The following is a 55474-nucleotide window of genomic DNA, read 5'->3' on the forward strand; positions in this document are numbered from 1 at the left end:
GTTAATCGTTATAGCATTAGTATAACAGAGACACTATTAGATTTTAATTATATGAAGAAATAATTAACTTTATTTACCTTAAGAGTGCTTAACGCTATCGATGAATATGATATATATATATATATGCTGTTTTGATCAAGAGGTTATTATATCGTTCTCAAAGGATATCGATGAATATGATATATAAAGTAGATTGGTGTGATAAATATCAAGAGTAAAATAGTAATTGAGTTATAAAATGTAATTTTGATGACTTATATTTATATTATATAATATAGTATTATAATATTTAGCTATTAATCAAAAATAAATAAGTATATTTTAAATTTAAAAAAAATATTTTTAAAGTAAACGGATGCTTAGCTGTCGTTCCTAAATAACTTTTTTCTTATTCCAAAATATAACACCTAATTCTAGAAAAACAGTTAACACCATAATAATCTCATTCTACGATACAAGCATTATTTATCAAAATTACATTTGATACCGCATACTAACTCAGTTATTAATTTACCATTAAAATCTATCACATCAACCTATTTTATATCAAATCAAAGAGTATTCATAATAATTTATAAAAAATAAAATACTTTTTTACCTTTTTTTTACTTTATATCACATCAAAAATATATATTACACTCTTATTATAAAATACAGATAAAAAAATAATTATTTCTAGAATAAAGAACTCATTTTAAAAATAACAAAAAATATATCTATTTTAGAATGAATTTTATTCTTAAAATAAGCGATGCCGAATAAGTAAGTAGAAATAAGAGTTCTTTTACTCTCATTATTTATGATGCAAACAGCTTAGAGTTCAGGTAGTGCACCAATAATTAGAGTTCAGATAGTGCACGAATAACGATGCCCAATTAGCATAGATATCCCAACTTTAATTCGAATTGAATCTGATGATTAGGAATAAATTATGGGAAATGGGATAATTTAAGAATAACCGTCCAACAAACCTATTGGGAATCCATGTGAAACAATCGATGTATCACTGGCCCTAGCAGAGAAAGTCCTCCCTTCTTCTACCCCCTCTCTTTTCCGATGTCCTCTCTGCCATAGCTAAACTATGGGATAGCATTGAGATCGAAGACGTGAAAGGACTTCCTCCAGATAATAAATGCACGCATCTTAAACTCTGTACAACAACTTAGTATTTAAGAAACATTGCAAGTAATAATATATATATATATATATATATATATATATATATATATATGAGAAGAAGATATTTAATGTCATCAATTTCATCTTAGTTTATCAGACAAAAGTTTCATTGATGTTCCAGAGTTGCAATTTACTACAGAAGGTGGAACAGTCCAAATCTATGAGATACATTCTCGAATGAAATCCACTAGATATATTCATGCACTAAGAGAAAACCGACCAATAGTTTATTGCTCCACCCACAGAAATATAAAGGCTCTCTTAAGAGTTAATACGTGATTTCCATGTCCTTCCACTTGAAAGAATTATTTGATTACATTAAAGGATTTTATAAAAGAAATATCCTACACTATATGCTGTTTAATTGAAAAATCTATTAAATATCAACTCAAGTTAACCCAATATATTTTTAAGATAATAAAAGTTAAAATATGAGCAGAATAATATATCATGGAATGTTAATAATAATTAAAAAAACAGAAGGTGTCCTGTTTTTTTTAAAAAAGAAATTATTTATTAACTTTTGTTTAAAAAATAGTTGAGAGTAGTAGTATTCATAAATCATAATAATAACCATGCAGCATTTTACCGGACTCCTTAGAATAAGCACGTGGCGGGCTGCGACACCGTATGCGACCTGAGTCTAAATCGGACGCGAATATTGTTGTCTGTTTGTGCGGCTCACGTGGCAGCTCACCTTCCGCAGCTCCAGCCTCCAAGGTTGTGAATTCCTTTCCATCCTTCCAACTAAACAAAACACGATAACGAGAGCCGTCCAGTGGACGAAGACTCTCAAAAGAGGGCAAGAAAGAAGCCTCCTTTTTTTTTTTCCCCCAATCCCCCCCCACCTACTCCTCTCATTACGACATTTCTTTGTACACTTCTCTTCTTCCGTAACTTTTGTTCTGTGATTCTGGCGACATTTTTCTTTTTTACCAGGTAAAATCCAAACCACCGAGATGCCTAAAAGTAGCGCTTTCCCTCTCGTCTCCTTCGTCACATTAAACCACTAGTAGGTTTTGAGAAAGGAAGAAGTGTGCGAGATATCGATAATGGGGTTAAGCGGAGGGAAAGCGGGAGGGAATTGGCTCAAGTGGCTCGGGTTCGTGACGGCGGTTTGGGTGCAGTGCATCTCCGGAAACAACTACACCTTCTCCAACTACTCCGACGCGCTCAAGTCCCTGATGGGTCTTACGCAGCTCCAGCTCAACAACCTCTCTGTCGCCAAGGACGTCGGCAAGGCCTTCGGCATCCTTGCCGGACTCGCCTCCGACCGCCTGCCTACCCCCATCATCCTCCTCATCGGCTCCCTCGAGGGCATCGTCGGTTACGGTGCTCAGTGGCTCGTCGTTCGCCAAACCATCCGCCCTCTTCCCTACTGGCAGGTTTATTTTCTTCTCCTTTTTTGATATGTTGTTTGAGGCATTGCGTCGAACAGGTTGGGTGTTTGGTTGGTAATAACTAGTTGTGGAGCGTATGCAGATGTGCGTGTTCTTGTGCTTGGGTGGGAACAGCACGACGTGGATGAACACGGCGGTGCTGGTGACGTGCATCCGGAACTTCCGGAAGAACAGGGGTCCGGTGTCGGGGATCCTGAAGGGCTACGTGGGGTTAAGCACCGCCATCTTCACCGACCTCTGCTCCGCCCTCTTCGCCGACAACCCCGCCTCGTTCCTCCTCATGCTCGCCGTCGTCCCCGCCGCCGTCTGCTTCGCCGCCATGGTATTCCTCCGCCAGACCCCAGAGGCGGACGTGGAGGCCGAGGACACCGCCGAGGAGGAGCGCTACTTCGCCGCCATCAACACCCTCGCCGTCGCCATCGCCGTCTACCTCCTCTTCTTCGACCTCACGGGGGTCAGCGGCGCGCTGATCTCCAAGGCCTTCGTCACCGTCCTCCTCCTCCTCCTCGCCGCCCCTGCCGCCGTCCCGATCTACGCCGCCTTGAAGGCGAGGACGGAGAAGGCAGCGAGAGACACAGACCTCGACGTCGAGGGAGCCCGAATCACGGAGCCGCTGCTAGTTCCAGAGGAGGAAACGGTGGAGGCGAACACGAGGAAGGAGGCGGTGGAGATCGGGGATGAACACACGATAATGGAGGTGGTGAGGACGGTGGACTTCTGGGTGCTGTTCGTGTCGTTCCTCTGCGGGGTCGGGACGGGGTTGGCGGTGATGAACAACTTGGGGCAGATGGGGCTCGCCATGGGCTACACCGACGTGTCCATCTTCGTCTCCATGACCAGCATCTGGGGATTCTTCGGACGGATCGGTTCCGGCACCATCTCCGAGTACTTCGTCAAGTACGCATTAATTCCATATCCCCTTCTCCTACCTTCTTGCATTTAATACTCCGATATTATTATGATTATTTTTTAACCCCGAGATCAGTGCATCCATCCGTTAGATTTTTTTAGAACTTCCCAACTCCCAATTTCCTTTTTCTTTCAAGTTTGTCAAAAAATATTCTCAAAAACACTTAAAAATCTTCCACTTGCTTAATACGAAATATCTATCTTCAAGCTAACTTATGTTTGGTAAAGCGTGGGATGCTAATTCTTTATGTAAGGCACTGTAGCTCGATGGATGGCATGCTGAGAAAACCACTAAGGTCACTTGGGAAAATCCTTTCCTTTGAACCCAATTCAAAGATATAGATGTCTATTCTTGTCTTTTACCAACTTTTCTCTTGTCCTCATTTTGGTCATCTTTTTCCCCGGATGGACTTCTTTTGACGTTCTCAAAGAGATTAGAGATGAAGGGCTCCACATAGTGGGTTCTACTTTACCATTGTTTTCATCTACCAGTCCTTTGCCTTCTTCCTCTTGTCACAATTTGCCAATTCTATTCTATTTATCTTTTCTTTTTTTCACACTTTAGGTTTTATTCTTTTCAAATCAAACTTGTATTTAAGAACACTGTGGGTGGATTACAACTGTGAGAGTTATGCCGGTATCAATTGTTATGTTATTTTTTTTTTAAAAAAATTAGTATATTATGTAATAATTATATTTGATGTGATAAATTTTTAAAAAATAGTTTGGCAATTTACTAAAATAATTATAAGTATTAAAATAATTGGTTGTTTACATACTATATTAGTATAATGTGGTATATAATAAATAAGATTTTAAGTTGTTAGGTGACAAATCAATAATATATATTTATACCTTTTTAAAAAAATTGTTATTATTAAATTTTATTTTGTATCTATTTTTCAGGAAGAGTGCAACTCCTCGTCCTCTGTGGAACGCTGCGTCGCAGATCGTAATGGCCGTGGGCTACGTTGTCATGGCCCTGGCGTTGCCGGGCTCCCTCTACATCGGCTCGATCGTCGTCGGGATATGCTACGGTGTCCGCATTGCAATCACCGTCCCGACGGCGTCCGAGCTCTTCGGCCTCAAGTACTACGGCCTCATATACAACATCCTCATACTAAACCTTCCCCTCGGCTCCTTCCTCTTCTCCGGCCTCCTCGCCGGCCTGCTCTACGATGCCCAGGCGACCAAGACGGCCGGGGGCGGCAACACGTGCGTCGGCGCCCACTGCTACCGGCTTGTGTTTGTGATCATGGCCTTGGCTTGCCTTGTTGGTTTTGGGTTGGATTTACTGTTGGCTTTCAGGACTAGGAAGTTATATCGGAAGATCCAGGCGAGCAAGAGATCAAAGAGGAGTATGGCCGTAGAAGGGGCAGCTAGGAATTGAGTTGATTAATTTTGGGGTCTTTGTAGTTTTGTTTTTGGTGTTACGTAGCAATCTTATTTTTTTTGTGTATCTTCTGCATTGATTCTTGAATTGTGGGGGGGGTAGTTTGATTAAACCCCTTTGAAAGTTGAAATGCTAAATACTATATAGAACGACCGAGACTATATAAATTTGTAGGAAACGTGACAATTCTTCCTTATTACATATGTTAAATTACTTATTTATTTGCGGACAATGATTTATCAATGAATCGAGGGAGAATTAATTTTTTATTCAGTTTATATCGATAGTCTTCGTGTAGTATATTAGTTAAAGGTTAATTTTTGTAATAAGGGACGGGACGGTTGGCAATTTAGGGAGACATACTTCCTTTTGGCTTCGAGGAAGAGTTGGGCATTTGTCTAATTCAATTTGGGCTCTTAAATAATGATAAAATTATTCGTAATTAATTTGAAATTAATTGATCATTCTCTTTACCTCCTGTCTTTTCGCATTAGATAATTATGAACCGATTTGATAGAAGGACGTCGGGAAAGACTAAGGTGAAATATATAATTAGCACTTTTTTATGGATAATTTAAAAAGAGCAAAATGAAACAAATGTTAATTACACTTTTACTACATGATTTAGCTTAATTGTACGAAAACTATCTTATATTTAAAACTTAATCACTTAACTCCTGTGCAGTCTAAACTAAAACGTAATTGTCACTTTTTTTTATTATATTTGATCAAATAATGAGAGGTAAAATTATAGAGACTCCATAAGCTTTTCAACATATTTAAAATAATACAAATTAAAATTTAGATAATAAAATATATATATATATATATATAATAAAAAATTAATTAAAATTATTTTAAATGTATTAAAAAGCTTATTTAATCTTCTATAATTTTATTTCTAATAAAGATGTCCAAATTCAGTATATGTGAATTAGCCGTACACGGTAGAAAAAGTAGTAGTTGCCCTTCAGCCATTATAATTTTTCCAAGAAATAATACGTCAAATTTATAATTTCTAACTTTCAATTTATTTTAAACTAATATAATTGTCCATCATCCTCAAAAAAATTCTTTCCCTCAATGCTTGAAGTAATTAGTATTATTTGTATTTTCACACCTTTTCCAACTTTTAACTTAGCTAAGAAAAAATAATAATATTTAGTTAATAAACTAGGCTAAGAGGGTCACTAACCAAGTTCAGAGCAAGCCCAAAACCCAAACAAACGCTGGATTTAGTTCTAACGAAAGGATTAATTAGGACAGATACTTTCCATCTTTAATAATCTTAAATTGCAGATCAAATGCAAAAGTACTCTAGTTAATCATATTAATGGAGTGGGTTTGGGATGATGATTGCTGTTTATGAAAAGGGATTGAAAAAGATTTTTTTTTTTGTGTGCTGATATAGTCTTTAAAAATTTATTATTTACTTGTATGCCTCTCTAAAGTTAATATTTTTTTGAAATGAACTGACCATTAAAGAAGACTAAGTTGTTCCAAATTGCTAATTGGCTTTGGAGTTTGTGGAAAGAAAGAAATCAACTTCAATTTGGTGGAAAGAAGACTGCTGTAGTGGTGTCTGGGTAGAGTGATTAGATACAGGGACTTTAGAAAGAGGTCTTTGATTTGGTGTTCTAAAGATATTTTTGTTAATTTAATTAGTAGAGTTACATATGCTATAAGCTAAAGTAACAGTAAGACGTTAGATAAAAAAATATATAGAAAAAAAGAGAGGAAAAGCCAGGCTACAAGATAATCAAATATGGGAGTATTATTAGTACATAGTGCTATTTGAAACTTTCACCCCGTTTTTTATATATATTTTTTATTTTTTATAATTCAATCTCTTGGACGAAACCTTTGCAAGCAACTCGTCCAAACTTATGAAGGAGCCAAAATATTTTAATAACAATTATGATATTTAAAAAAATGCAATGGCAATTATGATATTTTAAACATTTTCAGTGACAATTATGAAAAAAATCCTACATTTTATACATAATTAATTGCACCTATTTATGTTTTGTGGACCAAATTCAATATAAATCAATAGTAAGCTCATTGAGTAGGTATAGACCGCCAGCATATTGAAGCAAACTTTGTCATAGTTCACAGAAGGATACATAAGTAAGAGCGGGTTAGAAGAAAAAGAAATGCTATGAAGGAATTTTACTCAACTCCTAGAAAGGTTTAAAAAGCTTCTTAAACTTGCATGCCATGGTGGTAAATGATTCCAGGATACGATCATCGCATTCAAACAGGAAAGCACTTCACTATTCCGTTAACATAGGAATCATCAGGGATATTTATTTTCTTAGTACAGAATCAAGTATAAATGTAGCTCACATTATACACACATAAGATTGTTGTTATGTACATCTATACAGTCTTACATACCAAGCACTAAAGTGATGCTACCCATCAGGCTGAGTGACGATGACAACTAAACGAACATACAACATCGTCTTCTAACCGATTAGGGTCAACTGAGTCCTCAGAAACAGGATCAGCGCATCTTACTAGTAGAAAGCTAAGAATGTCACTCTGGTTGGAGAGAGCAGGTTGAGTAGGAAGGCCTTTGTCAGTCCTGTAACAAAATGTAAACCGAGTATAAGAATATCAAATAGAAATAGAACTTTGGACTTTAAGCTTATGAGAAGATATCAATATCCTTTCAGTAAGATGAAATAACTGCACACATATGATAAGAATCATACCTCAAGGATGGGTACTTGAGGACCAACCTAGAAGCATACTTAAATGCATTAAGAATGAATTCAAATAGTTAAAGAATCCAACATGTGTTTGCTAAAGTTGTGTGATTACCAGACATCAGCCGACACTTTTTATATACACACTAAGTTCTTACATTTTCAGAAACTCAAGGGAACAATCAAAACTCAGCAACCTTGGTTATCAAGGTATCAACACAAAACTCCCAACAGTGTGGCATCCACATCCATCTTAGATCTTACACACAGTTGCTTATTTTAAATCTCTTATTACTTCCTAAATGATTATCAAGGTATCAACACAAAACTCCCAACAGTGTGGCATCCACATCCATCTTAGATCTTACACACAGTTGCTTATTTTAAATCTCTTATTACTTCCTAAATGATTATTTACCTGACTAAGGGGGTGATTCCTACTACAGTTAGTGATAGACTACAGGTGCATGAAATATTGACTCCGTTGTCAACAAGATGGTCAGATTTTCAAAATACAGTTTATTATTGCATTATAATTTGGTAGATGAACATGGAATACTTATATTTGATCATGCAGCTCTTACAATTAACAAAGTAACATTTATTACAACTAATAAATGATGCTCAATTTGATTAATGCAGTTTAACAAAGCATCCCATATTCCTAATAATCAGCATAAGTTGAAGAAGTGCAGATGGAAAGTACTTGTATCAGATCACAATAACTTGTGACCATAGGTTGCAGTTAATCTAATCTTGTCCACATCTAAGATTCACGTAGTTGACTGCTTTTCTCAATTTTAGTCTTCGAGATGATAATTATTATGATATTATCATCACCGGTGATTTCATAGGAAATCTCATGACCCTACATTTGAAGGAGATGACAACACTAGTCACTGGTCTCTCCCTCCCTCCTTATTTCTCTATTGTTAATGCCTAAGCTCAAATCCTAAATCCCATTCCAAGGGTTCTAATGACATCCTCTTTATCAGAGACCTGATGATTTACAAAATAAGCTTTTGTTAAATTTTAAAAAGAGGTTGCCTAGAAACTGATTGCTACCTACTGTTTTTTTCTAAGGAGACATCTGTGAAGGCTAGGAGTTTGAGCAAATAAAGCACCCAAGAACCTGACCACATCAAAATTTAAGAATTTGAAAGATTCAAAGCGAACCAAGGGAAGCTAAATTCATGCAAAAGGAGGTAATCAAGGAGCCAATAAGAAACTTAAAATTCTTGGACAAGATGGCAGGTTCCAAGGTCTAAACAACCACAAGTTTGATTAGTATAGATATCTAACTGGTCATCTATACTCATAATAAATCCTATTGTCAGCCAGGCTTCAAACACTAATACTAAGAAGTGCACATTAATATCTAACAAACTCAAAACTTCTGAAAATATTACATGACAGTAGACTGTATACAGCATTACCCAAAGGACGTAATTCAGCTTCTGTCAGGAAAAGCTTCCTCCACAATGGTCATTATATAGAAAACTTTCCCGAGTAATAGTGTAATAATATCAGATTAAACTGAAAAGGCATTAACAAAAGAAATAGGTAATCACAAATAAAATTGCTGATACATCTAAAAGGCATGCACAGTAAGAAAAAGGTCAAAATATAAAAGAACCTTGGAAAGTTTACTCGCATACCTTGCTTGGAGAGCCTCTGGCCAGTGATTGCATCATCAACTTCAATGGAAGAAGAATCCTCTGGAAATCTGTAAGGCAATACACTAATCAACTGGTGACCAATTGCATTTAAGCATCCATGTCCTGAATTACAATGAGTACCTTTCTCCTGTGGAACTTGGAGGGCACTGCAGAGTTGGACTTAAATCTGGTGCTTGTGTTTTGGGCACTCCTGTACCTGGAGAATCATTGCCACCACTATGTTCGGCTTCCTCCTAGGAAATATTGCAAGTAAATAAATTATTTGTACCTCATATCCATACAATGCATTATTTTAAGAAAAGGGAACTTACCCTGGGTTTCTCTCCCATCCATCCAGGAATGCTTTCAGATAAAAGGTCCACATACTGTTCCATAGCCACCTCTGGGTTCATGTTTCCAAGCTTTTGCCAAGCTTGCCTAGCACCATATTACAGAGCCTTCCAAAAGTCAGAGATACTCTTCTTCTCTAATAAGATGCAAAATTACAGTAAGCCATTTCTCCTTAAGCATTCAATATAACCATATCCAAGATCAAAGGAAAATTTGTCTCTTTTCTGATCTGCAAAACGTTCTAGCTAACAAAGGGAAACTAAAAAGAAAAAAGGAAAAAAAAATCTGTTATCCACTAACCAATAAAGCCTCAGCGCACTACACATCATAATATGGCCCTCATGACTGGAGAGCCGTCAGCCTGGTTGAGAGAGCCTACTAAAGTTTGAGAAACTAGTGTGCCAAAGACCCATAACAGATATGAGTTAGCAGAAGAAGAGCAACCTGAAGCATAGTTTTCGATGTCGGTATCTTTTGTCTCACTGATCAGCTATACAAGATTAAACTTCTAACATCATCTCCTTTAATATAGTATTGCAATTTTCCTTCCTTTATCTTGGTTCTAACCTATTGTTCATCCTTCCACTATATTCTACCACATTTTTCTTCTTTTTTGATTACTCAGAATGTAATGCTTACAAGATACATACACATATATGGATTTATGGATAATTACTCCCTTTACAGAACAATCGAGGTTCAGCAAGATCCAACTACTGTCCTGCACTTTGGTCGCATATATCCAAATAATGATGGATAGCATGCGATTTACCATTTGTTTTCCAAACTGACCGCTAAATTAGCTCAAGTAAGCAGGAATATCTTATGTTTACCAATCTGACGTAAAACTGAAAAAATTTAAAAAGAAAATCAAAGCACAAAAAATCAGCACACTTATAAACATATAATAAATGAATTAGTTGATGAAGAACAACCAAGCAAGGGATGCAATAGTACCATTTGGCCCGAGCAGAGACCTTCAACGCCATCGGCTGCGACTCGTAACACGGCCCTTCCGTGGCAACCTTGTGAAGCCCATACAACAGCATCTGCCGATCACCACCAAGCTTCGACACCTCCTCGGCACCTCTCTCGCTACTAATATAACTCACAGCCACTCCAAAATTCTCCTCCAACTCACTTCTCTCAATCCCCTCCCACTCGTCCTCCCCATGAAGCAAAGTTTCCCCCTTCTCTACCACCTCCTTCTCGACTGTCTCCTTCTCCTCCTGCAAGAAATCGCCCTCAATCTTCTCGATATCGACCTCCTGAACAATCTCCTCGCCAGAGATTTGACCTAATCCAGGTTCATCGACTTCAGATAGCTTCTCCTCCACGGCTCTTTCCAATCTCTCCTCCGAGCTTTCTTCTAGCTGTTTGACCGCAATCGCCTCCTCGAACCGCCCAAGACCAAGATCTACGGCGATGGAGGCTGCCTCCGGCCGATCGCCACCGCTCGCCTCGTCGCCGCCTGCCGCGGCGATCTTCCCGAGAAGGACGGCGAGGAGGATGGAGATAAGCGCGGTGAGGAGTAGCTCCTGGTAGAAGTCCATCTCCTCTTCCTCTCTCTCTTCTCTTTTATCTCTCTCCTCTCCGACCTCTTCGCTTCCACTCCACGGAACGTTGTGGGGGAAGAGGAGGGAAGAAGAGATTACAAGGGAAAGGGAAAAACGCCTGCGTCGGTGACGTTGGGTGAGTTATTGAAGTTGGAAAAACTTTCAAACAAAACCCTGTATTATATTTATTCACTGAAAAGAAAATAAACGGTGCTGTTCTCTCCCATACCCAAATAGTAAAAATCCAGAGGTTCGAACCGAAAAGTCGTTGATGAAAGTAGGGGGGGTTATTTACTAATTCCCCGTGAATCGAGAAGCGCTAAAGCGCAGACTCGTGGTGGAACACCGAAACCTGGCGATAAAACGTCGCCATCTAGCCAGCCCACATGCGTATACAACTGTGTATGTAAAAGAGGAAAAGAACCGTTCGACCGGATTCTACGACCGTTTGTCGTTTCCTCAAACGGATAGACGTCAACGTATCCCATCCGGTCGCCTGCATCCCAGTCTGTAGGAAAATCCTGCAGCAATTGTTTGAATCGTTGATCATAGAATCTATGGCATCCAACGGCTGCAATAATGTGGTTCATGGTGTACCACAGTACCAGTAACAATACTACCGCTATAGTCTATTGGAATGTTTATAGTATAGAAGCTAAATTGATATTCTGAACGAATAAGGTTAGGTATTTCTTAGATATAGTGCAAGGAATAACAACCAGTAGTGCGACGCCATAGTTTTGGGACGAGGGGAAGGAATGAGGGGGTTTGTAGTGCAAGGTATCAATTCACTTTGGTACAGAACAATTATAATAAAAACTATGGTGTTGTGGTACACCAAGCAATTATAAACTATTTAACAAACGGTTAGTGAGAAAGATTAGGGTGGATTGGTGGGTCCGCTGGTAGTGGCGTTCCTTTGATTTATGTCTACCTTAGGACGGAAACTTACAATGATGCATGTGCCCGTAGATGAATGCGAATTGATGTGTGATGTCGGAAATTAAATTTTAATAAGCTCTAATACTAATAGGGTCTAAACCACTAATAGAATTTGGAGGAGAGGAACACAATTGAACGCTAATTGTATCAAATTACATGTATTTAATGATTATAATTATGCTAAAAAAAAGAAGATAAAAAAGTAATAAAAATTGAATGGATACGAGGAAAGCCATCATCAAATTGAATGATTATAATTTGTCTCTCGTCGTCCGTCCCTTGGCTTCACATCGGCCGCGACCTAGGGTTTCGCGTTTTGAGTTCTTCTCTGGCTCTCATCCCCCGTCGGTTCTCGGTTTCTCTTAGCATTCGCGATCTTAATCCTTTGATCCGTTTGGAGGTTTCTTTCTCGTGATTCCATCTTGGTTACCATTTTTATTGTGCATTCGTATTCTTGAACAAAGGTTTAATTAGAATTGTTTTCTTCTTCCCCTGTTCTTATATGTCGAAGATTCTTCTGTTGCAATATATTAAGAACAATCCCGAGAATTATTCCTGCTAGTAAGTAACATTCTCTTCCTACTAATGCATTCTTTTTACATGCTGTGCTCGCCTCTTCAAGAACTAATTTTGATTGCAAAAGGTAACACCTTTTACGTTAAGCAAAACAAACAATTGCCAAGTGGTATCTCCTTTCTTGTAACATGAGATGAAATCATGAAAAAGTTTATTAGTTATTTCAAGAATCTGGCTTCCTTGAAGAAGCCCTGCTGTAAATGTCATTGTCGCCGGGTTAAAAATCTTCCACCTTTTAACGCATAGGCTCTAGGATTAGATAGAATATAACAAGGCTCCGCTTAGTAGATTCTAATCGCTTACAATAGTTCTTACAAGAATGCATTAGCCTAAGTATTTTAATTTTTTATCTAACTATTATTTTATTTATTTATGTTTACCTAGGCATTACATGATTCCTTATCCGCCCATCTATCGCCTATAATCTTTTAAAACCTTAATCCTTGTTGTTTCGGGTTACTTTCCAATTAGGAGCTCTCATTCAAAGCTTCATGATATTTGACGTTAAGGTGTTGTCGTTCCTCTAGACAATGCTGAGTAGAGCAAAGATGACATCTCTCGGCTCAAGTGATGGTAGGAATCAGGAGCCCATCTTGTTACAATAGTTACTCATGTTATTGCTTTCTGTTTCTGGAGTTATATGGTTCTGTTACTGTTTAATAACAATATGTTGAAATTGAGCTAGTTTATGTTAGCAGAAAATTTGAGAAACTTGCTTTGTTTTCGGTCTATCGTATTATTGTTGGTTTCTGTCATTCTTCATCTCTTCTTGCTTCCTGATGGCATAAATGGTATGGGCATCAAGCTACTGCATAAAAAGTTATCAATGGCTATCTCATGTAGTTTAATTTGCAGCAGAATGCCACTGATCATAATTTGGAGCAAAAAGAAAATTGATAAATACATTTGGTCTGTTGATCTCTCTTGTTTTAGGACTTGATGAAGAATATTTTAGCTCACAAATTCCCCAGTTCTTTATTGCCATTGGGCAAGCAAAAGATTTAGATGTGTAAGTGCTAGCGGATGAACAGGACCCTGGGGATGAATAGGAATCATGTGTTACCTCTTTTCAGATTAGGTTGTTTTAAGAACCAAATTATGGTGACAATTTTGTTCTGCTTGCAAAACAATACCATTTTAGCTACCTCTTGATTGTAAAAGCTGTAGGCACCACTTCAGAAGATGGAGAAACAGACCATTTGAAAGTAAATTCCTGAGAATTTGTTTTGAATGACACACAACTATATGGCTTTGTAATCCCAAGGAGTTCACTGGTGAAGAGATTCTCAAAATTCAACCAGCAGATCTGAATTCTGACTTCCGAGGCAATACATATATCTCCTTAGTGATTTAAACTGTACTTTTAAAAAAAATTGTCTATTACTTTTTGCCTGAGAATTTATTAGGTTAATTCCTCAGATAGTTAGTATCCATTCAATGTATCCTAAATCTTTTGTGGCTTTGATACATATTTTAGTACCATCCTATGAACTTCCCTTAGCCTAGCCCAATAATCCGACACAAGTTCGAGGTTAAACAGGTTTGAGTTCAATATAATTAGGTTCGGATTATAAACGAGTTGATCCACCTAATTTCTACTTATTAGTTTTAACCTATCAGTGAATATAGAATATGAAAATCCGATTATGACTTAAATAATCTATTTATATTTTATATAAATATAAAAAAAAAATATCTATACAACTTATTAACATGTTTAATAAAAGGATCGTGTTTTGAAAACGGCTTAAACTTGCAATATTCCATATTTTGTTTCCTATGTTCATATCACGTGATGAAAAATTAAACTCTGTCTTAACAAGTGATACCCGCACTGTACAATCCAAACCGCCCCCACCACCATCGCCTATTCTCCAAAACAAACGAATAACAACAAGAATAAGAGAAAAACTATTCTCTCTTCTCAACTCCGTGTCGTGACTTTATCGAGATGAATTAAATAAATCGCTACTTCATCCCACTTTATCCACGAATAGGAGGGAGGAGAGGCGTGGGATTCGAATTAATAATAAGAGGCGTCCTCCGAGTCCGATGCCTGAGGGGTAGATTAGTAAATAATGACTTGGAGTGCTGTGAGCAACGACGAGAGGGCGAGGAAGAGGAGGGGGTTTGGGCTCCACTCGGGTGCGTAGCTCGACTGGTTCGCGCCTCTCATGAAGACTACCGTCTCGTTCATCAACGGCAGCCCCGCTGCCTCGGGATTCCCACCTGAAGATTTCAGGCTGCACGAGAAAGTTGAAAGAAAAAAAAAGATTTATTATAAGTTTTAGAGAGAGAGAGAGAGAGAGAGAGAGAGAGAGAGGAAAAGATGACCATGGAATCTTCGTCTCAAAGCCTAAGATACTAATAATCTCGTATCGAAAGCTTGTAATAAGCTAAATCCACTAATGCAAAAGGTATACGTTTCTGTTATCAAGAAGGAAAAGATGAAGAAAATTAATGAAGGGTGGCTTAATTATATATATATATATATATATATATATATATATATATATATATATATATATATATATATATATATATATAATCAAGGATCTATGCTGGCAGGTTAAACCAAATGTAATAGCTTATATAATTTTGGACTCATCCTGGTCAGTTTATTAAGACTATTTGTCCATTGTGACCCCTTGTTTAGTATTATGATTAGTCTAGAGATTTATAATTTTCGAAAGAAGAAATAAGTGATATGGTGTGATTTGTACAACATAGAAAGATATTGAACTGTGAAGTGAGTATAAATCATTTTCCTTAGTAAATTATCGTAGAAAGAAAGATGCAATGCAAGAGCCATCAGCCATAGAACAAGTAGATAAAATAAAATATTCAGTAAAAATAAAACGAATCAAATCCATCACAAACTAAGACTACCTGGAAGTCGTCGGGCAAAAGGTGATGACGTAGTTGGCAGCCCCGGTGGCGCACGTGAATGTCGACGTGGCGTCATCGTAGGCGTAGCTATACGCCCGCGGGCACGCGTTCTTGAAGAACTGGGAGTAGGCGCTCGGCCTGCACGTGGCGGGGCTGGAGTAATCGCCGCTGCAGCAGTACTGCGGCGATCGGAACGCCTCGCACGCGCTCTTGCACGCGACGCTCGCGCCGCCGGAGACCACCCTCAGGTCCGCCGGACAAAGCCCGTTGAGGTCCACCAGGCATCCGGTGGGCCCGCAGTTGGGCCCATGTCCACCCTGTGGGCTCAATAGCATCGCGATGTTGTACCCATCGACGAGGCTGACGTCGTAGAAGTCGTTCCCGCCGCCTCCGCCGAGCGTGAACTCCGCCAGGGTGGCCGGCGGGGCGGCACCCCCGCCGAGGCACTCCACCTCGCCGGAGCCGCAGTCGCCGGTGGCGCAGGAGAAGCGCGACGTGGCGGGGTCGGCCGCGCAGAGCGTGCGGGCCCAGACGCGGCCGGACCACCCGGGAGGGGCGTCGAGCGCGCGTGACTCGCCGGGGGAGAGCTGGAAGCCGGTGGTGGAGAGCGGCGGCGAGCCGGAGCTGGAGAGGAGGCCGGGCCAGATGGCGTGGTTGCAGTTGTTGGTGATGGTGAAGGTTGACGAGAATGCCCCTGTGAGGAAGGAGACGAAGAGGAGGAGGAGGAGAAGAGGAGGGGTTAATGTGGCCATGGAAGATGGTAATCTTGTAAGAGAAGGGTGGGGATTGATAGAGATGTAATTAAAAGGAGAGAAGCTACTGTTACTGTATCTATCGATATTGGGGTTTGTGTATATTTAATTTGTAGTCGTTCTTTGATTCGTACTTGAAAATATTAACGTTCGAGTTTGCAGGCGAAACAAAGAAAAGATCACGTGGGAGAGAGAGAGAGAGACAGAGCCAGAGCCAGAGCCAGAGCAGTGTGCTCTGTTCCTAGTTTAGAGGCTTAAATAGAGGAGGAATTTTGCATATATGCCACCGAAAAGTATTGGTCTTTTATCCAGAGGCCCTTCAGATTATAAGAGCAAAGAGTATTTAACTATTTATTAAAACCAAAAAAGGTTTAATTTTATACATATAGACAAATATAAAATTATAAGGGTTCTTGCAGCCAATCCCGAGCTGCCAGGTGCCGATTAAGCTTTCACCGACTACCAGATGGGACGAATAAACCGTCACTGAGCTGGTCGGTTTTGTTCAACAGATCTTAACGATATATAAACTACTATCTTTATTTTATACGAGGGGTTGGTGGGAATTTTTTAAAAGAAATAATAGTATTAACAGGGGGTTAATTGCATCTGTACCCCCCCCCCCCCCCCCTCAAACTATTGTCCAATTTTTAGATATATTCTCTCTTCTTTTTTTTAAAATTTATTCTGACATTTGGCCACCTCAACTATATATCTAATGTCTTTTTTCCCCAATTGAATGTGATGAAGAAAAATATTAATTGACTATTATACTCTCAAAGATAAAAACACTTCTGGGAGAATCTAAACTTAGTCACATATAACTTAGGGTTTTTAAAAAAGAAAATAAAAATAAAGTGGTATCGTTCTAGTTTGGTTTACAATGCTAATTATTCTTGTTATAATTGAAGCATATCCGTAGCAAAAGTTATGAAACACAATGACTTGGCAATAAGGGTTGCTGATGAGAGTCTTGCATGGCTAACATGCATGCACGATGCCATTGCAAAATTTAAGGGCACTATGTTTCCATGTTAGCTATCCCATTCAAAGGAACATCTAATAAAGGGCTTGCTTTCTTTTCTCAACTTTGATGACCAAAGAAAAAGTTTATCATCTTTGAAATTAATTTTTTAGATTTGGATGTTTGATGATTAATTCCAACCAAGAGAGAGAGAGAGAGAGAGAGATCCACAAACTTTTGTTCCTCCAGCTAATAGAGCATATTGTGCTCATTCATTAAATAGTTCATTAACTATAAACTGATTTTTTTTGGATTAAATATATATTTTACCATATAGTATTTTGAACTAATATCATAGTTTAGCTCCATAAATTTTGTTGGATATTCTATCTAAAGTAAACTCAGTCTGTACCATTTTAATTTAAACAAAAATTATTTTACCATGTTGTTTTTATTTATATCAGAACTAAGCCATCATAAATTTTCTTAAATATTTATTTAACATAAATATAGTCATATAAGTTTTTTTTTCAATTTTATTATTAAGTAACATTATAGCTATTTTTTTAGTAATTATAAACGTGTATACTAATCACATACTAAATAATGATAGTCAGGCACTCAGTTACTTGTCTAATACTTATTTAAAACATCAAGTAATATCATACGCATGTGATTGGTTTCTTGATTCGATGAAAGAGGCTTTTACTTTCTTTTATATTTTTTAATGTTATAAAAGGAGCTTTACTTTACTTGGTAGTGTTTTATGTCGGCAGCTATTCATTTATTTATTTAATCCTTCTTTTGATTCCATTCTTTAAATCCACCGTCAGCCAGCCCAACAATCTTACTAAACCCAATCAATTTAATATTAATTGTAATCCTCATATTAAATCCTACACTATTAGACCTTCATTCAATAGCTAAGCAATCTGATGTACAACGAAGGATTTTTTTTTTAGAGAAAGCTCGTAGATAGATAGTTCATCAACATCCAATGGTTACACTGAAAAGATCAAATTCACAAAGAGTAGGGAAGATAAAACGCTTAACACAAGCCTCACACTTGGTTTATAATAGACAAAACTATAAACTAATCTAGATGATCAAGCCCGATGGCACAACACAATAATAAGATGAAGAACTATACGAGAGGTTCCCAGGATTAGAGAGTTTTGAGTTCGACGTTATCAGCTTATTAATTGCAGGCTCCGTCAGTCCAACATCCCAAGATATAACCCTAAAAATACTCAAAAGTAGGAGAATCGAAGATCATCCACCTAGAACGCAAATTAAATAAAACCTACTACACCCTAATACTACTATAGAACAAAATAAAATCAAACAGCCAAAGACTGCTATAAAGCACACCATATGTGTCCAAACAAATCCAGATACTGGCGAGCATAAATAATAGCTATGAACAGGTCTTGGGCCCTCGCCCCACCAAGAGGCCTCACCATCGGCCTAAATATGGGGCCTATCGGCTGAGAGCACCATCGAAAAAGAGACGATCCACGGTGATAGAGCTACCATGGTAGCAGCAAATCGAGTGAAGAACTGGCGGCACGGTGGCAACCAAGCTTGGGAGGTAAAGACGATGGGAAGCGACAGTGGAGAGCGATAGCGACGAGGAGGTTTTGGTCAAATCTTAACCCGAAAGGGAGGCAGCAAGGGCGCTAAACATAGAAGGCTCGATTCTAACAGAGGGGTGGTAGCCAAGCTCGAGTTCGATAAGAGAGGGGAGGAGAAGGAGAGCAGTGGTGGCAGAGATGGGCGACAGCAACGAGTGAGTTTTCGGCAATGGAGAACAGCGAAGAAGAGTGGTGCGGGCGATTGCGGTGAGTAGCAATTTCAACATGACGGTGAGAGGGAAAGAGCTCCAGGAAAAGAGGGGAAGAGATAAAAGAGAAGAGAGAATAGAGGAGGCGAAAAGGGCAAACGAAGATAAGAAAAGAAGTTGGTTCTCCCCTCCTCTAGCCCGTCGGCTAAGGGAGGGGAGTGAGGAAAGCCTCACCAACAATTGGCGAGCGAGAAGTTCTCCTTTGATGGAGAGAGGAGATCCTGCACCAAACCCTAGCATAGCAAAGGCTCCTGTAGGAGAAAAGTTGACTCCAACCTTTTCTGATTAGATGTTTATTTATAAACTTGATAACTAATTCATAAGGTAATTCAAGATTAGTCTTATTTTTTTTTTTCTTCTAGGTTTTAACATTTGGTTTTAAATAATAAAGCAGAGGAAATAAGTGTTTAATAGTTGAAATACAAATAAAGAGGGCAAACTAGGAGAATGAAAGCCTATGCCTGAAACAAGTTAACTGATTTTCTTTTATTGCTCTTTTTCTTTATGGCACATTAAACGCTTAAAATGTTTCAAATGCCCTTTTTCACTAGTCATTTGTTTAATATTTTCATTAAAAATATTAAAATGACCATGACTAAGTCTCATGATGTGTTCTCCTTAAGTTGGCTCTCTAGCTTTATTAGGGTTTGGCACTGGACTTCTTCCGTTCTAGAAACATTACTACAATTACCATCACTCTTCTTCTAATACTTTTTTTTTCCTTCCTAATCTTTCTATGTTTTATTTCCTTATCATCAACTCTCCTTCTAATACTTTCCTTTTCCCATCCTTCAATCGCCGCAACCACCACCCCCTGCCCCCTCATTTTTGTAATCGTCGTCATCTCCCTATCTCCACAACAGTTGATCGCTTCGTGATTTCATTAGGTATTCATTAAATAGTTTATTAAAATTATCAAGCGACTATCACTAATCACTTTTAGTGTAAGTCAATGTTCCAATTTTCTCGTTGACATAGAGTGGGTGGCCCCGTGCTCCCTCCTCCTGAGTGATTGTTTATAGCGGATCTCAGATTCTCTATTGCACTCTCCGATTAGGGCTTTTTTCACCTTTCCTTTACAGTGCATATACTCTATCGATCATTGTGGGTTGATGGGACGATGACCATGATTTGCAGGCAACCTTAACCTCTTTGAAAACAATAGGTTAGTAGATCGACCCACTGGAATAAGGAGTCGAGCAGATCGATGTTGGTCTAATAAGTTTCACCAAACCGCCGAACCCTCGATCTTCAGGTCTGAATGATATATAGTCCACCGAAATCAAAGTGTCGCAAAACTAAATAAGAGGGACTATATGACACTTCCTTTTATCCCTTTTAATTTTTAGAGAAATTTACATTCAACGACCAAACTTTTATCAAAATTATAATTTACGACTAACAGTTTTACTATTTTTAAATGGAGTCGTATGACTTAATGAATATGTGCAAAAATATATTTTCTATTACTTAAATTTAACTAAATATCTTGATTAAGTTATCTATACTTTAAAAAAATTACAAACTTTTTTTAATTATTTACTTCTTAAAAGTAAAATTATTTTAAACATTTTAAAAATAAAATATATCTACTTCAAAAAAAATCTAACTCAAAATATTTTCTGCACATATTCTCTAAACCATTGAGCAAAAATATAAAATATAAACTATAATTTCATTAAAACTCAGAATGGTATATACAAATTTCTATTATTTATATTTAAAATAATCCTTTGATGACATAGGATGATCAAATATAGAACAAAGTTTTAATCTAATTTGGTAGACAAGGGTGAAAGATGAGTAGATCAAGATTAAAAAAATTTCAAAGATATTTTTGTAATTTAATTAAAAGATAGATTAAGTTAATAATAGTTAGTGAAAACAATACTGGACTGTCACATAAAAGTTAGAGAAAACAAAACAGAGTGATTACAAAATCCTCAAACAGAAAATGAAGTAAATGGAGCGTGTTATTTGAAAATTTCCCTACAATATAAAATGCCAAAAGACACAGCTTCGGATAAGCACAAAGGAAATCTCTCCAAGAAAAGTCTTTCAAATTCCCAAGAAACAAGCAAAAAGAGTCGTAAAAAACATCTTAACTGATCTTGGGAGACACAAACAAGCAGACAGTGGCAGTCAAGCATCCTTTTGACCATCTGCTGTCAGAAAAGCTACACAACCAGGCAAGAGCCTTTAAAACTGCACAATTAATTGGGACCACTTATCCAGGAACTTGGTCATGCTGTGAAAGTAACAAAAAAGACCCAAATCTACAAAAGCTAGGAAAACTCACAAGTTGATGGCGATATCTGTAATGGATTTAGAGGTGCCTATCTCACATGGAATAAGTGAGTGAGAAAAAAGAACAACTAATTGATGCTTCCTAACATATTACATTTATTAAAATACCAAGAACAACAATGAGAAGACATCATATTAAATTCAACAGTAGGAAAGCAATTAGATAAAGTTCAAAGGGCTGTAATATAAGCAGAAGTAGACGACTTCAATACTCGAGGCTCATCAAAGATATACAAGATTAATGTGATAAAACTTAACGGCATTAGAATAAGAATATTATGACCAATTTCCTTTTGCCAAAGAAAATCAAGCATCCATTTGTGAGATATGCATCATATGCTCTGTAGTCGTATCAAATTCTGTACCATTCCCCAAAATTGGCATGACAATGGCATTTTATTCAACTCCTATATGCCTCAATGGAGACCTCAGTGTGTAACCGAAGGTCAGTGAGGAGCATATATTCCTCTTTCTCATCATTAAAAAGATAAAGCTGAAATGTTGGCTATAATAATGAGAGAAAAATGTAGTCAGCATGACAGAGAATTTCTTCATGCCATCCCAAAAGCAAGCAAGAATTTATTCATTTCTCCATACTTGACGAACTTACTATTCCAGTAAAAAAAATGTCAATTTTGCCAATAGATTTGGATCTACAACCTGGAAACATGAACTCATGAAACATCCCATTTATTAGTTAATCATACTTTGATGTAATATTCCAGTAAAAAAATCTGAATTTTGTCAAATAGTTTTAATCTAGAACTTGGAACATGAACTCATGAAACCCCCTTTTAAAAGTTAATCATACTGAATCAAATACAAGCGGTCATAACAATAATAAAGTACTCTTAGCTTTACGAGCAGAAAGCGCACAGCCATCCAACTTTATTTCAGAAAGAAAGAGATGTAAGAAGCCTTAGCATTCTTAAATCATGCTGTTCCAGAAGGTAACTACATAGCAATAGAAAAGATCCAGAACTGCCACACCACATAGTCCTGATCAACAGCTACTATAGAAAAGCATATGCCCAGGAAAAGATCTGGCATTTCACAGATCGTCTCATTATTTTGAGACAAGAGTAGCAGATCAATGAAATTTCAACATCTAGAGATGAAAGAAACTAAGAACTTTAATAAATTTAAACAGGACGGATCCAGATATGGCAAGAAATTACCTTGAAAACCAGTTTGTATACCGAGAAAAGAGAGCTATGCAGCTTTCAACAGTGTACACACACCGTCATCTATTGCACGTCCCCCTTTCCTCAAACACAAGACCCACAAAAGCAAACCACAATCCACTAGAACCAAGCACCCCAAAACCCAAATAGATGTCCATAACATTCTAAGGACCACACGAAGGACCAAAACTAGTCATCCTTCATCGACATTCTAAGACACCAAACTATTAGATAAGCCAAAAAGGATAAGATCGATACCACCATCAAGCATGGCAATCCCTCGCGATATGGCCCATCTCGCCACAGTTGTAGCAAGATCGATCACCTCCTCCACCACCACCGCCGCCGCCGCCGCCGTACCTACCGCCGCCGCCACCTCCGCCCTGGTAACAATCCCTAGCCAAGTGCCCCGCCTCCCCACAAGTATAGCAGGCCCCACCTCCTCCTCCACCTCCGCCGCCGTATCCGCCTCTCCCTCCTCCACCTCTCCCACCTCCGCCTCTGCCTCCGCTGCCGTTAAACCCGAATCCCCCACCATATCCACCACCACGTCCGCCGCGCCCTCCGCCGTACCCGTCCCTCCGGCCACCGCCTCCTCCTCCGCCTCCGCCGGAGCCGCCCTGGACGCTGGATCCGTCCGGTCCGGTGACGTCGACAGCCTTGGTCCGGCCGTCGTCGCCCTCGCTGATGGTGAACTCGACGGCCTCGCCCTCGGCTAAAGTTCGGAAGCCGTCGGCCTTGATCGAGGACTGGTGGACGAAGAGGTCCTCGCCGCCGTCGTCGGGGGTGATGAAGCCGAAACCCTTGGTTCCGTTGAACCACTTCACCGTCCCCTTCGATCGCGTGACCTCCACCGCCATTGGAGAGGAGAGGAGAGGAGGAGAGAAACCCTAGCACTAGAGAAGAAGAGAGGAAACCCTAATTTTTCTCCTCCCTCCCCAATGTAGATAGTTATATAGGTGGCGTTGGAACTACGAGTTGAGATTTATAACAAAAGTGAGAGCAAACATCCACGGTTCAGGATTTGGGAGAATATGGAAATGGACGGTCAGATGGAGTTAGGGTGCGGATCTGCATTGACTTCCACGCTAGGAGGGCATTTTATTACTTTCAAACCACTATTTACAAGCGTCACTACATTAGACGGCTGTGATTTTCTCGAAGAATGAAATTACGTTGCCGATTCATGCATCGAACGCTGAGTTGACGGACGGTCACGAGAAACATCGTGTTATATATGAGCGGCTAATTACATCGTTACCCTTCTCTATCATTTTTACCATTTAAAAATTTAAAATATATTATTAAATTCTCTCACATAATACTTAATTAGAAATTCTGATAAAATAATCTTAAAAATTTTACTAAATTAATAGTATTCCAGGAATATCCTTCTATCTTTTTCACCGGCGGCCCTAACAATTTTTTAAAATATCTAAGATAAATCTTTTCTGCTCTTTTAATATCGGCTTTTAATAAGGGTGAGGAAGATAATGTAAAGCAATTTACCCATCTAATTATTCAGTTAATTATTTATATTTTTTTAATAAAAAAAGGTTTAATGATATAATTAAATAATTTAAGATATATTTATATTGAGAAAACTAAAATAATATAGATGATTTTCTAATTGAAAGGATGAAATGAGATATTTTTTATAGTTATTCTGAAAATAAAAATTAAGGGAGTAAAATGAGAATTGTCCCATCAAATTAACTTACATATAAATATAGCTGCAATGTTACACAGAGATACTTATATTAGTATTTCATAACACTTATCTATGACTAAGATGTCTTTATCCCTCTCTGGATTTTTATCCGTGTTTAAGATGTCTTTATCCCTTTCTAAATTTATCTTCTATCCAATGCTTTATCCGTAGTTAACATTTCATGTACCTGTCACTATTCAAGATTGATAGTTATGGGGATGATTTGGTAATTTGCGTCGAAAAACTTGATGAGATTATTTGATAATAGAATTTCTCCTTGGCTCTCTAGTCTAATAATGGAAGCTGTTTTTATTCAACAAGTAAAATAACATTTTGGGCCCAAAACCAAGTCAAACCAACCATGGCCCAGCCCAAAGAGCCAATATTGAGCTAGTAATGAGAAAGGCCCAAAATTTCTTTAGGGATAATTCTATTTTCACTCCCATAAACTTTCGCTCTTTTTCACAATGACAATTTGAACTCCTTCTTAGTACATAATGATTCTATAAACTATCAGAAATAACTTTCTTGACCATTTTCATTAGGGAGTTATTAATAGAAAATGATAATAGTAGTTCAGAGTATAAACAAAGAATTATCCATTTTCTTTATCACCTTTATATTTTATTAGGTTAAATATATTTTACCTCTATTATATTACAAAAGTCACTTTACCCTCCACGAATAAGTTGTAATAGCTAAAATTTTCATTCGAAGTTGTTGAAGTTGTCGAAGTTCATATCTTTGTATCTTAAAAAAATATTATCAGTTCAAAATAAAAATCACTTTTAACTCCGTAAAATATTTTTCATATCACTAAAACCACCTTAAACTTTTCCTATATATATATATGTGCACTTAATATAAATAAATTGTTTCATTCTATAATCTCTTTATATATTAACGATGTTTATTTGGACCAGAGCATGAACATTTACTCATGTTTCATGACATTTAAGCTGATCACTGTGCCTCTCACAATCATATATATATATATATATATATATATATATATATATATATATATATATATATATATATATATATATATATATATATATATATATATATAGGGAGTTATAAGTTGTATTTCTCTGTACTGGCTTGATCTGTACAAGAGTTTTGCATAGATGCATGTACTAGTGGCCTTCCACATAGAAGAGATCCCTTATCAAATCATGGAAACGTAATCGGAGTTAGGTCCTTTCGGTCCTTTTTTCCCTTTGATAAACGCTCCTTTCCGTCCTTGTACTCCAAACTGTGCCTAAGAATAAGACCAACTTTAGTAAGGCTCTTTCCAAGGTATTAGTAGTAGTAGTTCTTAGTAGGGCATCATCTCTCTATCATCTTCATGCAAATGGTTCTTCCATTATTTATCCATGCCTGGGCAAGTACTGGGGAGAGGGGAGACACACATGGCCATTGTGGGATTAATTCATAATCTAGTACAAACCCTAGCTATTTTAATTTGATTAGTTTGTTTACAGAGAAAATTTGAAATAACAAGCTCTTTGTACTTTTACCGCTCCTTTTCTCCGATAATTTTCGACGGATATTGTAATGTTAATTTGACTAGCTTGGATTCTTTTTAATGGTACTAAAAGTATCAGCATTGTTGGTTAGGTTATCTAACAATGAGGTGTTAATCATAAATGCACTTAAATTTATTGTTTATTATTTGTACTCTATAATCTTGTAACATATTGGCTACCTTACACATTAGACAACATAATGACTAGTGTTAATGTTGATAGCTGGCCTGCAATGGCATGTGGTATGATTCTTAATGTCTACCCTATGGGAATCCTCACTCACTTTAAAGGCTGGATTTGGCTGTAGACCTTGCAAAATTGTTGTCAATTTTAATAATTGTTGGGTATAATGTCACTGGAACCATAGCTATAACTCCAAAGAAATAAGATACACTCTTGGGCGTGTGAGCATCATTGGAAAATGTATAAAAGAAAGACCCAAATTGGAAAAGATCATATCCACAACCTTTGGTGTATCTATATGTTTTTAAGAGCTTTATAGAATCATTTGTAGTTGTTTTCCATAAAGGTATTATTAGCTTATCCTTGTTTTTCTAGCATGAATAAGTCAAGATATGAATAAGGATATGGAGCTCACTTGTGCAAACAGATAAAGAGAATAATTATGCAAATGGGATGCACGTTGTACCAAAGGGCTTGTAATATTGACCACCACATGGAGGGCATATGAAAAATTATTAGCATCCTATGTGGTAGAATCCATTTGCTTTGACCTAGCTAATCTAAATATGAAATCTAACATATATATATATATATATATATACACACACACTTTATGGTAGGCACATCTTTGCATATCTTTGCATCTATTAGGAGAAAAGGAGAGTGAAACATGGAGGCATGAATGATGAATAGCTGCAATCTTGAGGTTATGGATCAGAGAGACAAGATGCAAAGATTTTCACTGGATCTATCAAAAGATAAGCATAATAATCAAATTGCAGTCTTATTCCATCTAAGAAGGAAGTTTCACCTAATCATACATAGCCAAGCATCAGAAATTCAGAATCTAGTACCACTTGCAGCACACATAAGTCAGCAGCCATCCGCATCGTCCTCACACCGATGATCCTGCTGTTCGATGAATTACATGTGCTAGATGGATGATGAAAGCAACCAGGACAAGCGATTAAAAACATTGTAGGCTTAAAACATCTAAATTAGGATTTGAAATCTAGGAGCAGAATCATTTTTTGTGTAAGGACATGATGAAAAGTTATCAGAAATCAACATCTGCAAGAAAATTTAGTGCTAACTGCCAACTGAGAGTTCATGGTACTCCATGCGAACAATACCTACAGAAAGCTGAGGCGAAAAAGACTAGGGAATCTATATAAAACCTAGACTAAGACTCCAAAGGGATGCATTGACAAGATCCACTCTTTTCATCACATTAGATAAGCTGGAATCAGTCAGAATATTAGCTGGTCCAAAGGGATGATGTGCGGTTATAAAGAATTAGAAATTCTAAGAGGAAGTATATTTATTATTCAAGAGAGAAAGGTCATCCATGGCGAGAAAATCAACATAGTAATCTTGAATCTGATGATAGAGTTTATAAAAGTCTAAGTTTATGAGTATTCCTCCTTTACCTTCTAGGCCTAAAATTTGAGGAGCTCAACCTTCATAGTGTACAACAATAAATGGATGTTTCTTTTCATGTTCCAAACAAGCAAGAAGATGAATTAACCAACATCACAAGCACTTCAAGAAGCTTAACCCTTTTAAATTGAAGTAATGCTGAGCAAAATCAATATACATTATCACTATCAGGCTAGGAAGGAGCATATTAATCTCAACAAAAAAAAAAAGAAGAAGAAGAAGAAAAAGAAACTATTTCACCACCAACATGAACGAAAGGTTCCAATTTCCAGTCCTACTAGGCTTCCGGACAAAAAGTCGAACACGAACATGAAACCTAGGCCAAGCATAAGAAGAACATAAGCCAAGCAGACAAATTACTTTGATGATTATTATAACTGTATTGGGGAATGGGATTGATTTGGTATAGTCTTGAGAGTTTAGAAAGAAGTGATTGGGATTTATATACAGTACTGGATCCCCTCTTGAATTTGGAGAACAGGATTGCATCTTCTTCATACCTTCCCCTGATTCTTGTTTTGCGAAATCAGTGGTATGTTTTGATACCTCTGGATTGGTAGAGCTCCAATCTGACCTTTGCATCCGGTAACAACTTCTCAATTGTAGGATCTTGAATCATGTATGCCTGCTTTGAAGCCCATTCTAGCACCGTAAGCACCTCGGCCTGCGCCAATTCCTCGCTATCCGGCACATGGAGAGCAATGTAGCATAAGAGGATGAGCGCCGCAATCTGAACGACCTGCTCCGCAAAATACACAAGCTGGACTAGATGCTTGGCGCCGCCCGCATTGATGAACGCTTTGGAATGGTCTAAATGAAGGTAATTCTCCGTGCATGCGAATTTCGTCAATGCGATCGCCGCCTCTTTGGACACAGCTCCTTCCCGCTCGTCGAGCAGCCTCACCAACGGCCCGATGATGCGCGTCTCGGTCGCTCTGAAGGTCCTCGACAAGCAGCCTAACGCAACAATGCAGGGGACGAGGAGGTCATCGTAGTCGGCCTTCTCGACGATCCTAAGGAGCTGGTCGACGACCGCCCTAGCGGTAGGGGAGCTGGGCTTGAATGCCGACCGCCGGAGATCTCCGTCCTGCTCCGCGACGCGGCAGATCTCCATGAGAGCCATGGCGGAGTTGTTCTGGACGTCGTCGGCCCCCTTCTCCAGTAGCACGGCGAAGCAGAGAAGCGCCTTCGATTCGGTGATGCTCTTGCAGATGGCGGAGTTGCCCTTCGCGAGCTGCCATAGCGCCTTGGCTGCCATGGCCTTCATGTTGGCCTTGGTCTCCGGGTCCTCGAGCTCCCTCCCCTTCATGCTAGTTCCAGATAAGGAGACGACGTGCTGCTTCGGTCCGCCGTTGATGCTGTTTGAGTTCATCTTGCTGGATTTGGCGGACATTGTGGATTGGATCACGGAGTGCATCTGGTTCTTGGTGGATTGGTTCCCATTCGGATGTTTGATCAAGCTCTGCTCCGAGCTATCAATGGCGGCATTGCCGCCGCCATTAGTGGTGGTGTTGGCGCCATTGCTTCTATTGTCCATGACGACGGAGTGGATCGACATCGCCTTGGAGGGGATGGTGTACTTGCTGTGCTCTTGAACCGTCTCGAAGGCGAGATGGCCGACGAGGAGCCGGATGACGTTGTGCTGGGCGAAGACGTCTTGGCATTTGGGGTGGTTGGCGGCCAGCTCGGAGACGGCCCACGCGACCATGGCCTGGACCTTCATGGGGCCCTCCTTGAGGACCTTGGCGAAGGCGGAGCAGACCCCGGTGAGGACCATCTGTTCGACGCTCTCCGGATCGCGGCCGAGGAGGCCGATGGCGAGGGCAGCGCTCTCCTGGCCCTCGAGTTTGCCTTCCTTGACGAGGCGAAGGAGTGGGCCGACGCCGTCCTCCTCGATGATGAGCTTGCCGTAGCGGTCGTTGTCGCGGGCGAGGGAGACGAGGCTGGCGGCGGCGTCGCCGCGGGCGTCGAGGGAACCGGTGTGGAGCGTCGCGATCTGCTCCCAGATGAGGAAAAGGATGGGCTCGTTCTGGGCGATCGGGGGGAGCCCGAGGTGGGCGTCGTCGTCGGCGTTGGTCGACGAGACCCGGAGGAGCCAAGAGACGTCGCCGATGGAGTTGTCGAGGTGGGTCGACATCTTCTTGAAGGCGGCCGCGGGAATGATGGTGAAGACGCGCTTCATCAGCCCGTGCGCCCGGCACTTGGTTACCAGCGCCAGCGCCTTGTCCAGCACCTGCTCCGTGTCGTCCATGATCCGCCGCGCCGGCCGCTCGTAGAGGTCGGCCCGCGCCGCCTGCCGGAGCAGCACCGCCAGCCGCTCCGTCTTCGACTTCAGCTCGGCGCACTCCTGCTTGAACGAGTGCGCGTCGTCGGCCCACTTCGTCACCTGATCCGCTAATTGGATCGGCTTCGCCAGGATCTGCTTCACCCCACCGTCCCCCATCATCTTGTCCTCGTCTCCTCCTCCTCCTCCTCCTCGTCGTCGAAGATTTTTAGCTTTCAAGATCTCTCTCTCTCTCTCTCTCTCTCTCTCTCTCTCTCCCCTTTACTTTTCGTTTCTTTTCTCCTCTTAGCTTGAATTGCGGAGGAGAGGGAGGAGGGGAACAGAGGATGGTTGTCTGAGCTGGAATTAGAATTTTGCGAAAAAGACCAAATGCTTTCTTTTTTTTTCCTTTACGAGGTCAAACGCGTTTTCCTCCGCCTCTCCTCTTCTCTCTTCCCCCTCCTCCCTTATTATTTTTAATGTTACTGCCTTTAATGCTTATTTATAGTGTCCGTTTGGTTAGTATTGCCCTCCGAAACTTTTGTTTTTCTCACAGGAAAATTACAAATAACGCCCTATGTTTTAATTAAATTATCAACAAACCTCCCCCTTTTTGTTAATTAAATTATATTGTGAGCTAAGTTTAATTTAACAACGCCCCCCCGGTCGAGAGATAAAATAAAAGGTAAAAAATTTCATATATTTTAAAAATATTAGTTTTAAATTAGTTGATATCGTGAATTTTATTATAATTTTAAAATTAAATTGATCTGATAGTCAAAATGGAACTTTTGGAGCTTGGGCCGGGGCCGAAGAGAGGTTTAGAAGGCCGAGTGGGCCAGCTCGAATTTTACGGACCAATAGAAACCGTTGGCTCTGGTTGTCCCGTGCCACGTGGTGTCATGGAGCGATGGAAATTGACAGGTGTACGGTGGAGATGGGCCACCACGACGTTTCTCGATCGGGCCGTTGGGTTCGGTCTGACTGCGAGGTTTGTCACTCACATTTTCATGCTCTTCATCGTTTTCCACGCCAACTGTCACGCTGTAATAGTTAACAACCGAACCCAATATGATTTTTTTTTTCTCTTAATAAGAGATTAACTCTAATCTCGATCAGATTATATAGTATTTCTTTCTGGGGTTTTTACATAATTACCACTATTTTATTTTCCTTCAAAATATCATAATTTCCTCCGAAATCATTAAGTACTTTTAAATATATCATGTCTTTAGTTAATAATCACAATTAGAACTAAATTTAGATTGAAAAATTGTTGATAAATATTTACACTCTAAAAATTTTATATAAAAAAATAGTAAATAATTTATTTACTAATAATAATCTGCCTGAAATATTTCAATTAAGAATTAACTTTGAAAGAACTAAAAGGTTTTAGTAATATTATGAGCCCATATAGCTATTCTTTTTCAATATATTGGTTGAATAATTAAGTAAATTTTCTCAAAAAAATAGGCTATAATAAATTTGAACAATGCACGTTATGTATAACGCTCATGTTGAGAGCCATCTAAATATTATCCTCAACGCACACAGACGGTAAATTTAAAGCTATGATCTTTGTTATGGGCTAATGAGATCCGATGATCAGAATACGTTGATTAATCTCTTGTTCAAATATACTTAACATAGGAATGCTAACTAAAATAGTAAATTTTAGTTACGTTATATTTACCGTTCTTCCTCCATAATGTTGCATATACCTAAAAATTATGAATGCGAAGATAGTAGATGTTAACATGTGGATTTTTCATATAACAACATGACCTAAAATTTAGTAGAAAGTTATTTCCCTTAGAATATTAGAAAATCAATTAAACTAAGGTTATATAATTAAGGATAATAGAGGCAATTTTTTACCCCTCTATCTTGTGTAATCTCTCACCTTCAAGCACACGCATTGAATGAGATTAAGATATCATCTCTATCATGTGATCAGCATTTATTTGTACATATATATATATATTTGCAAGCTTTTCTCATGACATGCACTAACCATTGTTTTGTTTGGCCGACGGCATCTTTATCTCTATATACACAGTAGTGTGTAGCAACTTTGAGAAGAATAGAAGAAAGAAGAATTGTAGGTTAAAATGAAAAAAAAAATTTCAAAATTATATTGAGAATGTATAGTGGAACTGATTTCAATGATATCTTATACTACAATTATCTTAAAAAATTAGATCTGATACTATGTTAGGTGATCGATTAATTCAAAACTTACGTCGTAAGAGGAGATTATCTATGGAATGACTCACTCGACAGATTAAAATTTTGAGGGGCAAACAAAAATGGCATCGTGGGCCATTGAGTTTATTACCGAAGATATTAAATATTTAATTAATAATTATTAAAATTATAAAGTTAATGATATATACTTAGAAGCTAATTAAGCTGTTGATTGGCTGAAAATTGGGTTGATAGATATTCTTGAGAATTTGTATATATTTTGTCCTAGCCTTCGATTCTAATAAAGTCTTTTGTATCCGACAATTAATCGATAATCCATAAAAAATTCTTACCTTTAACCAAAAAAAAACTATATTTATTTATTAAAACTTGCATAAGAGAGCTTAAAATTAGTTACATGATTAATAATTACACTTAATGTTACATAAAAAGTAGAGACATTTTAATAAATAATTAAGATATATTTTGTATAGTGGACCAATGAGGTTAAGGAGAAGAAAGAGAATAATCAAAATGATAAATATAAAATATTAGATAAGAATAAAAGGAGAAAGAAATAAGTATTCAAACAAATTATTATTTAATTACTATACTAGTATAAAGAAGCTTATACGAGAATAAGCGCATGTTAAATCCACAAGTAAATAAAGCCAAATATCATAACCTTTTTCACTTGTTACTCTAACTTTGTGAAATCTACTTAATATATCCATAAAAAAAAAACTCCCATTTCTGAAAAAATATAAAAATATATGTGTATAAAACATATGTTGATGTTAATGAAATGACATAACCATATGTTAATTAATGGTCACAAGCATGCAAAATGTGAGTTTTGTATGGTGGCCAATCAATCCTCTGATTAATTGCTAAGCATCTCAACTCTCAAGTACTAGCTAATAGACAAGAGTTAAATTCATAATTGCCAAATCATATCTGTCACACTCAATGTACAAGTTTTAGGGGAACTATATATAAATAAGGAGATATGAAATGCAAGTAATATGAGCACATTGCAATTTGCAAGAATATAAATGAGTATATATTTGTTTAGTTAACTACTTTTTCCTTACAAAAATAATGCAACATTAGTACACACAACTACCAATGTATGATGAGAATCTATCTATGTGCTCTCTTATAGATAAGGATGCACAATTTAGGCCTTTCTCATATTTTTGTTTTCTTTCTTTCTTTTTGTTTGAGCATTCAACTAAGTTTGCAAATCAATCCTACTAGTATGGTTGATTTTAATTTCAGAGCTTTAGTGCTACTACAGTAATCTCTAATGAAAGAACACAACAACCACGATCAAAGATCTCAAATAAGATTCATGACCCTCGAGACAGCGATAATTTCTGATAAAAGAACATAGAAATTTGTCCCTAATATTCTCTAATTTCTAATAATGCTTGAATAAATCCCTTCGCCTTGAAATCTCTTCAATCGTGTTAATCCTTGACCTACGATTGTTTGGTTGGTAAATCTGTAGAGAAAATACCGAAAAAACTAATTTAAGTGAGATTATAATTGTTCAATTCTCGGCTCTGGCATTTGACACCTGAGGTTCCCATTTAAATACATGTATGGCTGTTTCAATACAAAGTGATCATTCCAACACCTATTGATATTTTCTCATACTACTCCAAATGTCATAAAAACATTATAAAAGTATTCGAACACCTAAAAATCATCCAAATACTGTTAAAATTGTTCTCGAAGCATTCTAAAACTTTTTAAACACCCTTCCAATGATATAAGTACTTGAAAATTATGTGATAAAAGAAATCAAGTCTTCTATAAGCATGCCCGTAAAAAATTTTAATAAATTAAAATAAAACTTTTTTGTACATAAATTGTGAATAATAAAATCTAGCACAATTAAATTAGTCACACCAAATTGTTTCATAACAATCTAAAATATCGAACCCCCGACTGTGATGCCAACTATTGGGGGATAGAAAAGCCCTAGTCTAAATAAAACATAAATTTGACATAAAATTCAAAACCCAAATCCCCACAAATTAAAACATTGATTTATGTAACAAAAAAAAAGGCATCCCTTTATTTTAGTTGAAGCACATAAATAAGGATCATACAATACTTAACTCAGTGGCAATCATTGATCTTATATACAGAGTTTAAGCTGTAAGCTTACTTTTTCTCAATATAATTTTTAGACCATCCATAGGTTTAGATTTGAGCTGTGATTTCCTACATTTATATAGTCATCCTGGGTTTGATACATATGTGTTAGTTATTATGCAGATTTTGATATTAAAAATCTATCTTCGGTGTTATCTTTCATACTAATCTTTTTTATTGTATGCCATTAAATTTATACTTTGGTAAATTAAAACTTAATCTATAGACTTTCTCTTTTGATCTAAAAAAAAAAAATATTTGAATCTAATACCTAATGGGAAGGTGGAATTAATAAGAAAAGATACAAATGGATGACTTTTTTTTTATATATATATGAAGATTTAGAACTATTGATGAGATGCATGACCACCGACGAAATTTTAAGATGTCAATTGATCGCAGGTCAACTAGAATCCAGATCGTATCATAATTATTCCAGGTCAAAGCTCAGCAATTAATACCTCAATTTTTTTTTATAATTGGATTAGAGTTAGAATACCAAAAGTCTCATTACATTATACTTCACAGATCCCAATCTCTTCCAACTAACTAGACATCAATGGTCACCTTTTTTATAATCAAACAATAAGTTAAACAATAAAAAGAAATAATTTCATCAGTTTATTGAGAAGTCCTTAAATTTCTATTTTTTTTTATTCATGATTAAGTGTTTGGCAACAATAAATTATTGGGGGTATTGATTCAAAACTCTAGAAATTTTAATTACGAAAATAGAGGAATAAAGATTTTTTTTTCTCCATAAAGTTTTATAATTTGGGAGTAAAAAATTATCTGTTCTCATTCAAATTCTATTATATCCAAATCTTTAATCAAAATAAGTACTCTAGAAATTACTTTTAGAATGATAATCCAAATACTTTAGAAATAAATACTTTGGATTTTTATTATAGAGTTGCCAAACACAAACTACTTGTCAAGAAATGACAAAAATACTCTTATATATTTGGTAGAGCGAATGAGCCTAAGTAAACAATCGAGCGGCTAATTAACTTGCTAATTATGATAGAACCATAGGTTATAATTGTACTTAGGATAAGAATTTTTCTTCTGAACTTTATTTAGTTTTTGGTCTTCGATTCTAACATAATCTTTTGTAACCGTGAAAGTTAATTTATAATATCTTTTTTGTTTTAAAAAAAATAAGCCTAAAATATAAAAATATGGGCACAGTTGGCATTTTAGTGACAATTGCTATGTCATTAGCAATCTTTGCTGTGCTAAAATTAGGCCCATTTATTCCCTTAAGCACAAAGGCCTAAATCCAATCGGGCTAAGTAAACAATCGGGCTGCTAATTGGCTTGCTAATTATGATAGAATCATAGGTTATAATTGTACTTAAGATAAGAATTTTTCTTCCGAACTTTATTTAGTTTTTGGTCTTCGATTCTAACATAATCTTTTGTAACCGTGAAAGTTAATTTATAATATCTTTTTTGTTTTAAAAAAATGAGCCTAAAATATAAAAATATGGGCAGAGTTGGCATTTTAGTGGCAATTGCTATGGCATTAGCAATCTTTGCTGTGCTAAAATTAGGCCCATTTATTCCCTTAAGCACAAAGGCCTAAATCCAATCGGGCTGCTAATTGGCTTGCTAATTATGATAGAACCATAGGTTATAATTGTACTTAGGATAAGAATTTTTCTTCTGAACTTTATTTAGTTTTTAGTTTTCGATTCTAACATAGTCTTTTGTAACCGTGAAAGTTAATTTATAATATCTTTTCTGTTTTAAAAAAATAAGCCTAAAATATATAAATATGGGCAGAGTTAGTATTTTAGTGACAATTGCTATGTAATTAGCAATCTTTGCTGTGCTAAAATTAGGCCCATTTATTCCCTTAAGCACAAAGGCCTAAATCCAACATGAGACCCATGACCACATTAACCCTAAGTTAATACTTTCACAAACCGCATATCTAATTATGCCTTGCTTTCTATTGCCAAAGAATATCATCTTAAATCTTTGAACAAGAAACAAGCATCATTCCAACGAACAAGTCTACATACATTAATTAAGATTACCTTTAACGCTTTTAACGTCACCCATGTTTCTAGAAACTAAGTCTTTTTATTTATTATCCACCTCCTTATAAATAATAATAATAATAATAATAAGAAGAAGAAGAAGAATAGAATTCCTTCTTAACTGCTACCGTAATTAATGGTGATTAGGGTTAATCCCACCATTTATTGTCCATAACAAATTTACAATTGAGGGCCAAGATATTAATTCATTATTGTATAATTTCATTGAATAGATTATTCCTAATAATAATAATTTATGGCCAAGGGGGTTAAATGATACAAAATAAAAGTTCAGAAAAGTACTTTAAAGATTAAAAATACCATTCTCTAACAATTTTTCTTTTTTCTTTTTTGGTTTTACTAGATTAATATTAGGATTAAGTTCGTTTTGCCATCTCTTAATTAGAGTAGAGAAATGGCACATAGTGGGCCAGGCCGAGACGCCCCCGGTTTGCATTAAAATGTTCCAACTTCCCAATACCGACTGGCCATCTGATTTATTACAAGCACCTTGTTTTTGTGGTATTTGAAAAGGACTTTGTTTGTTGTCGGCCAACAAATGTGCCCCTTCTTCCAGTTACGCAGCTATTAATTCCCACATTTCTCCATTGATTTGAGAAACCAATTAATATCCCTATTATTCCTAAAATATGGATCTATTCTAAAATAGTTGTATAATAATTATTTTTGATATTGAGTTTTTTTTTTTTTCAAAGAAAATATGTATATTGATATCATTCATTTTAATATATCGATTACAACTCGATACAAATGATGATGAGAGGAAATAGAATAAGAGCCCTAAAAGTAAGCCTCACACTTGATTGTAGTATAGACTGAGCAACAGTTAAAATCATAGTAAAAATAGAGGAGATAGAGCAACGCTCTAATAGTAAGCCTCTTGCTTGGCCAGCGGGCGACAGTACAACTAGAATAGTGCGAGTCTTGAGAAGTTAAGCACCCACTATGAAGCAAGCTTCGATAGGGTTACAGGCATGCCGGTGACGAAGTCCGATGAATTTAACAAAAGCACAAGAAACCCTATATGAGTAGACCTGTGAATCGAAAAACACAGAAAAGCAAGGATCTGCTGCCTATTACATCCCATTGCATCTATACAAATTTAATTCAAAGAAATAGATGGCTCAAAATAGAAAGAAACTAGGCAGATACTAGCCGAGTCAAGGCGAGGCGATGGTGCAGCGACGGAGGCCGAGGCTACACTGATATTGAGTTAGTACACGATATAAGATGTAATTTTGGTAAATTTCAACATATATATACTTTTTTTTAAGAAAATAAAATTTAACATCGGCAGATTATTTGTGATCTGGAATGGAGTACAGACCAATACTTTATGAGTCGATTCATTCGATAGTTTTGATTATAAAGAACAAACGAAAATTGGGGTTTTCGTTTTGCTAATTTTGGGCGAGGCGAAGAATTGCAAGCAAGAAATAATTGGAGATGAAAGAAGCACAGAAATTGTAAGATAAGACCTTCAAATGTATATAAATCTATACCAACTTCTACAAATAACAAGGAATTATCCACATCGGCTTTCGCCGGTAAGCCATAGCTATGTAATTCAGTACTTCCGATGAGATCTTCTTCTTCTTCTTCTTCTTATAGTGCCTATTCCTCTTATCCGGATACGAGTAGGGGGCAATCCGCCGACGTGGATCCGTTTATCCCTACCAGCACTGGTCCGTCTCCCACGTCCGCAGAGGAGATCTGGATGCATAGGAGGAGAACGGCCTCTGTCCTCGCGGAGACCACCGCGGCCGCGACACCGCCGCCACCATCATATCCCGATCGTAATCAGCCCGCTTATCCGGATCTGACAGCGTCGCGTACGCCGCGTGGATCCGGATGAACTCGTCCGTTGACTCGTTCTTCCGCTCAGACGCGACCACGTCGGGGTGGTACTCGCGAGCCAATCGCCGGTACGCCGCCTTGATATCGCGGCCGGAGGCGCCGGCTTGGAGGCCGAGCACGTCGTAGAGGGTAGAAGGCGAGGAAACCACGGCAGCGGAAGGAGCGGCGGCGGCGGCGGCGGAGGCGCGGGGAGACGAGCGGATGGGCGAACAGGGAGGAGGAGAAGATATCCGAAGTCCGATGCGGGGATTCGGATAAGAGATAGAGAGCGCTGTGATCATGAGAATAAATTCGGAATAGATCTGAGATTGGAGATTGGGGTGGAAGAGGGGAATGGGGAGAATAAGTTATTATACTGGGGGGGAAGAAGGGGAGATGTCGCTATTCGTGGACAACGAAGCGGATGGATGGATTCGTGGTTCTGTGGGAGCGCTTATCCGCTGGTTGGCTCTCTGAATCGGATAACTGCTGGATAAGCGTGGGAATCAACGTACCGCCAGCACATGGGAAAAAAAATTAATATAAAATTTGTTCACAATTTCCCGGGTTATTTTTGCAAATGGCAGGTTAGTATATATAATTTTAAATTTATATATAATTCGTAAAGGTGTGAACTGGAAGAAAAATCTCATTTCGTGTGGAAATTTTAAATGTAAATAATGAGTTTTTTTTTTTTTTTGTGCCACATGCAATAAACGCGATACGGTGGACCCGCAGGAGTCGGACTGGATAAATCTAAATTTGCTTCTGATCTTTGTCAATTGAATTGGGACAGAAATTGCTTCAAATTCGTAATGATGTGATGTTCAACTGTGATCTAAGAATTAGAGTATGTTCTCTAACCATGGATAAATTTCCAAAGGTAAGTGGATAAGAATAAAGACGTGGAATGGGAGAAATGGGGTTATAAAGTTATGGATAAGAATGAAGAGAGAATCGACAATTAGGCTCCTCCCTTCTCTCGCTCGATATCAACTTGCAAAAAATATGAAATATTTCGGATAACTTAATAACCCAAAGCGTTATTGCCATGGGTTGGATTGGATATAATCACTAATTCACATTGATAAATGAATGGATAATATTGTAGAAAGTTGCTTAGTCACCTAGATAGGCATATCTTGCGGCATTTGTCAAATAAATGGGACTAAATCTACCATCCTCCCCATATTGGGGTTTTGGTTGGATTCAGTCTACTTGCAAATTTTTGAAAGTAATTTGTAATTATAACTTAACAATAATCTGGTTGAGATACTGACAGAACAACAAGAGAGAAAGTATTAAAAGAATAATAATACAACCTCTCACGCTGAAAGAATAAAACAGAAGGTAAGGGGTGATGAATTTGAAAACAAATATCTCACTTAGCCAACGTAGATTACACCACAGAGAAAAATAACAAGAGACAAGTAGAAAAAACATAGGGCTTAATAGGTCAATGTCTCTTAGCTCTGTCAAGCTTAAAAGAGCTAGCACCACTGCTTGCTTAAAACATTAAATTAGGCGGGCCCACAACAACAATCATAACAAACAACAACAAGCAGTATCAAACTACTAACAACAATCCACAGGGCAAAATAAAAAGAAGGAAAAAATTGATGGAGTTCTGCAATGACAGAACAAACTACCACTAGCATGAACAAGAGAAGCCAGGTAGGAGGGTGAAGTAGGACGATTTAGCCATAAACTAGACTCCAAGGTCACCAAACCAAGGTCCAACTCCTAAATCATCATATGAGACTATGGCCAATCCATATCCCGCAATAAGGCTAAGTCTAAGGTCAAACTTTAAATAGGCACCAAGTCGGGAAATGGCTTATGGAGGAGGGGAAGAGTCATCAATAAACTCATCTCCTCTGGCCAAAAAAAATGAAAAATAGCTCAAGAAGCACCTAAAGAGAGGGAAAATGTCCTCCCCTCTCCTAATCACTCGGGCTAAGAGAGAAGGAAAGGAGATTGCCGGTGGAGATAGCTCTTAAAGAGAGGGAAGTAACAACAGAATCCTAACAAAGCTCTAAAGTTTTAATAATAGATCACTCAGGCTAAGAGAGAAGGAAAGGACATTGCCTGTGGAGATAGCTCTTAAAGAGAGGGAAGTAACAACAGAATCCTAAGGAAGCTCTTAAGATTTAATAATATAATTATTGAGCAATTGAAACTAAGTGCATATATTTTTTACACGAAATACACATTCTTTTACAACATAATACACACAAAAATATTCATAAATCTCATTTTTATGGAGAACTCAGTAAACTTTTTTAGGTTATAATGTCACTCCTAAATTTTGGGCCAAAGTGAAAAAGTAACGACAGTGACGAAAAATACAAACCAATTATACCCATAATTAATATATCATAATATTATTAATTTTTTAAAAGAAATTAAAATAATAAATAATATCATCTTCTCTTTCTTTACTCTCCTCTCTTCTCTCTCCACGACCCCCTATCTCAGCTCAGTAGCAGCTCAGCAGTACAGCTCGCCGCGGCCTCTCCTCCCATGATCTCCCTCGCTGCCGTTTGCAGAGATTGCTTGGCTCCTCGTCGGCGCACATACGCAAGCGCCCGATCAAGATGACAACGACGGAGAGTGCAACCTCGCTCGCTGGCGCACATGCGCAAGCGACTGATCAAGAAGACGAAGTCGGAGAGCGCAACCTCGCCCGCTACCATTTGCTGAGGCTACTTGGCTCCTCGTCGGCGCACATGCGCAGACGGAGGAAGGGAAAGGAGGGCAAGCCAATAGTGGGGAGGTTGGCAAGCTGGGTTCTGGCTGTCGCAAGTCAAAGGAGGGGAGGCAATGTCGGTGGCCGGCGATGGTTAGGGGTGGTCGACGATGGTGAAGGGGTCGTGGGCAATGGTGAAGAGAGAAGTAGGTGATGATGGGAGAGTAAGAAGTAAATTTTGATAATAAGTTAAATTTAATTATAATAATATATATATTTTTATCTTAATTTAATTAGATGGTTTATGAGGGCATCTAGGTTATTTCAAAAAAAAAAATATGATTACCATATAAGCTAACTTATCTGATTTTTCTCACGGCACACTAAATGAAAAATTTTCGATATTTACGAGTGACATTGTAACATAAAAAAAAAGTTTAAGGAGTTATCGTAAAAATTAGGTATAGTTTAGGAGGGGGTCAATGTAATTAATCCTATTATCTTATTATTATTAAATTTAATTAATAAAAATACCCCTCTTACACTATTATTTTCAATGACTATCAATCGCAGCAAAGTAAATTGGGTATATATACTCATAAATTACAAGTCCCAGATAGACTGCACTGTATACGCCAATGCAACACCACATAGCAAGATAATCGAGTCATCAAAGCTAGAGCAGGAGCTTCTTGAAACCATGCTTTGGAATTTGATTTTTACGAAATCGATGAAACATATCTTCTTTAATTTTTTTCCCCCTCCCCCGACTAGAGGCAAAAATATGTTGGGATAATATTTAATTTGATCTACTTGCTTAGCCGAGTATTATTAATTATGGATTCAGATTTGGTTATTCATGCTCAGATTATATTCGATATGATCTACTTGCTTAGCCGAGTTTTATCGAGCATGGATTCAGATTTGCTATTCGCCTTCATATTAAGATTCACAATCCCTATTTAGGTGGTCTTATTTGGATATGAATAAGTCTTAAAGAATATATATTATTCATGTAGCTATAAAAGTAGTGCAAAACAATAGAATAAAACATCTTATTGCAGTTCTTATTATATGAGGCAATCTCTAGTATGTTTTCTTATATATTAAATGTTATAAATTAGGCAATAACCGATTCTGTTATTAGTGAAGTGGATGCGGATTTTGTCTGCATCCGATCCGTCTTCAACCCTGCCTTCCCTGCATGCCACCTGTCCTACTCGTCTCCTTCGGTCCTTCCCCCTCTCCGCACTTCGCCTCGATGTCCATGTTTATGTTTGCTTAGGGCAGGAATTTGGAAGAGGAGAAAAGGAAAGGGAATCGAGGCGATGAAGATCGTGACGTACAACGTGAACGGACTTCGCCAACGCGTCGCTCAGCATGGCTCCCTCCTCCGCCTCCTCAACGCCCTCGACGCCGACATCATCTGCTTCCAGGTTCACCCTATCTTTTGCCCGAGCTCAATCCGATAGTTTATAAGGATAATTTGGTATTTATTTTATCCAATTCGAAATTTTTTGGTTGGAATGGGGTTGATTATAGTATGGGTTGTTTGTAGATTGCTCCGGGTTAAGTTCTTTTTGTTTTTCAATCACTAAATTGATTTTTTTAGTGAACTCTTTTACTTGGCTATAATTTATTAATCTTGGATAGCTTCTCTTATTTTCAATTTCTTTTATTAACAATGTCACTTAATAAAGGGATAAATTTGGATCTTTTGCACATTTCTATCTTTCCGGTCTCTAAGTTGATTATTAGTAATTTATCTGGTTTTAGGATATAAAGCAGTACCTTAGGGTCGTTTTTTTTCCCCTGGAGTGTCATTATTAAAAATTTAGATTTCTAATATTGACACTTTTATTTCGTATAGGAATAACAGTAATATGAGTGAGGGCTGTTCACTAAAATAACAGTAACTGAATGATGCATCCATTTGTAGTATTAAAAGGAAAAAGAAATAGATTGTAAATTAAGGAGATACTTTCATGAGGTGCAACTCCTATGTGGATGTAAGAGGAGGGCAGAATCATGGTGACACAAAGTAGAAGGACAATGGGCTTGTCTGAACCAGTATCATATCTTATTTAACGAAAATTTTTCTTCCAAATATTTCTTACATTCTATAGATAATTACTCTACTTATAGTAAAAGCTGATACATTGCAGGAAACAAAATTATCAAGGCAAGAGCTGTCTGCAGATGTAACGATGGCTGACGGATACGAGGCATTTGTTTCCTGCACCTGTACTTCTAAGAAAGGACGCAGAGGATATTCTGGTTGGTTGAGTTATATATTGATGCCCATTTATTGCACATCTGATTTCTGGATGGTTACATGTGATAATTGTCTTCTCTTATTTGGAGAATATTTTAACTTTCTATCGAACTAGATATTAACATAGTTATTAGAACTCAACCGGACATTGACCTGGTTAAGGATAAGGTCATTGGGTTATTGGTTCAACCGGTGGTTCACCCGGTTGGATTGCTGATTTTTAAAAAAAAAATCTATATAATATATAAATAGATATAAATAATTCGAAAATAAATAAATATCTATAAAAGTAGTATAATTGTATGTATATCCCTTAAAACAAATATTATTTATATAGATATCCTCATGGTTATCGTCAAGTTAAGTTATTTAATATAAAAATATAATAATATTATTTATCAAGAGAAATACTTGAAAACAAGATTAGTTGTTTAAATTTTAATGGTAGTTTATTCATGCAAAAAAATAAGAATTTTAAAAGGTTTACATGGAAAAGATTTGTATTTTGAGAGATTTACATGAAAATAGTAACTTTAGATAGACATACAAGCAAATAAGGGACTTTTCAAGGGTATATGTGGAAAAAAACTAGTTTAAAAACAACACATATGCCATAAACTAAATATTTTTAAACTTTTAGGACTAATATATCATTAGGATATAGAATAGAATAATTATGCAATTTTGCAAAAATAGTTGACCCGGCCGGTACGTAAAAACTATCCAGGTTGTACGATTCATCAATTCGACCACCAGGTCAGCTAGTTTTTACTTAGTCGATTGCTTATCCAGTCTAATAACAAAATTGAACTGATTTAGTGGTTAGTTCTCCGGTTCATGTGTTTGACCACTTGGTCCGGTCCGTATTTGATAACTATGGATATCAGAACTGACTCTTTTAATTTGTGTGTTTTTCATGAAATTGTTAAAATGCTAATCTTGGTTTGAGAAGGGTTTCTATGAGTAAAAGAATGATGCTACCGATTTGCCAATTTCTGTTTTTTCTGACATTTTTCTTATCTGTAGTGACTTCACCTTATGTTGCTTAGGAAAGTGAACTTTAACCTTTGTTCCTATGTTAAAAGAAGGGGAACCAGCAACACAAATATTATTTCCCATGTAGTGCGATAATACTATAAGAAAATGTTGTGGGTTTGTGCACATGTTGATCCTGGGAAGGTTGTATTGCTTTAAGTCCTCATGTTACATTTGGGGTTAGGGCTTTATAATTTGGGTAGTATGGAGTATGAAGCCTACTTGTGTCTTGGTATTAGGGAATTTGACACTGGTTTTAAAAATTATCAAGAACAAAGGAAGCTGAGGTTTTATCTTGCAAACTATTTTACTCCTTTAATCAGATCCTATATATTGCTTCTCTGTGAAAATACAACTTGTAGGTACAAGTAAGATTCTTAAATTATTAGCAGATATCTAATGAATCTTGTTATCTTTCTTGACTTATGTAGAATTCTTGATCTTTTTCCAACTATTTTATGTAACTATTGTTATATTTTTATGCAGTTTTGTTTGTCAATATATTTCCTGGACTTGTTCTGAATGTAGTAATAATGTTCAATATAACCACTTTGTGTGAACCACACAATTGATTCAAAAATAATTATTTGGAACTTTTTTGTTGCAAATTTATGTCAGATTGGCACACAATTCTAATGGATTTGGTAACTATCGTAGGTGTCGCAACATTTTGCCGGGTGGCTTCAGCATTTGCTAGTCGGGAGGTGGCTTTACCACTAGCAGCAGAAGAAGGCTTTACTGGCCTTCTTGAGCATTCAAGAAACAGGGAGACACCAAACGATTTCCTCCTTGAAATGCCAATGGAAGTGGAGGATCTAGAGGATATAACAAAGGAGGAGTTAGTGAAGGTCGATAGTGAGGGGCGTTGTGTCATCACTGATCATGGACATTTTGGTAAGCCAATTGTTTGACCAAATAAATGAAACATAAAATATGCTTTATGTTATGCATGTGTAATATTGATGTGTATATATTGGTTGATTCTTTCATCTGCCTAATGACAGTTTGAATGCACCTGTCACTGCATTGGTAATTTTTTCTTTGTTAATGTATCCTGGATTCTATTTATTCTTGTGCAGTCCTTTTCAATATATATGGCCCTCGAGCTGAAGATGATGACAAAGAACGAATTCGGTTTAAAATTTTGTTCTTCAACATATTACGGGTAAGCTTCTTGGTTCTGCTAAAACTTTTTGTACGAACTACAAAAACCTGCTTACAGTAACTACTGTAGATCTACTCCAGATTATACTGACATCTTTTGCTACTCTTGTTTATTTGGCTATTTGCACAAACTATTCCTTCCTAGGATTTCCATCAACTCTTTTAAGGCAACATATATTCAACTAGGAAATGCATTCTCCTAGTTTCACATACTTGATTTGTTATGAATTATGAGTTGCACTTCCTGTTAACCTCACTGATGCAGGATTTGCACATAAGCTTCAGCAAGAATAGATTTGATTTACTACCATATCAAATAATTGCCTGTGGAGTCCTACATGAGTTTAAGTAAAGGAATAGGTAGTGCTTTGTTGTTGATATATCGATTACTCGATAAAAGAATTGTTAGGTGTCATATGATTTAATATATCAAAGCACTATATGGTGAAGTTTACTCCACAAACTAGCCTTTTTCTGTTGCCTCATCTCGTTGGTTTGCTTACTAGAGATAACCTCTTTCATAAGACATGCAAAGGTGATTGTGTATTGTAGGATGAACTGTGAAGTATAGGGATTACTTGATGTAACCTTGTTGACCTAGGTGTTACATATTTTGATAGGCTGGCACATAATTTATTAGGAAGCCGCCACAAGGAGAAGAAAAAAATAACTCTGAATGATCTGGAATTGTGTCATGGCGATAGAGAGGAGAACTTAAGTACCTACAATAGGAAACAAACAGTTGAAAGTTGAAACATACTCAAAATGAACACCAAGGAACTTGTAGACTTTGTGTGGCTAGACAGCTTCTGTACACTCTGTTTTTTTATCAGTTGGTCTCTCTGAAGTATGGGATAACTGCACGAATAAGAACATGGACAGTGAGCAATCTGATGGTAAATTTGTTGGCATATTTGTGGGCTACTACATTTTGAAGTTTTCACTATATGATAGTTTGTTCTTATGTTGTTAAGGTACACATTCTCTTATTGCAGATCGTGTTGGTTTCCAAAGAAGAAATTATCATTAATTTCTTCCATTGTAGATTTTTTTTTTGGTATGTTTCCGACCCTTATTTATATCAACCTTTTAAAGCAAGGATAGCATAATTTAGTTAGTCATCGACTTTTTTGTACTGAACACGATACTTGACTGATTCTTATAAAATTAGGACATTTGTTTTGATTGTTAATTTGTTTTCCACCAGAATATTTTATTACTGACTGTTGTTTATCCTCTGTTAGAAAAGATGGGAACATCTCTTGGCTCAAGGGAAAAGAGTATTTGTCGTTGGTGATCTCAACATTGCTCCTGCTGCTATAGATAGGTGTGACGCAGAGCCATGTTTTGAGAAAAACCAGTAAGCCTCTTTCTATTTCCTTTAATATTCCCTACTTTTAACACAGTTATGGAGAAATACGATGAGTGTCATTACATAGTCACTTGGTTTAACAAGCCCACAGCATTGATAAACTTTTTTCTCTGGAACAAAAATTACCTTGATAGAATAACTATGATGCTAATGTCAAATCTCTGGTCATCAGAAATTTCTGTACTTACTAGCATTCTTTTAGTTTACTCTAAGATTCAGCCATCCTTTAAACAGAATCATTTTTTCCACTAATTCAAATGATTATTGGTTTGTCACTCACATTTTGGCGGACAACCTGTCCTGTTATTTAGCTAAAAGAAATCAACTTCAGGTCCTATGATTAAGTTTCACTGGTTGTCTAAATTAAGTTCAACCACTTCCGCGGCTGCAATTTGCAGGTTGGCCTCCTAATGGATATTAAGTCAAGTTGAGTCTAAAAGGGCATAGAAACTGGCAGGTGTCCTAGAATCATTCACGTAGGTGGGTACCATAGGTAGGACCATCTAATGGGTGAACCTTCACCAGCATATGATCCATAGATGTTTATCAGGCCATTATCATTTATTAGCTTGCCCATAAATGGATAACATCAACTTGAATGGTTTCCTTAAGGAAATTAATGGCCTCCTAATAGGTCACACTATATAGGAATAATATTTTTAGTTATTGTACACATTTTTTTTTCCCATCAGGTTATATTATATTGTTTGTTCACTTTAAGTAAAAATAATGGCTTTGCCCATCCTGCAAATGGTAGGTTTCGGACATGGCTCAGATCCTTGCTAAGAGATAGTGGAGGTCCCTTTTTTGACGTTTTCAGATCAAAACACCCTGAAAGGTATTCTTTGCCGCCTCGTTATGCACTATGGTTCTATTAGTATACAACTTAAGCATGTTGTCTTGGTCTTGGAATAGCGTGAAGTCACTTATCTTTGTGACCAGGAATGGTTAGAAACAATACCTTTCTGGATATTATTTCTAGTTTAGCACATTCTTTGTATGTATCAGGTTCCTCTACATCCAGCAACTTCTGTAAAGAATACTACTGTGACTTTCTTTCTCTATAGTAAGGGTGCTTGGTAAAATTTGCAAAATACTTTTTACATGGTGATATTGTTTAAAAAAGGATCAAGTAGTTGTTGAAATTTATTGTTTTTGCGATACTTATTATTCCGATCAGGAAAGTATGTGATGTTGCAAATATAGCATAGAAGATACCATACTATAATGGTTTTTCTTCTTTTCCCCCCCTCTTTTAGATGGTAGGGAGGTGCTTAGTAACAAACTAGACTAGAGATGGAAAGAGATTGTTCTTGACTCAATTATTCCTACTGGACTTGTGACCCAGTTCTCGATTTCATACCAACTTCTGAAGCATGCCTTTCTTTTTTCTGGTAGAATTGTTGTTTTCCTTGTTTGTAGATCCAAAGGGTGAGGGGAAGGCTGGGATGTGGGACATAATTAGCATGTTTTGCCTATTTTTCCCATTAACTTATATGGACCTGCTCAATTCAGAAAAGAAGCTTACACTTGTTTCTCGCCACGGATTGGAGCGGAAGAATTCAATTATGGTTCCAGAATTGACCATATTCTTTTAGCTGGATCATGCCTGCATGAAAATTATGATTTAGAAGGTCATAGCCTTCTAGATTGCCATGTGGAAGAATGTGATATAATGACTCAGTTCAGAAGGGGAAACTCTGGCAATATACCAAAGTAAAGTTCAATATTTATGTATCCCAGTAATACACTTCTGTATGACATGCCTTTAGTTTGGTTTTCCTTATCTGCAGGTGGAAAGGAGGGAGAAGTAGCAAACTGGAAGGTTCTGATCATGTTCCTGTTTATGTCGTAATGTGTGATATACCTGATGTTCCTCTCCACAATACTCCCTCTTTAGCTGTGAGATATATTCCAGAAGTTCGTGGATGGCAACAGACTATTGGTGAGGAAAAAGTTGCTGTATGATTGAGCAATCTACCTCAATATACAGATACACCCTTTTATCTGTTTGGTTAGAATTAAAATAGACCAGGATGCCTGGATAGATATAGAACAATTCAGTAAGATATAGGAAATCTTGCACTCTGAACTAGAATTTTGGATACTTACCTAGACTGCAATCATCATGTCTGTATCAACCTGCGATATGTATAAGTACCACCAGACTTGAATAAATATTCATATCATCATTGAAGTGCATATAAGGTATCCATGATTGTTTAAGGGAGGTAAAATTAGATCAGGGGATGTAGATACCCATGCCTGTAGCTGTCTCTGTGCTGATTTGCATGCGCATGCCAAGTTTAGGTAAGGTCCAATGCCCGTATCCATTTTGAATGAGGAAATCCTTTCCATTTGAATGAGGAAATCCTTTCCCTGATGTCATATTCTTTATTGCTCGTATATTTTAGTAGGAACAATATATTCTTTATTATACTAACATTTTATCACTTTGTTCTGTAACATGTTTATGTGCAGTATCTTTTCTCACGAAAGGACAAATTTCTGAACACCAAGGCCTCTCAAGTTTATCGTCAGTTGAGAATATTCCTAATGAAGGTTCTGATGAATATATAACATCTGGAACAATAGCAACACACCTTCCTAATGTAAATTTGAAAAGGAAGTATTTAGATCCAAGTGTAAACAGAGATGCAAGCGTCATTGTTAATGATACCGAAAGAACTTCTTTGAGATTGGAGAATGAAAAGGTCTCTTTATCTTGCTCCAAGTCGTCAGTGAATAAGAAGGCGAGATGTACCACGTCCTCTCAACTAACTATAAAGTCCTTTTTTCAGAAAATTAACACTAGTCTGTGTGTTGGTTTGGAGTCTGTAGACACCAATGCTTCAAATTTTACAGTTGATACTGGAAAATTTAGTGATGAATTATCTAACCTTACAGAACCTTCAAATTATCAAAATGTTACTGAAAGTGCTGAAAACGGTCATTTCTCAATGAGAAAGGACTGCACAGATCCAAATGTTAAAGATCAGGATGATGTAAATGGATCTTTACCACTTACAGTGGAGAAGGATAATTCTGCAATGCTACAGTGGCAGTGGATTCAACAGAAAATGAAGATGAGCCTACCACTTTGCAAAGGGCATGGTGAACCTTGTGTTCCAAGGTCTGTGAAGAAAGGTCCTAATATAGGTCGACTATTCTATGTCTGTGCTCGTGCTCAGGTACTAAACTTGCAACATCTTACCGTATTGTATAGCACTGTTACTCTTAATTTACTACTCTAAGATCTTACTCTGCATCTCTATGAGCTTTTATATGTACGATGTCCCAAAGGGTGAGAAGGAGAGAATGACTGTCAATAACATACAAAATGTGATCCTTTTATTGCTGGAATTTACAGCCGACAAGTCCATTTGGAATGGTAAAGTTAGTAGTATTAAATAGGACAGTCAATCACTCACTCTTGCTCCAACTTTGGGCTAGTTTGTAAGTTCTTCACAAATGGTTCCTTACACATGGTACTCTTGTTTGATAGTGAATTTCTCTAAATTCTCTCTTCCAATTCCGCTTATATTAGCTTTCAAAGATTGAGAAAGCAACAGTGATCTATCTATATATTAAGATTAATAGTCCTTGCACATAGATATTTAGCGTCGCACCCTTTAGCATCATTATATATTAATACATTTACGAATTGTCTTTTATTTTTTTAATTGTCAAAGGATAAGCAAAACATATTTGGCATCACAAGCATCTTTTGTATCAAGGGAAATGATTGAAGGTAGGTTAAGGTTTATCTCTGGTGTCAGATAAACATTTGATAACAATGGCAGTGATTTTAATTCCTGTCATTTGATAGGTTAAATATAAACCTGCAATAAGTGTGGAGAACATAAACAGGTGCACACAAACATGTGCATGGTCTTCCACACACTAATTAAAACAAGGTTCTTTGCTTTTAATGTAATAGGGAAAAAAAATGCAAACAACATGATAAAGCTTCGTTTCCATGTCTTAGGGACCTGCATCCAATACAGAAGCAAATTGTGGTTACTTCCAGTGGGCCTCTTTAAAAGCTAAAGAGAGATGCAGGTGAAGTAATTTCCTGGAAGCTTGTGCCACATGGTATGTTCCACTGGTTTCCCTCTATGTTCTACGCCATCTCTTTGATCGCAAATTATATTTTACTGTAGAATACCCGTCTTTACTTTGTAGGATGTCAAGAGTTACCTGTATGCTCACGTGCTGGCCGAGTGTCATATATATCGCTTGTCAGTTCTGCCAAGAACCAAGATATTCTCAACTTATGTCAGATTTGCTTTGCAGGTAAGACATTGCGTCTCCAGATTTTGTCTAGTGAAAGATCTAAGGTGGTTAAATACTGATAAGTTTTTCCGCATAATGGAACTAATTTGTAGTTTTGTAACACTCTTGCTTGATCTACCTGTGGCTAGGATACTGAGAATGTTCCAGCTAAAAGTGGTGCTGCATTCAACACTTCCGTGTTAAGGTTGGGGAGAATCCACTCAACCATCATTTGGATAAGAGGTAAAGAGAAAAAACTAAACCAGTTGCTTTGGTTTTCTTTTACCATAGAAGTTCTCGTCCCTTGTGGCCTCTCCATAACTTATAACTTGCAATTATAGGATAATTTTAAGATTCAAAAGCCATGAGGGCTTATATCATATTAGAACGTAAGGTTGCAACTTTCAAGTCATACCATGTGGATGATAAAGTATCTTATCCTATTGTACGAGTCCTAGAATAATATTATTTCTGTTTCTTTGTTCAGTTTCTGTCTCTTCCTTCTTTTTCTCTATTATTTTTTTCAGTGAATAGATATGTTACCAGGCATCTTCCAAGTCATCGTAGATCATGATGTTCCTCTGTTTTGCATCTGCAACCCTATAGTGCAGGAGGTGTTGCTGCTGTTTGGAGCAATTAAAATCATTTGCTTCTAGCTGCAGTGTGCTAGGTAATGCAGTTATATTACTTCAACACTAATTCCAATTCATGGACTTTTGTCGAACGTTAACCTTCGGCTCTTCTTCTGGTTAACAGGGACGTCTGCAAGCTTTTGATTGGTGATCCTGACAGCAGCCCAGTCATGGATGAGCTTTCTAAGAGCATGATTGGAGAGTATATAGGATGAGTCTTTAAGGCCTCAAATAAGTGGACTTGAATAAGTGCTAGCCTTAGACATTTAGGTTTTGTTTCTCTCTTGAATCTCTTTATCAATCTGTGTCGCGAGCGTGGGCTTTAATCAATTCTTGTTAAAAAGCCGAAGAAATTTATTTTCTCTACCTATTCTTTTGATTTGTAAATTTTGTACTTAAATCTCTTACTGAAACTTTTTCTTTTAATGTGGAAGGTGTTAGATGATAAAAGATTGAATGCATAGCAACGCATCTGCAATTATGTCATATGTAGACATTTGATGCAGTATGGCGAGTAGTGCATGACGTGAACGTCTTGCAACTAATGCAAGCTATATGTAACTTGGAAATAAGAAGTCTGAACTCTTAAACAAGGTTAAATTGACGTAACAGATTAATAGGTAAAAAAAAATTACGTGGCCAATGGGATAGAGATCAGTTGTGTAGCCTAGTTCGAAGTCAAGAAGACATTGATATTTAGTGGATATGACAATGTTTTCAAAACAAATCTTCTGTGTGAAAAGATTCATTCACGTCAATTTAAAATAAATTAGATTCTTTGACTACCAAACGTAAGACAAACACGACCACCCAATCCAACTCCCCTACAGGCACAGGTTATCTGGTTACAACGACCCACGTCATTTCCTACCGAACGCTATACATGAATCAATCACCGTTAACTATTCTCTTTCCTCCCTCGTCCCCACCCCCACCTACAAATAACAAATATACCTTCTCCTCCTCCTCGCCGGCCATCCACGACTAACTCCGTCCTCTTAATAACAACTCATCCAAGAAACCCATCCCTTTCAGCTCTCTTTACTTTATTATATCCACACACATTTATATAAACACCATTCAGTATTCGTAAACGCCACAATGCTCTCCAATTCTAACCACCATCATCATCACCATCACCATGGGCTCCTTCCTCTCGAAGCAAATGGAGCGCCGGAAGGCCATCTCCGCCGAGAACAAATCCCTCTCCTCCCTCCTCTCCTCCTCCGGCGACGCCTTCCCAGGATCCGACTTCCGGATCTCCGATCGAAAGTCCTGGATGTCCTCCCTTCAACTTGATCGACTTCTCTTGCACCAGATCGTCTTCCCGGGCACCCACGACTCCGCCACTAACCGCATCGGCCTCCCGTTCCTCTCCCGCCCGTTCGCCCAGTGCCAGTCTTGCTCCGTCTACGTCCAGCTCTGCGCCGGCGTCCGCGCCCTCGACATTCGCGTCCGCGCCGACCGCCGCGTCTGCCACGGCATCCTCGCCTCCTACTCCGTCGACGTCGTCATCACCCACCTCAAGCGCTTCCTCTCCGAGACCCAGTCTGAGCTCATCCTCCTCGAGATCCGCACCGAGTTCGGCCAGGAAGACCCGCCGGACTTCGACAAGTACCTCGTCGAGCAGCTCGGCGATTACTTAGTCCCCCAGGACGACGCCTTCTTCGGGAGAACGGTCGCCCAGATCGTGCCCAAGCGAGTGATATGCGTATGGAAGCCGAGGAAGTCGCCGGCGCCGAAGAACGGAGAGTTGCTCTGGAGCGGCGGGCATCTACGTGACAACTGGATCGACACCGACTTGCCGAAGACGAAGTTTGATAGTAATATGAAGCATTTAGGAGAGCAGCCGCCGGCCAAGGATAGGAAGTATTTCTACCGGGTGGAGAATACGGTCACCCCCCAGGCAGACAACCCCGTGGTCTGCGTGCGACCGGTCACGGAGCGGATCCGGGGGTACGCCAGGTTGTTCATATCGCAGGCGTTTGAGAAGGGAATAGCGGATCGGCTGCAGGTTTTCTCCACAGACTTCGTTGACGACGATTTCGTGGATGCGTGCGTTGGATTGACGCATGCAAGAATTGAAGGTAAAGCGTGAATGGATTTTTATTATTTTTGTTAGTATTATTAATAACTACTATTTTCTTGTGATTTAAATATCATTTTATTGTAAATTATGTACGTAATATTGGTTGTTAAGTTTGTGATGATAATTGTCTTGTAACTATTAATGGATATCTTTGTATTTGTCTCCTCTCTGAGTTATTATATATGTTCTAAATAAATTTGTAATCATAGATAAACTTGTTGGAATTGGCTAGACGATATTTTTCAAGGGAAGAGTCATTAAATGATCAAATGAATAACTCCCACAACTTAGTAATCTAAACAGCACCCTATATATATATATATATATATATATATCAAACGTAGAGGGCATAAAAAAAAAGTTACAAATTGGTTTATTTTTTATTTTTTACTTTTTTGTTGAATGAAAGTTTTAGCTCCATGTGAAATAGTAAATGAAGTAAATTCATATTAAAACCATATTTTATTCATATTATCTCAGGGAGCAGTTAATTGCATTGAATTTTTTTTCTCTGTCCATATGATAGGCCTCTTTCGTTGCCATAGACGCCTTTAATGACTAATATACTTAATGGAGAGCATGTGATTATCATGCATTAATTATAAGTTGGCATTAATGTAGAAACACAACTAAATTAATGGTTTTTAAAAATGTTACTTTTGTGAAGTGTGAGTGGATAACAACTATGAAACCAAAAGAGCGATGATCTCCTTCCTCTATCTGTCGGCAGGTGCGCATGGTTGGGTGATGACTTGTTAGAAAGAAAGCCACAAGCATTATTTATTATTGCTATTATCTGTCGACAATAAATTATTGCAATTTGGTAGGATGTCTCATATCATTTATACGAGTGGCCCAAAGGTTAGAGAATGGTGTAGGGTAGGAAGAAGTTGGAGAATAGCTTTCAAGGTCACTGTACTGATTGATGTCTGCTTAGATGAGATGATAACGAAAGAAGAAAGGTTCCTCAATGTGATAAACATTAGGGGTGCTCATGGACAGAGTCGAGCTTAGCTTAGCTTAGCTTAGCTTGTGTAAATAAAGAGCTCGGGTTGAGCTAAAGATCTTGGAGTGAATCCAAATCGATTACGGCCTTAGGCCAAATTAAATTTCTACACAAAAAAAAAGGTTAATTTTATGTCTAGATTTTTTGAACTATTGTTGATTTTTATATAGACATTTTTATCAAGGTAAGAACCCAATGGCAATCTTAACTTCAACTTATTTTACTTCATTTCATCTAAAAAAAAAGGCAAGCTGGTCGCTAAAGCACTTAAAACGTAAGATTGATCTAGTGGTAGTCATATGATAACGGATAATTTTCGTGATAATTAACATTTTTTTTTTGTTAAAATTCTGCTCGTTTCAAGTAGGGAAGGATTCGTTGCATGTGTAAAGAAATTCTTAATCTTATATACCCAGATGGCATGACTAATTAGGACCTTAACAAAGGAATATTTTAAAGATTTTACATAGCTTTTTAAGTGTAATTATCCTAAAGAAAAAAAAGTGAGAGGAGGAGAGAAGATAAGGAGGAGTGAAGAAAAGAGAAGAAAGACATATCCATGGATATAAAAGGGAGGAGGAGGAGGAGGAGATGAGCATATAGACATGGATAAATTAAAAATATAGAGACCTGTACAAACTTGGGCCGAGCTTTAGACCTCTCTAATCCGAGCCAGTCCAATGAGCTACAGGTTCATGTCAATAGTGTTGGGCCCAAACTAAGCGAGGCAAATTAAATTTGTGTCTCCTTCCCCAGATCCATAACAAAACTACCACTTCTCCCATCTCACTTGCAATCAGAGATAATAAAATGAAAATGATTTTAGTTATTTGGACAAAAAATTTTAAAATAAGATCACCTCATTAAAATTGAATGTACGACAGTCCTTGATAAAAAAATAAATATCATATATAAATCCATAAGCATAGG

The 55474-nt window shown here is 37.5% G+C and overlaps 8 protein-coding genes and 1 long non-coding RNA gene across 17 annotated transcripts; 4 read left to right on the forward strand and 5 right to left on the reverse strand.

Moving 5' to 3' along the window:
* The first annotated feature begins 1924 nt into the window (after positions 1-1924).
* LOC140800825 (protein NUCLEAR FUSION DEFECTIVE 4-like) lies at positions 1925-5059 on the forward strand. The gene is made up of 3 exons (XM_073155707.1): positions 1925-2564; positions 2662-3476; positions 4395-5059. The coding sequence occupies exons 1-3, from the start codon at positions 2232-2234 to the stop codon at positions 4876-4878; spliced, it is 1632 nt and encodes a 543-aa protein (XP_073011808.1). The 5' UTR covers positions 1925-2231; the 3' UTR covers positions 4879-5059.
* Positions 5060-7165: 2106 nt separating this feature from the next.
* On the reverse strand, positions 7166-11312 carry LOC140801330 (uncharacterized). Its single transcript, XM_073156384.1, has 5 exons — positions 10562-11312; positions 9586-9691; positions 9395-9507; positions 9254-9321; positions 7166-7471 (listed from the first exon to the last, which is right to left on the reverse strand). Exons 1-5 carry the CDS (start codon positions 11155-11157, stop codon positions 7404-7406), a joined length of 951 nt encoding a protein of 316 aa, XP_073012485.1. The 5' UTR covers positions 11158-11312; the 3' UTR covers positions 7166-7403.
* Positions 11313-12342: 1030 nt separating this feature from the next.
* On the forward strand, positions 12343-13389 carry LOC140801197 (uncharacterized). The gene is made up of 2 exons (XR_012111392.1): positions 12343-12663; positions 13150-13389. It is a non-coding gene; the product is annotated as an uncharacterized lncRNA (long non-coding RNA).
* A 1082-nt stretch (positions 13390-14471) lies between these two features.
* On the reverse strand, positions 14472-16546 carry LOC140801068 (thaumatin-like protein 1b). The gene is made up of 2 exons (XM_073156069.1): positions 15568-16546; positions 14472-14921 (listed from the first exon to the last, which is right to left on the reverse strand). Exons 1-2 carry the CDS (start codon positions 16317-16319, stop codon positions 14747-14749), a joined length of 927 nt encoding a protein of 308 aa, XP_073012170.1. The 5' UTR covers positions 16320-16546; the 3' UTR covers positions 14472-14746.
* A 6002-nt stretch (positions 16547-22548) lies between these two features.
* On the reverse strand, positions 22549-23581 carry LOC140801404 (glycine-rich protein 2-like). The gene has a single exon (XM_073156508.1). The coding sequence runs from the start codon at positions 23475-23477 to the stop codon at positions 22881-22883; it is 597 nt and encodes a 198-aa protein (XP_073012609.1). The 5' UTR covers positions 23478-23581; the 3' UTR covers positions 22549-22880.
* Positions 23582-27586: 4005 nt separating this feature from the next.
* LOC140801322 (uncharacterized) lies at positions 27587-30214 on the reverse strand. The gene is made up of 2 exons (XM_073156373.1): positions 27984-30214; positions 27587-27799 (listed from the first exon to the last, which is right to left on the reverse strand). Exon 1 carries the CDS (start codon positions 29927-29929, stop codon positions 28010-28012), a length of 1920 nt encoding a protein of 639 aa, XP_073012474.1. The 5' UTR covers positions 29930-30214; the 3' UTR covers positions 27587-27799; positions 27984-28009.
* A 7630-nt stretch (positions 30215-37844) lies between these two features.
* On the reverse strand, positions 37845-38309 carry LOC140801119 (chaperone protein dnaJ 11, chloroplastic-like). Its single transcript, XM_073156123.1, has one exon. The coding sequence runs from the start codon at positions 38307-38309 to the stop codon at positions 37845-37847; it is 465 nt and encodes a 154-aa protein (XP_073012224.1).
* Positions 38310-41936: 3627 nt separating this feature from the next.
* Positions 41937-51875, forward strand: LOC140801377 (DNA-(apurinic or apyrimidinic site) endonuclease 2). Of its 9 annotated transcripts, none has more exons than XM_073156465.1 (14): positions 41937-42132; positions 42862-42973; positions 44664-44900; positions 45086-45171; positions 46415-46530; positions 47300-47380; positions 48058-48258; positions 48315-48487; positions 49024-49733; positions 50531-50637; positions 50728-50838; positions 50967-51060; positions 51345-51487; positions 51574-51875. In XM_073156465.1, exons 1-10 carry the CDS (start codon positions 42025-42027, stop codon positions 50606-50608), a joined length of 1902 nt encoding a protein of 633 aa, XP_073012566.1. In that variant the 5' UTR covers positions 41937-42024; the 3' UTR covers positions 50609-50637; positions 50728-50838; positions 50967-51060; positions 51345-51487; positions 51574-51875. The 9 variants fall into 9 exon arrangements, with proteins under 9 accessions (XP_073012566.1, XP_073012558.1, XP_073012559.1 ...); XM_073156457.1 differs by having other exon boundaries at positions 41939-42132; positions 51352-51487; XM_073156458.1 differs by having other exon boundaries at positions 41939-42132; positions 51364-51487.
* A 314-nt stretch (positions 51876-52189) lies between these two features.
* Positions 52190-53702, forward strand: LOC140801450 (uncharacterized). The gene has a single exon (XM_073156573.1). The coding sequence runs from the start codon at positions 52591-52593 to the stop codon at positions 53545-53547; it is 957 nt and encodes a 318-aa protein (XP_073012674.1). The 5' UTR covers positions 52190-52590; the 3' UTR covers positions 53548-53702.
* Positions 53703-55474: the final 1772 nt, after the last annotated feature.

The sequence above is a fragment of the Typha latifolia genome, chromosome 14 (assembly GCF_019914945.1).
Source record: "Typha latifolia isolate L0001 chromosome 14, TyphaL0001v2, whole genome shotgun sequence".
Classification (NCBI taxonomy): Eukaryota; Viridiplantae; Streptophyta; class Magnoliopsida; order Poales; family Typhaceae; genus Typha; species Typha latifolia.

What these genes read in the sequence shown, in the direction of transcription:
- LOC140801119 (XM_073156123.1), bottom strand. Translation starts at nt 38,309, where the DNA reads ATGATCACAGCGCTCTCTATCTCTTATCCGAATCCCCGCATCGGACTT.
- LOC140800825 (XM_073155707.1), top strand. Translation starts at nt 2,232, where the DNA reads ATGGGGTTAAGCGGAGGGAAAGCGGGAGGGAATTGGCTCAAGTGGCTC. An exon ending in GCCCTCTTCCCTACTGGCAG is followed by an intron (nt 2,565 to 2,661) that starts GTTTATTTTCTT and finishes GAGCGTATGCAG; the next exon opens with ATGTGCGTGTTCTTGTGCTT. An exon ending in ATCTCCGAGTACTTCGTCAA is followed by an intron (nt 3,477 to 4,394) that starts GTACGCATTAAT and finishes TCTATTTTTCAG; the next exon opens with GAAGAGTGCAACTCCTCGTC.
- LOC140801068 (XM_073156069.1), bottom strand. Translation starts at nt 16,319, where the DNA reads ATGGCCACATTAACCCCTCCTCTTCTCCTCCTCCTCCTCTTCGTCTCC. An exon ending in TTTTGCCCGACGACTTCCAG is followed by an intron (nt 14,922 to 15,567) that starts GTAGTCTTAGTT and finishes TTTCTCGTGCAG; the next exon opens with CCTGAAATCTTCAGGTGGGA.
- LOC140801404 (XM_073156508.1), bottom strand. Translation starts at nt 23,477, where the DNA reads ATGGCGGTGGAGGTCACGCGATCGAAGGGGACGGTGAAGTGGTTCAAC.
- LOC140801330 (XM_073156384.1), bottom strand. Translation starts at nt 11,157, where the DNA reads ATGGACTTCTACCAGGAGCTACTCCTCACCGCGCTTATCTCCATCCTC. An exon ending in GTCTCTGCTCGGGCCAAATG is followed by an intron (nt 9,692 to 10,561) that starts GTACTATTGCAT and finishes ATATGGTGCTAG; the next exon opens with GCAAGCTTGGCAAAAGCTTG. An exon ending in GGATGGGAGAGAAACCCAGG is followed by an intron (nt 9,508 to 9,585) that starts GTAAGTTCCCTT and finishes AATATTTCCTAG; the next exon opens with GAGGAAGCCGAACATAGTGG.
- LOC140801377 (XM_073156465.1), top strand. Translation starts at nt 42,025, where the DNA reads ATGAAGATCGTGACGTACAACGTGAACGGACTTCGCCAACGCGTCGCT. An exon ending in TGTTCTTCAACATATTACGG is followed by an intron (nt 45,172 to 46,414) that starts GTAAGCTTCTTG and finishes ATCCTCTGTTAG; the next exon opens with AAAAGATGGGAACATCTCTT. An exon ending in ATGTCTGTGCTCGTGCTCAG is followed by an intron (nt 49,734 to 50,530) that starts GTACTAAACTTG and finishes TCCATGTCTTAG; the next exon opens with GGACCTGCATCCAATACAGA.
- LOC140801450 (XM_073156573.1), top strand. Translation starts at nt 52,591, where the DNA reads ATGGGCTCCTTCCTCTCGAAGCAAATGGAGCGCCGGAAGGCCATCTCC.
- LOC140801322 (XM_073156373.1), bottom strand. Translation starts at nt 29,929, where the DNA reads ATGATGGGGGACGGTGGGGTGAAGCAGATCCTGGCGAAGCCGATCCAA.